This window comes from Vigna radiata, unplaced genomic scaffold (genome assembly GCF_000741045.1).
Source record: "Vigna radiata var. radiata cultivar VC1973A unplaced genomic scaffold, Vradiata_ver6 scaffold_360, whole genome shotgun sequence".
In the NCBI taxonomy this organism is placed as follows: Eukaryota; Viridiplantae; Streptophyta; class Magnoliopsida; order Fabales; family Fabaceae; genus Vigna; species Vigna radiata.
Genome location: NW_014542355.1, coordinates 177,865 through 249,953, shown reverse-complemented (window position 1 = coordinate 249,953; position 72,089 = coordinate 177,865). Strand labels below are relative to the sequence as shown.

The 72,089-nt window shown below is 31.8% G+C and overlaps 4 protein-coding genes and 2 long non-coding RNA genes across 8 annotated transcripts; 3 read left to right on the top strand and 3 right to left on the bottom strand.

Moving 5' to 3' along the window:
• Window positions 1-17,139: 17,139 nt before the first annotated feature.
• LOC106779590 (cysteine-rich receptor-like protein kinase 10) lies at window positions 17,140-21,275 on the bottom strand. Its single transcript, XM_022776636.1, has 6 exons — window positions 19,759-21,275; window positions 18,399-18,530; window positions 18,198-18,319; window positions 17,912-18,122; window positions 17,529-17,766; window positions 17,140-17,441 (listed from the first exon to the last, which is right to left on the bottom strand). The coding sequence occupies exons 1-6, from the start codon at window positions 21,242-21,244 to the stop codon at window positions 17,213-17,215; spliced, it is 2,418 nt and encodes an 805-aa protein (XP_022632357.1). The 5' UTR covers window positions 21,245-21,275; the 3' UTR covers window positions 17,140-17,212.
• A 3,780-nt stretch (window positions 21,276-25,055) lies between these two features.
• Window positions 25,056-25,522, top strand: LOC111240827. Its single transcript, XR_002666413.1, has 3 exons — window positions 25,056-25,146; window positions 25,295-25,371; window positions 25,482-25,522. It is a non-coding gene; the product is annotated as an uncharacterized LOC111240827 (long non-coding RNA).
• Window positions 25,523-25,811: 289 nt separating this feature from the next.
• On the top strand, window positions 25,812-26,996 carry LOC111240826. Its single transcript, XR_002666412.1, has 3 exons — window positions 25,812-25,866; window positions 25,975-26,031; window positions 26,147-26,996. It is a non-coding gene; the product is annotated as an uncharacterized LOC111240826 (long non-coding RNA).
• Window positions 26,997-28,094: 1,098 nt separating this feature from the next.
• Window positions 28,095-29,658, bottom strand: LOC106779604. 2 transcript variants are annotated; one of them, XM_014667745.2, is made up of 2 exons: window positions 29,293-29,658; window positions 28,095-28,865 (listed from the first exon to the last, which is right to left on the bottom strand). In XM_014667745.2, exon 2 carries the CDS (start codon window positions 28,851-28,853, stop codon window positions 28,275-28,277), a length of 579 nt encoding a protein of 192 aa, XP_014523231.1. In that variant the 5' UTR covers window positions 28,854-28,865; window positions 29,293-29,658; the 3' UTR covers window positions 28,095-28,274. The 2 variants fall into 2 exon arrangements, with proteins under 2 accessions (XP_014523231.1, XP_014523232.1); XM_014667746.2 differs by having other exon boundaries at window positions 28,095-28,862.
• Window positions 29,659-35,462: 5,804 nt separating this feature from the next.
• LOC106779602 (probable serine/threonine-protein kinase PBL8) lies at window positions 35,463-39,114 on the top strand. The gene is made up of 6 exons (XM_014667744.2): window positions 35,463-35,760; window positions 35,904-36,271; window positions 36,357-36,492; window positions 37,422-37,558; window positions 37,668-37,791; window positions 38,165-39,114. The coding sequence occupies exons 1-6, from the start codon at window positions 35,709-35,711 to the stop codon at window positions 38,656-38,658; spliced, it is 1,311 nt and encodes a 436-aa protein (XP_014523230.1). The 5' UTR covers window positions 35,463-35,708; the 3' UTR covers window positions 38,659-39,114.
• A 1,445-nt stretch (window positions 39,115-40,559) lies between these two features.
• LOC106779607 (ethanolamine-phosphate cytidylyltransferase) lies at window positions 40,560-51,308 on the bottom strand. Of its 2 annotated transcripts, none has more exons than XM_014667755.2 (9): window positions 50,784-51,308; window positions 49,982-50,217; window positions 48,071-48,261; window positions 45,769-45,840; window positions 45,271-45,338; window positions 43,674-43,794; window positions 42,884-42,949; window positions 42,657-42,779; window positions 40,560-41,169 (listed from the first exon to the last, which is right to left on the bottom strand). In XM_014667755.2, the coding sequence occupies exons 1-9, from the start codon at window positions 51,101-51,103 to the stop codon at window positions 41,098-41,100; spliced, it is 1,269 nt and encodes a 422-aa protein (XP_014523241.1). In that variant the 5' UTR covers window positions 51,104-51,308; the 3' UTR covers window positions 40,560-41,097. The 2 variants fall into 2 exon arrangements, with proteins under 2 accessions (XP_014523241.1, XP_022632356.1); XM_022776635.1 differs by having other exon boundaries at window positions 49,982-50,236; window positions 50,784-50,919.
• Window positions 51,309-72,089: the final 20,781 nt, after the last annotated feature.

Sequence of the window (72,089 nt, the reverse complement as noted above, 5' to 3'; positions counted from 1 at the left end):
CGCGAGTTAAAATTTTTTTTACTAGTATATCCTAATAATTAAGCTTATTGTAAACAAAGAAGTACATAATGGATTTTGTAGCTTGTAGATTAAATAAGACTTTATATTGGAATTTGAAGTACATGAAAGCATAGAGTTAACATATAAATTTAATTTGTCACATCGAGTTATCATCTTCCTTTTAAATATATTTTATTTTTCCTATGCTTATAAAACTCACATTCATATTTTGATGGAGAATGATTTAAAGAAGCTTCTTCAATATACAATGATTTATGTGATGAGCTAATGAAGTTGTTTTAAAGAGATAAACTCTATAAAATTAATGATAGTAACGGAAGCAAATGAAAATTAAGAGATAAAAAATTGGTATTAAGTAGACTTAATAGATGACCTTTTAGAAAGTGAGGTCAACCATGGATAATGCAATTAAATTCTTCAAACCATGTGCAAGGACCGAGTAGGATTAGAGATTCATGGGAGCTTCTTCGTGCACCCCCATAATTTTTATCTTGCACCCTAAAACTTTCCTATATTCCTAAAATAACCCCTATTAGCTTTTAGGCTTGGACTTTGACTAGGGTTTAAAACTCTATTTAAGACCCTTCGACGTACACCTCATTTTTTTCCTCATTCTTCTGCACCTCATTCCTACCATTTGTGCTAATCCTTGCATTTCCTTCGTTCCTCTTCTCATTTTTCTTCATCCAATATCAGCAAGAAAATCTAAAACTAAATTTCAAAATTTGAAAAAATTTAAAAGTTGATTTCAAAAATTTTGAACCAGATTTCAAAATCTGAAAAAATCTAGAATTGAATTTTGAAATTAAGAAAATTCTGAAACCAAATTTCAAAATTTGAAAAAATTTAGAAGTTGATTTCAAAAATTTGAACCAGATTTCAAAATCTGGAAAATATAGAATTGAATTTTGAAATTAAGAAAATTCTGAAACCAAATTTCATTTCAAAATTTGAAAAAATTTAGAATTTGATTTAAAAAATTTTGAACCAGTTTTCAAAATCTGGAAAAATCTAGAATTGAATTTTGAAATTAAGAAAATTCTGAAACCAAATTTCAAAATTTAGAAAATTCAAAAATTGCATTTCAAAATATGAGAAAACCAAAAACTAGATTTTAAAATCCAAATTTAAAATTCCAAGTGTAAAAATAGAACTTGCGAATATACTCAAGTGTTACATCATTACTTTGATGCAAGAGTACAATCCATTGAGTGTAGCTGACTCAAACAAACTGAAACAAACTTTCATTATTGTTGCTTGATAAATTAGATGTTGATGTTGATTTGGTTGAAACTTTGTCATTCTCAAATGAGGAATTAGGTTTACGTCTTTCTAGAAAACGCTCTCTAAGTGAGGTTTGTTTTTCTAAACTATGCTTGTTGTTTAACTCAGCCTTAATTTTCTCTTGACAACCGGCGATCCTTTTTGTTTCCTCTACTTGTTTCTTTTTTGTTGTTGCTTATTGATAGTACATTTTTCATCATTTGTTTTGGAGGCAGTGGAGTTTATTTGCGAAAGGACATTGTGTAGTTCTGAGTCCGTCTGAGCGCCGTCGAGGCCAGCAACGGAGGATGAGGGAGCTGGGTGGGGTTGAGGTTCGATTAGGGATTGTGCTTGACCTAGCGTGTGTTCGCCATAAGTGTGAGGTTGATTCGGAGATTGAGGAAAGTGAAGAGTTTGAAGTTAAATGAATGTAATGTAATGATGTTGATGATTACAATGGTTGACACTCTCTAGGTTATTTTATTGAAGGAAAGGTTGAGAGAGTGAAACAGAAGAATATAAAATTACTTATTTTTTTTTATTGAGGAGTGTTATTGCTTTTATAAAGGAAATAACGGTAAATGTACTAAAATGTTGGCATTTATAACCACTAACAAATTAGTGTTCTTAGTGCCTAGAAAATAGCAAATAAATCCTACTAGTCAACATGATTTTTATTTTCCTAAAAAATAGCATAACATATTTTAACTTGTTAATTTCTAATAGTCATCAATCAACACTCCTCCTTGATTTTGGAACTGCAAACTCTAAGCTTTTGTCTCGAGAACTCAAATCTAGATTTTGGAAGTGCCTTGGTTAGGATATCAGCCACTTGATCTTCTGATTTGCAGTAAATTAGTTTCACTTGTCATTCTCTTTGAAATTCTCTTAAAAAGAAAAGTTTTATCTTAAAATGGTTACTTTTGCCATGAAAAACTGGATTATTGGCAATTGAAATAGCAGTTTGATTATCCACAAAAATCTTTGTGTTATCTTCTTGTTCTATGTGTAAATCAACCATGATCTTCCTTATCCAAACAGTTTGATTTACAGCAACAACAACATACTCTGCTTCTGTTGTTGATTGGGCTATAATTTCTTGCTTTTTGGAACACCATGAAAAAACTCCAGAACCAAGAGAAAAACAGTAACCAGAAGTGCTTCTCATATCATCAACACATCCTGCCCAATCATTATCTGAATATCCATGAAAACTTAAATTTTCAATTTTGTTGAACCATATACCATAATCAATTGTGCCTTTAACATATCTAAGAATTCTTTTTGCTGCTTGAAAACGAATTTCACTAGCACAAGGCATGTACTTTGATAACAAACTCACTGAATGCATGATATCTGGTCTGGTGGCAGTTAAATACATTAAGCATCCTATTAAGGATCTAAACAACTTTTCATCAACCTTTTCAGCACCATTTTCTCTACAAAACTTTTCTTTTTGGTTCATTGGAGTTGCAGCTGACTTACACTCTTCCATGTTGAACTTCATAAGTACTTCCTTTGCATACTTTTCTTGGCACACAAATATTTCATTTTTCTTTTGCTGCACTTGCATACCAAGAAAAATGTCATCTTTTCAAGGTCTGTCATTTCAAAGACATTTTCCATTTCTGCTTTAAACCTGTCAATCATCTCCTTACAATTTCCTGTAACAGATAAGTCATCAACATACAAAGATATCATAAGTATATCTTCATTCACCTTTTTAATATATTAGGTGTACTCACTTAGACTTTTCACAAAGCCTAAGCTCATTAAATGTGCATTAATTCTACTATACCAAGACCTTGGTGCTTGTTTCAATATAATGCCTTTTTCAGTAGATAAACCTTGTCTTCTTGTCCTTGAAGAGCAAAACCTTATGGCTGTTCCACAAAAATTTCTTCCTCCAAATATCCATTCAAAAAAATGTTGATTTTACATCCAATTGATGTATAAGCCAGCCTTTTTGTGTAGCTAGTGCTAGCAGCAACCTTATTATGTCTATCCTGGAAATTAGGGCAAATCTTTCAAAGAAATCCACCCCAAACATCTGAGCATATCCCTTGACAACAAGTCTTGCCTTGTACTTGTTCACAGAACCATCAGGATTGAAGTTGGTTCTATAAACCCACTTTACTCCAATGGCCTTTTTATGACCAGGCCTATCCACCAACTCCCACGTATGATTTTTTTTCAATCATTTTGAGCTCCTCTTTCATAGCATTTATCCACTTTTTGTCAGTTGCAGCTTCTTCATATCCCCTAGGTTCCATGACTGCAACATTACACCTTTGATAGATGTCAGAAAGCAATCTTGTTCCTCTCACAGGTTCATCATCCACATCTTCATTCTCCTCCTGTAATCCAAGTTCATTGTTGCCTTTCCAATTCAAACAATCAAATTGTTCAAGGAATTTGTTGTCTTTCCAGCTCCAACAATCAAACTCCAAGAATTTCACATCCCTGCTAACAATGACTTTGTTTTTTTATGGAAGATAGATCCTATAGGCCTTTGAAATCAAGCTATAGCCTACAAAAATTTCAGGTTCTGCTTTCTTGTCCAATTTGTCTCTCTTAATATGAGGAATATAAGAGAAAAACAAACAACCAAATATCTTTAAATTAAACAGCTCAAGTTTGTAACCGTACCATGCTTCAAAAGGCGTTCTCGGTTGTAGAGCTTTTGTTGGCAGTCTATTGAGTAAAAATACTATTGTATTTACGGCCTCTCCCCAGAATTTTTTAGGCAACTCTTTGTCATGAAGTAAGCACCTAGCCATCTCCATAATCGTCCGATTTTTCCTTTCTGTAGTGCCATTTTGCTGAGGTGAATAAGGGGCTGTAAGTTGATGTTCTACACCTATATCTTCACAAAACTTGTTAAATTTTTTGGAAGTATATTCAGTTCCATTGTCGGATCCGATCATCTGCATTGTGCACTTGCTTTGATTTTCCACCAAAGTTTTAAACTTCCAAAAAATGTCAGCAACTTCATATTTAAACTTCATAAAATATATCCAATACATTCTTGTCATGTCATCAATGAAAATAATATAATACCTACTACCATTCAATGACGGTGTGCTCATAGGACCTCCAACATCTGTATGTATCAATTGTAGATTTTGTATAGCCCTCCAGAGGACTGTATCGGACTGCTGTTGCTGATATTCAGATTCCCAAATTTCGGACTTGTTTCCACGGCCGAGAAGAAATTTCTGTCGGAATAGGATGACTCATTAACTACTGATGAATAAAATAATCTTTATGACTCACACGGGTTTGGACCTCTCACTACTAATAGTATTGCTTGGATGGGTTACTACAACAATATCCTACCCATGAGATTCAATCTTGTCCTCAAGGTTGTACAAGGATTTCAGCTCATCCCAAATTTCCCAAGAGGTGTCATCAATGTACTAACCCAGCCACTCAACCAAAGCAAGGTGGTTGGCGTGTTATTCATGTCCCCAGTTTGAAAGTCGAGAATAGCTAGTGGATTGATGAGGGGGTGACTACCAATGAAATTAAGTGGAAGGTGATCAACCGTAGTTGGGGGGACTGATATGTGGCTTCAAACGGGAGCCCAAATTCCTGACAAGGCATTCAAACGAAGCTGGGTTGGATTCAGGTCATCAGTGGTAATGGGTATTGCAAGAGCTGCGTTTAGGTTCCATCATTGAAGCATGCAAAGAAGAATCGCATAAGTCATCATCCTCTTTAGCAACCAACAACTTGTAACATGCTAGGCAACGATGGTTACTTGAGAATTTTTTGTTGCAATTGAAACACAAGTCATGCTCACATCGATCAACCATTTTTGTCTCGGTTAATTATTTAAAGTGTGTGTGCAGAGGAGGAGCAGGTAGAAGAGGCAACAACTATTGTGGAAGAACTAAAGGAACCAAGGTGGAGGGAACGGACGGGTCACCGACGACAATTGTTCTGGAAGATCACTACATGGTTGAACTAAACGAGCCAGATAGAACTTTTCCTCATGAAGACGAGCTAACTCAGGAGCTTGAGAGAGCGTTTGTAACGGTTAAGAAAGCACCTCACGACAAATTTTCGTTTTTTAGCCCATAAATGAAGCAACTCAAAATAAATTAGGGGTTGCAAGTCAACAATTCGGTTAGCAAGAGCCTCAAACTCACTTAGATAAATAGCAACAGAGGAAGTTTGAGTTAGCTTGAAAAGCTTACCCCGAGGATAATCGAAGGCAGTGGGCGTGAAACGGGTCTCTAAAGCTTGTAGTAATTCAGGCCATTAGTGAATCTGTCTATTGCGGTACATCCACTGAAACCACACAAGAACATGTGATAATCAAAGAAATGAGAGATCTTAAAGATCCACCCATGGGGGTTAGAACCATCAAAGCTGGGAATATCTAGCTTGAGAAAATGGCGATGAGAGGAATGATTATTAGCTGAGGAAAATGGGGAAGGAGAAGGGGGCAGTTTTCAAGGGCTGAGAGGCAGAAATTCATGTCACCCATTTTGGAAATGGCAAGGGACATGTGATGGAGCATCTCATCCATTTTTTTCGGCTGAGTCTTGCAAACAAATTCTGTCGTGTTGGAAATCAACGAAAACACCAAAATATTGGAGTCTACGGGTAGTCTCTATATTCAAGGACAAAGAAACCTCCTAAAGAGAGAAAGAGAAAGAGAAAATACTTTTTTTTACCTTGATTACCATTATGACAAATTTTTGTTGTTTTCAACGAAATTTATTCCATCATAGTCAAGGAGGTTACATCACTCTTGTGTGAGTCTGAGCTTGTTTCACTTGTTCGAGAAGTTGGAGGACTTTATGCGATTCTATGTTTCTCCCACCGTAGTTGAGGAGAGTACTCAAAAAAGCATTTTATTCCACCATAGAAAGGGAGGTTGTTCAAAAGAGTGATTTGTTTTATTAGTTGGGGAAACTGCTTGAAAGAGCTATATTTGTCCTATTTAGCCAGCGAGGGTGCTCAAAAGAGCGATAATTGTGTGCATTATTTGGTTTTTTTACTTGTTTTACTTTTAACAAATGAAAGGATTTTGTTTTTTTGAAATATTTATGATTTTTCAAACGTTTTTGTATTTTAAATACTATGACTTTATTTTCAAAATTGAGGTTTTTAATTTGTTATGTTAATTTACCATTTTATTCTATGGTTGTGGTTGTCACCTATGATGATAATAATTTATCAAAGGAGCAGATAATTGTACAAGTGTCGAGAAAGATGTATAACACTAGAGATAATGTTAATATTGAAAGACATTTAGGATAGTCTTTGTCTTATATTTTTCTTTTTAATAAAGTTTATGGTTCTAAAACTATGGTTTCGATTAAGATTCTGATAAAAATAATAATTTATTTTATTTTATTCATTTAATTCAGGTTAGATATATATATCTTACGAAAGCAAAATAAAGAAATTAGGATCACTAGTGCAAAGAAGGGTTTTAGCACTAGCTTTTTGGCCAGTGTGAAGTAAAAAAGAAAAAAAAAAGATTTAGGCTTCGCTTATACTTCAGAAATAAGCTTTGGTTGGTAAGACAACCAAAGCATATAATGATTAAAAGAAACAGGCTTTAGTCAGATGCAAGCGAGAATGAGAGCGACAATAAGAGCGAAAGCGATAGTGAGAATGAGAGCGACCAAGACTAACCGCTCAAATGCAGACTAATAACCAAGACAACAACAACGTTGTGACAGCCCAAATGCAATAGACCGAGACCAACATGAACTTGGAATGTTGCAAAGCCCCAACATGACAAGATGATATAATGGCCACTAAAATGCAGTGGCAACACTAAAACAAGAAGAAAAAGAATGTTATGGGAAGAGAAAAACAAGAACGAAAGGAAGAGATAAACGAGAAACGATAATGAAGAAAAAATGAATCTTAATGAAAGCTATAATGAAGGAAAATGCAAAACTGCAATGATGGAGGGGAAGAATGCAACGCGCTATGCAACAAGACATTTCACGGGTTGTAAAAATTCACAAATTCATCTTGTGCAGATGGGTATAGAATTTTGTTCTTAGTTTAAACCAAAGCCTATACTTGGCTATATGAGTATAAGCTTTGTTTCTTTCAAAGAACTGAAGCCTATAATGATGAGATTATGGTATAACTTTAATTTAACCTAGAATCGAAGAATTGAAGCCTGTACTCATGGAATTATGGTATAGGCTTCAATTTAACCTTGAACCAAAGCCTACACTTTTATATCTAGGTAAAACCTTTTAAAATTATGGTGAAATTTTTTAAAATATTTGCACAATTATAGACTTTTGTTAAGAACTGAAACCTACAATTGAGCAAATATTTTCAAAAATGTCATTGCGACATTATAGGTTTCATTTAGTCAAGATATATGCCTTGGTTATCCTTGAACCATTACCTATAGTTATACAAATATTTTTAAAAATTTCACCACATCATGATAAGCTTCATTTTTATTAAAAGCGTAGCATATTAGTCGATACCAAATCCTACTTTTGCACTAGTAGATTACATATCCATATCACAAAATTATTTGGTTGTAATTACTTTATGTTATAGTTCTCATTTACTTAAAGGTCGTACTATATCTTGTCTATGGTAATAAGATAGGAAACACATTCACGTAATGAAATTTTGAAATATGGTAAGTTTGATTCTTTCTTAATCTCTTTGATTTTCATATTCTTCCTTAGTTGTGTAGTTAAAAACTTTGACTCTTCTAAACTAACTTTTATAAACTTTGTAATTGGTGTTTTATTTGTTTTGGAGTAGGTCCTTAATATTTTGGAGAACTACTTATTGATTATTTTATAATTTCAAGTCAATTTCATGTAAGTAAAGTTAATTTACTTAGTTTTATTTTAGTTGAATTTGGAGCGTTGTTGTAAGTTGAGATTAGTTGACAATAATAGTTGGTTAGGAAGTGATTTGTATATAATTTGAATTGTTAGTTAGTAAACTGAAAATGAATTATTTGGTTAACTGAAACTTAGAAATTTAGATGTTGGATGAGAATGTTAGTAGTAAAATCTTTTGGTTTTAATCTCAAGCTAGTAGCACTAGTGCAACAAAAGCTTTCTATGCCACTTGAAAGAGATTTCTTATGTCGGTTATGGAATCAACATAGATACAACCAACAGAGAAAATTTTCACTTTTTATGTCAATTTTGGAACAACGCACATAAAAAATTTCTACCAAATTCTCCATGAAAACCTAATTCCACCATGTTTGTGACATTCAAACCCTTAACAATTGTGCAAGATCTCAAACCTTTCATCAACTCCTTCTCGCTCCTTAACTTCTTCTTTGTTCAAACCTGTTGAACTTTAATTAATAGTTAAATATAGAAAAAAGGGAAACTAAATTAAGTAAGCAAAAATATTCACTACGGTGAGGAGAGCATCAATACTACCATGAGTAACGAATGCAATAGTGTATCAAGGAGAGACTTCAACAATGCAATGAGGAAAGTAGAAAAGGGAAAAACGGTGAGAGCAAGAACGATGAGAGCGAGAATAACGCAAACGAATGTGACAACAAGAGTGAAGAGTGATGACAAGTGAGGACCACGAGAGAGAGGAGCGAATGCGAATGCAAGGATAAGACTTTAACTTGAGTGAGACAAGCAATAATGTAGCAAGAAAGGGAGAAGAAGTGCAAAGAAGGAGCACATGAAGGAAAGTGAAGTGATGAGAACAAAGGGAAAAATGAAGATTTAAGATATTAGTTGTGCTGATTATAGTGACCAACTCACATAAAAAGCTTTCTACGTTGTTACAAAGTTATTACCATATCATTTTCTGTCATTTTATATCTAACTAGTATATAAAGTTTTCTACTTTATTAAAAAAATTATCATCACACAAACTTTTTAGGTATAATAGAAAGTCGTCATAAAAATATTTTTGCATTAGTTCAATAGTACATAGAGTTAGAAATGTTATGATTTAAAAATAAGTAACTTTGTGTTGTTTTTTTTTTCACTTAAGTTTAAGTTGTTATATACGGTCAATTGGAATAATAATATTTTATACCGGGACATTGTGTATTAAATGGTGATTTTTAAATTTGACCAAACTTTTGTAATTTGTTTGGATTTGGAATATTCTTGACACGGTTAAGCTAAGTTTCATATTTACATAGTTTTCTTAAGTGATATAATTCCAACAGGGATGAGATTCATTTTCGAACAAAAAATTGTTCAACAAATGGAAAAATTTGCTTAAAGAATTCTATTCCTAGAGAATACATTACTCTTGCAACACATATCGTAATTTGTTTATCGTAATGTATAAATTAGCTTTGTAGATAAAAAATTTGCTCTAACAAATTTAAAATTGAGAGCAAATGGAGAAAAAAAATTGTTAAATTCCCTTAACATAGCGTTGAACAATTAAAACTTTTTCAGGGTTAGACTTTGTAGTGTTAATTAAAGTTGTATTCTTGGGTGTTAGATTTACAACAACTTTGTATTCATTTAAAAAGAAGTTTAAAACTCTACTTATGACTAAAGAAAACGTCAAAAATCAATTTTAGTCAAAATTGTTGCAATTTTTTAACTTTTAAACTAAGTAAAAGTTTTTTTTTTCTTTCATTGAAGTTTCCTTAATGTTGTGTTCACTTGAGCGGAATACATTGTAGAAGAGAAATTGCAAGTGACGATTTGCGAGATTTTTTTATTCATTTGTGTGGATTTGCAAAGATGGAAATGGAGTGATTTGCGAGATAAGTTCAATTTAAGCATCTCGTTATGTTGCGAAGATTTGCAGGGATTTATATGCAAATCTCATGTCTGCCCTCGTTTATTTGTAAAATATCATGAGAATATTAACACTTTTTATTCAATCCCAAATTTCATAATCGAATCGAAGAAGCATGCATGACTACATTGTGTTGAAGAGGATGAAGAAGAGTTGCTGAAATGAAATATTTTGGAGGTGTATTCGGTTCCCTTGCATCCATATTCGGTTCTAGGGGTGGGAAGAATTTACATGTAACCTGTACTCGATTCTAGCCTGATAGTATGTGGTTCCCTTGGAGCATTTCGTTCCAAGCTTTGTGATGGAGGTGCAGGCACGATGTTCGACCAAGCTAGAAGTTGCTTTAGTGGTGGACGCTGGATTATATGCGACGAAGGTCGAAGACATCACCAGAGTGTTCCTAAAAAATATTCACACGTATTTTAAAATCAGCGAATAGTCATAAATGTTTAAAAAATATATTTTATAAGTTTTTAAAATAAAATGAAATATATATATATATATATAATACAAATTAAAATTTAATTAAAATTTAATTTTAATTAAATTTAAATTAATAAAATATAAATTAAATTTTTATTTTTATTTTTTATGAATAACGGATATCCACATGTATAAATAATATAATACATGCATTCAACCAGCTTATAAGCAGATATTAAAAAATAGATATGAATATCTTTAGGTACCAATTATTTCCTCCAAATTTTATTTGTAGATATTGCACATAAGGATGTTTTTGTCATCCTTAATTATATCGCTGATCTCTTGAACTTTACACAAAAATATAATTTTATATTCTTATATTTATAATTTTTATTGTCTTTCGGTGAAATGTTTACAAAGTCATCGCATACTTAAATTGGTTAAGATACATGTAATATAATATGATTAATAAATTTTATACATTTTCCAATTTTTATCTACTTATAATATTATTATAAACTTTTATTGTGAGTTTGTTTTTATACATAACAAAATGAAAATATTAAAAAGTGAAAAAATTAAAAAAATAAAGATAAAAAATATTATAAACACCAAAAATAGAAACATTACAACGCTGAAGACATTCTTTATTATGTAAAGGAAATTAATATACAAATCACAATAAGAATTGATTATGCATAAAAAATATAATTGATTACGTAATTTTGTGTATATAATTAATTATATTTTTTTATGTATTTGAATAGTGTTTAAAATGATTAATTATATTATTAGAGACATTTTATTAATCTTATATATTATATTTGTTTTAAAAGAATATCATATTTTTTATTTATTGTGTTGATTTTTTGTCATTAAAAAAAATATTTGTGTTGTTTTAAAAGCATATAATTTTAGTTTATCACTTTTATGAAATTTATTTAGAGTAGAAAGTGCGTTGTTTCAATAAATTTATTGTTTTTGAGGATTTTTCTTCGAACATTTCTTCTAGATTTATTTTCGGGTACAATGTAATCTTTAGTGATTTTTCTAATAAAAAATTGATAACTATCATCTTCTGGAACTAATACAGGTTTGGAATAATATCACATTAATTTAGTCAAAATCATTGTGTTGTGAGTACTCATCCACATATTCCACTTACAATTTTTCTTTCACGAGAATTTCAACTCTAATCAATGTGTGAAGCGACACATGACAACCAAATCCTAGCCCTAGTTGCCTCCTCCATTCATTCATACACTTGTGGTGGCGATTCTATCAGAGTTCCTTTGGTGACTATTTATTTTTCCATCACCTTATATTTTTCTTTTATTATTTATTTCCTCCAAGTTTTTGAATGAATAAATATCAACCCACAAAATAGATTCGTCTTTCTTTTCTAGCCATAATATTAGTATTGAGAAAATGAACAAGTTTGACTATTATAAATAGACTTCTAAAACTAAGTTGTGGTTGAATAGATTGGGTAACAAATTCATTATTCACATTTTACTCAAACCAATATTTCGTTCCTATAAGACATGTGCATCAATTTGAAGTGAGGATGGTGTCCTCTATACCAATTAGACATTATGTGTGTCTAGTGTTGGATAAACTTAAATTTTAGAGATTTATTATTTTATTAGTTTTGGGTTTAGTAATATTTAGTTTGATTTGATAGAAATAAAATAAGAATGGGTAGTTATGATTTTCTGTTTATCTAGGTAGAATATTATTTTATGATAGGTTAAGGAGATTTTATTTTTAAGTCAGTTGATATTTTATTTTCAGATTTTATTTGTATTTCCATAATATTGTAAGTATCATGGCTATTTAAAGTCCTTCAATTATCAATGAATAACAAGATTCAATTTTAGAAAAATATATGAGTATGTATCGTGAGATTTTCCCAACAATGGTATCAGATCTTTATGCTCTGAGTACAGAGAAGAAAGAGAGAAGAGAGTCAAACACCGTGAGAGAAAAAGTGAGTGCTTGATTTTTTTGTGAGAGAGATGACAAAGGTAGTCAATGGGATGAGTGTGCCACACTTGTCGGAAAATATCAATTATGACAATTGGTCTTTGCAAATGAAGGTTCTTCTTGGATCCCAAGACGTATGGGACATAGTGGAAGACGGATACAATGAACCCACAGATGATGAGCATAACCAGGTTGCTGCATTGAAAAAGACACGAGTGAAAGACAGATCGACTTTGTACTTTCTGTATAATGCAGTAGATGAATCTGGATTTGAGAAAATAGCTAATGCAAAGTCATGAGAAATTTTGAAGGTGGCATACAAAGGAGATACCCGCATGAAGCAAGCCTGAGTACAAGCTCTCAGAAGAGAGTTTGAACATATGGAGATGGATGAAAATGAGGGAGTTGCCAAGTTTATAACTTGAGTATAGAAGATGGCCAACCAACTCGGAATGAACAGAGAAGAGGTTCTTCCTAACCAAGTTGCAGAAAAGATCTTGAGAAATCTGACAGGACGATTTTGAAAGTATCGTGGTCACTATTGAAGAGACAAAGGATTTGTCAACTCTCACTGTGGAGGAGTTAGCTGGGTCATTAAAAGCCCATGAATTGAGGAAGAAAAAGAAAAAGAGGGAACCCGACGATCAAGCACTACAGGTACGGTTTAACTGGAATAAATCTCGGATTACTTAGAGCCGAGGTCCTAGTGGAAGAGGGCGAGGAGGCCAAGGACAAAGTGGACGTGGCCGAGGTAATGATAATGAAGATCAAACCAGTCAGCAGAATTGGCATGACCGAGGACAAGGAAAAGGGCGAGGAGATCATTCAAGAGTGGAGTGTTTTAAGTGTGACAGGTACTGCCACTATGCAAACGAGTGTAGATCATCAACATAGTGCTACAACTGTGGCAAGTTTGGTCATATTGCAAAGTATTGCAAGACCGAGACAAAGGGGAGACAAATCTCGTTACTAAAGATGTAGAAGAATTGTTGTTGGTAAAGAGCTTGGATGCAGTGGACATGGAAAGTTCGGTCTCAATAATGGATGAAGTGATCCCGCTAAAAGGTGCGACAAACATGGAAAAAGAACTCAAACAAAAAGATGAAGAGATTCAACAGATAGGGAGGCTTCTGGATGAAGCTAATGAGATCATGAATAAACAGAGGGTTGAGCTTGTGGAGCTGAAGAAGGCAGATGTTGGACCATGTTTGAAATCAAAGACTGATGAGTTTTCTACCAACTCGATATGGTATCTAGATACTGGAGCAAGCAATCATATGTGTGGGAATGAGGATTTTTTTTTATGAACTCACCAAGATGGAGGCCAAATTTGTGTCTTTCGAAGATGACTCCAAGGTGGCCGTGAAAGGGCGTGGAACAATTCGACAAATTCAGAATAATGGACAAGTTGAAGATATTAAGGATATTTATTATGTTCTGGGGTTGAAGAGCAATATTTTAAGCATGGGTCAGATAATTGAAAAAGGTAATTCAATTTTTATGAAAAATCAGGTATTGTGTTTAAAGGATAAGCATGGTCGTCTAACAACCCAGGTAAAAGCAAAGAAGAACCGGTTATATGAACTGGAGCTAAAAATCTTGGAGAGAATAAGAAAACCCGGTGTGGGATGATGCTAATGGAAAGCAAGGAAGGAAGAATTTAAGTTTATGGGGGAGTTTGTTGGGATAAACTTAAATTTTAGAGATTTATTATTTTATTAGTTTTGGGTCTAGTAATATTTGACTTGACTTGATAGAGATAAAATAGGAATGGGTAGTTATGATTTTCTGTTTATCTAGGTATAATATTATTTTATGATAGGTTAAGGAGATTTTATTTTTAAGNTTGATAGAGATAAAATAGGAATGGGTAGTTATGATTTTCTGTTTATCTAGGTATAATATTATTTTATGATAGGTTAAGGAGATTTTATTTTTAAGAGATGTGTACAAACAACATGTAGGAGTGTGTATCGTGAGATTTTCTCAACAGGTATGTTGGGTACAAACAAAGTCCCACATTAGAAAAAATAAGAGATGGACATGGGTTTATATACACATAAGATACCTCCATTGATAAGAGGCCTTTTGGAGTGGTACCAAAAGCAAATTTGTGAGGGTTTGGCTCAAAGCGGACAATATCTTATCAGTGTAGAGACTTATGTGTATGTGTGAGTGTTGAACCCCTCCCTACAAGTGGTATTAGAGCCCATGGTTCAGGTCTGGTGACCGGGCTTAGACGAGTACGTCCCTCCATGATCGGGTGAATCCCTGGAAGGTGGGCCAGTGGCCGATAGCCTGGAAGTGAATCATGAGAGGTGGAGAGAAATGCTCAGTGGTTGACCATGGATAGTGAGAGAGAAGTGTTGACCATGGTGTAATCGAGGATAAGAAAGAAGACTTTCGTTGTAGGGGAGGTGGTCCTTTGTTTGAGGGGAGGATGTTGGGTACAAACAAAGTTCCACATCAGAAAAAATAAGAGATGGACATTGATTTATATACACATAAGATACCTCCATTGATAAGAGGTCTTTTGGAATGGTACCAAAAGCAAATCCGTGAGGGCTTGGCCCAAAGCGGACGATATCTTATGAGTGTGGAGACTTATGTGTATGTGTGAGTGTTGAACCCCTCCCTACATTTAGATCTCTTAAGATTTTTGTTTCACGACATTTTAGGAGTCGTATGGACGCATATCTTATAGAGCTTCATGCTGCCTCATATGATTTTAAACCAGCTTTTTCTACTATCTACATATGTGAAGAAGGAACTTAAGAACAACAATATGTTCTTTACGACCAACCACTTCCATCATTGTCACAGATGGATTCATATATCCTAGGTTTTACACAATTTGCATCATTATTTGATGGAATGTCTTTATTGTGTTGTTCAAAAAGAAAAGCTTTGATGGTTGATGTCATGGATATTAGACAAGCTTACAGCTAAGTTAGACATATTTGCGGATGCAATTGGGAATGAAAATGCCTTAATAGAAAATTTGTCTTCCTTTGTTGAACAATAGGGGATGACATTTGTGTTGGAAGTCCCACATCGACTAGAGATAAGGCCAATTTATAATATATAAGTGGGGTGCAGACCTCACCTTACAAGCCGATTTTGTGGGGTTGAGTTAGGCCTAAAACTCACTTCTAACATGGTATCAAAGCTATGGTTAGAGCCTATCCTAGCGATATTTGTTGGGCAGATTGTTCCACCCGCTATTGAGCCGTTATCGGACCACCCATTAATATCTAGTCTCACGCTCGATATGAATATACATCGGTGTGAGGGGTGTGTGTTGGAAGTCCCACATCGACTAGAGATAAGGCTAATTTATAATATATAATGGGGTGCAGACCTCACCTTACAAGCCGGTTTTGTGGGGTTGAGTTAGGCCTAGAACCCACTTCTAACATGGTATCAGAGCTATGATTAGAGCCTATCCTGGCGATATTTGTTGGGCATATTGTTCCACCCGCTATTGGGCGATTATCGGACCACCCATTAATATCTAGTCTCACGCTCGAGATGTATATATCTCGACGTGAGGGGGGTGTGTTGGAAGTCCCACATCGACTAGAGATAAGGCCAATCGAGATGTATATATCTCGACGTGAGGGGGGTGTGTTGGAAGTCCCACATCGACTAGAGATAAGGCCAATTTATAAGGGGGTGTGTTGGAAGTCCCACATCGACTAGAGATAAGGCCAATTTATAATATATAAGTGGGGTGTAGACCTCACCTTACAAACTGGATTTGTGGGGTTGAGTTAGGCCTAAAACCCACTTCTAACAATTTGATTAATAGATGTTAACAATTGAAAGAAAAAATAAAATTTTTATTTCGTAGGTCATGCTTCAATCATCATTGTATTTTGGTTCAAATTTGTTAAGATGACACTCTATTGCACAGTTACATTATTATTACCTTCTTTTAAAAAAAAATATAGTATATCAAAAGTATAATTAGGCTTTTATTGTATCCATTACTTCATAAATTATAATTTTGTTTTTGTTTTCCAGTCTATATTCAATTTATTTTTTGTCAAATTACTTACCAATTTTTAGTTTAATATCTTAAAATTTGAAATAAAAATACATTATTTGTTATAGGTTTTCTACATTTGTACTCTTTTTAAACACAAATTTTATCACTTAAACAATAAAATCTAAAACATTTCATATGTCAACGTAAAGCAAACTATAATAAAGAAAGTTACAATCATTAAAGGCATAAAGTTATAGTATTATAAATTAAGTGAAAATGTCTTACACTTTCTGAGAAAACATACATCACAAAACAAACTTCATAGTTTGAATTATTTCGCATATATTAAAATATATTAAAACATAAATAAATGGTATACCAAAAAAAATAACTATCGAGGATAAAATTCACTTATGGATATGGCATTGGTAGAAGATGGTATGGAACTGCTGCCATCTTGGCTTGAACTCAATTCAAGTGCTATAATTGGATTTATTCTATGGTTTAAGAAAAATGTTGGTTCTTGTGGAGATGGCAGCTCAATTGTATGACTACTAAGATATGAAACAATCGTTACCATTGTAGGTCTCACATCTGGATTTTCTTGAACACATAATAAACCAATTTGAATACATCTCGTGACTTCAACATTAGAATAATTTTCTTCTAATTTTGGATCCAATGTGTTCAATGTTGTTCCATCCCTCCAATGTCTCCAAACCTATAACAAATTTTTAAACTTGCATGTGTCATTATACTTTTGTATTTCTAATAATTGTTTTCTTTATACATTACCCATGAATAATGATCAAGTAAGATAACTTGCAAAATTTTGATACTCACAAAATTTAGAAGACCATCAGCAACACGATGTGATTCATTTGAACTTATATTCTTTTTTCCACTTATAATCTCAAGAACCATAACACCAAAACTGTAAACATCAGATTTTTCAGAGAACTGTCCAAACATAGCATACTCTGGAGACATATAGCCACTGCACAATCAACGAAAAGTTAAAAAAATAATCTTAAAAATATTATGAAAAGCATGAGAAGTGTAGGAAAGGGTATTAAAAACTTACTATGTTCCAATAATTCTATTTGTAATTTCCTCTTCTTGATCTATTTCAACAATTCTGGCAAGTCCAAAATCTGAAATTTTNGGATTCATATTTTCATCTAGTAGTACATTACTAGGTTTAAGGTCACGATGTATAACTTTAAGTCGAGAATGTTCATGTAAATATACAATTCCTCGAGCAATGCCACCTATGATTCTGTGACGCTCACTCCAACTTAAAATTTTTTCTTGTTTAGTATCTACAAAAAATAATCATTATATACGTAAGTCATACATGTTTTTGATAAAGTTCTTGAATTGGTTTAAGGTACAATACATTAAACATCATAAGTACATAATTAACAAATGCCAAATTAAGAAAAATAAAATATGTATAAAGCATACCAAATAAGAAGTAGTCTAGACTCTTGTTTGGCACATATTCATATATAAGTATTTTTTCTTGTTCATCAAGACAAAATCCTATGAAAGCCACCAAATTTCTGTGTTGAAGTTTGGCTATTAATAGAACCTCGTTTTTAAACTCTTGTATGCCTTGTCTAGAATTTGTTGAAAGTCTCTTTACAGCAATGGATCGTCCATCATAAAGAATGCCCTAAAAATATAAATAAGTAATATTATTAAAAAGGTAGAAACATATGAGAAATAAAATTTAACATGCCTTTTCTACCTTGTAAACTTCTCCAAATCCACCTTTTCCAATTTTGTTGTCATGTGAGAAGTTACTTGTTGCTGCTTCAATTATTGGTAGATTGAATTGCAAAGATTCTATAGTTGAACTTTCTTGTCCAACTAAATAAAAATATATCAATTTTTAAACTGTTTCAAAATTATTTTATTGAAAAGATACTAAAAAACATTTCATACTCACAATTTTCTTGAAGAATAGTTCTAGTGTTTTTTCTGTTCTTTCTTCGTATCAAATAATAACAAAAGATGAAAAGTATTCCTGATGCAACTATGCTAGAAGTAATGATCAAGATAATTGTTCTTGAGTGACCACCTACATTATAGAAACACATGTCAATAAGTCTAGTAAATTGATAAAAAAAAAAAAAAAAAAAAAGACTACTTCTGTGTAAACTAAAAAAAAAATATTGGTGAAGAAAACCAACCTTGATTCGAACCACACTATATGCTAAAATCATAGATAATTTGATGCAAGATTTATAATATTGTAAAACAAAAGCTACAGACCTCATATTCCAAAGTGCGAAGATCACAAATAAAAATGTTATCAGAGATTAGAAAATTAAGTATTGAAGAAAATATGTTAATGTTAATAACAGTAAATTTTCATAAGGTCTTATCCTTATGTCTTTCTAGAATGTTCCGCACATTATAAACTTATACAAATGTATAGTGATTGATTTAATTTACTTAATTATTTTGAAATTCTTTAACATAAACCTGACAATGGAAATAGGTGTAGATTAGACAGGTACTACATATTGACCTAGACAAGCAACTAGTGGAGATATATTTAGAAGTATTATACATAGGTGGATTCTTAGCTCATTTGTTGAAATCTTTCAGACAATTGGAATGTTTGTAAAGCATTCTTCAATTTTCAAATGCCTCAAGTTGTGGTGGGCTTTTTTTGTTAAGGTAGTTTTGTGTTGATTGTTTGATCAACATTAAGAATATATAATGAGTAGGATTTTTATTTTTTTTAATTTGATATATATTTCACCTACTTGTTTGTGTTCTGAATTTTTTTTGTAATACATACAACATCCCTCACTTCAAACTTTGTTAGTTTCTTGTGGCGAGTTTCTTAGATTGAATTCATTGACACGAATCTAGTTTGATCTCATGTTTTTTATTTTTTACTTACATATAATTTTCATAAAGTGAATCTATCTCCAATTAATCCAAATTTTCATAAAGACATTTAAAACATGTGTTTGCATAAAAACACACCATTCGTGATTTAGTATTTTCTGCTATATTATTTACTCTTAGCATAAGAAGATTTTATTTTAGGAAGGAAAATGACGATTTGATAATCATTTAAGTACTTAATATGGTTTTAAGAATAATTAGTTCATTAGAAAAACTTTAATCATTATTACGAAGGAAAAAAATAGTAAAATAAGGGTGTTAAGTGAGGATATAAATCTGTTGGATTATGGATATATATATATATATATATATATATATATATATATATATATCGTTGTCCTTCCTTTTATTAGCATGGGAATCATGGTGAATAGAAACAGAAAAACCTGGTGGGGGAGGCGTGAGATTGTAAAACTGGAACAATTCAAAGCGAAGAATACAGCTCGGATACAGAACTCGTCCACCCACGCTTCCCAAACTGCTCCATTGAATTGCCGTTCCAATCATATCACTGAGGCACCCACTGCAATCAAGGCTTGATAGATCCAATGAGCATTGACCAAGAATAAACACTCTTTGCTCATCATTCAATTTCAGAGAGTCATCTGTCAGGAATTTGTTTTCAGTGTTCCCTGTCATGTTGGCCACCTTAGCTAACTGGTTCGATAATTCAGAAGCTACAGAGGACTGTATCGGACTGCTGTTGCTGATATTCAGATTCCCAAATCTCGGACTTGTTTCCACGGTGGAGAAGAAATTTCTGTCGGAATAGCGAAGCCAACAGTGATTGTACCATATTACAGCCTCCGCATAAGCCAAACCACAGTCGGAGGTTATTCTGTCCGTTGCGTTTTTTATGCATTGTTCACAGAGGCGAGCAGGAATGTCGATACGGCACCTGAAGAGGCCGTACGCCGTTCCCTCTTGCGTCTGAAATCCATATCTAGAGGTGGCGTTGGAAGACAAGTCAAAGAGGAGGGTTTGGAGGTTTGATTGGAAATCAGCGTCAATTTTGTTGTTTGAGCAGTTGTGAGAAATATAGCCAGGATCTTCCGAATATTCAGAATCTGTGTGTTCATATTTTGTCTCTGGGACGAGTCCTTTGGGTGCCTCATCGTTGACGCGGTGGAAAGGGTACAATTCATACCTGATGTTACAACTGGGATACAGAACTCTTCCTCCTTGCTTTCCGTTACAGCATGTTGGAATATTTGATATTGCTATATCAAGGCAGTCTGAGCATTGTTGGAGTGAAAGGTCTTGTGTGCACTGAGTTAGACAGTAAAGAGTCTGAGATTCCGTTAAGTTTTCTTGCTTTGTTGAATACCTGTTGGTAGAATTGGCTGCTTCGCGTGCAGTTTCTTGGATGGTGTTGGCCANCAAATTCATGAAGCTTGATGAGTTAGAGGAGATATTGGCCGCGTTCCACATCCAATATCCAGGAGTGGTGTTCATAGTGGAGAAGAAAAAGCGATCGGAATACCGAACCATGCATTCTTCGTACCAAATCACACTCGATTTGGACAGGGAACAGTCTGAAGACAGAGTCTGGGTTGCGTTCGCAACGCAATCTTTGCAGGCGTGAGAGAGAACATCACCCCTGCACATGAAAAGGCCATAGACCGTCTCAGAGGAGTTTGTGCCAAGGATTGTGCTGTTGTAGAATCCGTGGGCGTTGGCTGCAGCGTTGGAAGATAAGGAAGAGAGGAGGATCCTTAAATTGGTCTGATAGGGGCTGTTGTCACTGCTTTTTTCTTGACTGCAAACTTTATTATAAGCGTCGGCGCCCTTTGCTTTACCAATTGCGAGATGCAAAAGGATAATACAAAGGAAGAAGAACTTCCAGGGATTCCAGGTCATGCTTCTGTTCATCTTCCACAACACTCTCGTATGGATTTTTTTTTTGTTGTTCATAGATAATGGAAAATAAGATACAACTTTAATATTTATTAGACACTTTATTTTTCAAAGAAAAATGTTTGAACAGTAAGGGAAAACTTCTTTTAACAATATTTTTTTAACAATTTTTTGATAACGTGATAGTTTGTGATTGGTTCGTTTTAAATATTTTTTAAACATAAATTCAAATAGACCAATAAAATGATAATATGTGTCTTATTGTCAAAAAAATTGTCAAAAAAGTGTTGTAAAAATATCATTGTCCGTTAATTAAACCATTGTATATTAAGAGACATGCCAGTGAAGAAAGTAAAAAGTTGGAGGAAATTAAATATTTTTTTCTGACAAGTAGTGTACCAAGGACTACCGACAAGTCTTCCCTTCCCACATGACAAAAGATATACATGAATAGCTTTTCTCGGTGGGTCAGGCTGACCTTCACAATGGAGGTAAGTGTTCATATGATTCCAATATACTTTCTTGAATTGATTACAAGAAAGAAAAGAATAAAAAGAAATTAGAAGCGAGATTGTTTAAATTTAAGGAAAATGAGTGAAAAATTTATAGTTAACTTATTTTATGTAATAAAATAAATTTACCTATAAATTAATATATTTTAAAAACTATTTATTAAATATTTTTTAAATTATTAGTATAAAAAATAAAGTTTGGAAATTAAATGTAAATTAAATATTTTATACTAATTTTTTATATTAGTTTTCTAATCGTTTTAAACTATTTTACCTTTAAAATTATTTAAATATTTATAAATAATAACTATTAAATACAATGTCAGCATTCCTTGTTTTTGTTTGACAATAAATCCACATTCAATGAATGTCTTTGTTGAACACGTGGAAATGAGGTCCTAGCTATCAAAGTCTTGGAGGAAGCAGCTAATGAAATAGACTAAGGTTTGCCTTTGCTTTTCCACAAAGAAAAGTATTTCACTAACTATTTCTCCGATCTAGAGGTTGCAAAATTAATGGTGAACCTACTTTTGTTTTTGTAATTTGGATGGAAAGATAAGTAATATTTTGATTTCCATAAATCTCTTCTCAATTGAATCCTATACGAAGATTTATGACCTTTTGTTTTACTAGATTTATAGTAGGCCTTATCTTTTAAGTCGAATTATGGAAAGAAACACTATATAACAAAATCTTTCTATCATATGTTTTGTTGTACTATTATCAAGCTTTTTGAGTTATACGAGTTTATGAGAACCAAAAGATACTTAAAGTCAAGAAACTTGGCATCAATATTTATATTTTCATGTTCTTACTAATTTAGTCTTGGAAAACCTTATCCATCCACTTTTGACATAATGCACCACGTTATCAATGTTAAAAAGAACTTCATAATAATAGTTAATTGGTTATGTGAGAAATGCAGTTTTCTATATACCTCTTTTATGTGCATAAAAAAAATTACATTTGAAATATGTATATAAGAAGTTTAACACTTTAATTTACATTTTATAATTATGAAATATAGTTTGATTGTATTAAGATTTATTACTAAAAAAAGTGGAATTAATGACGATTTATTATTACATGTATATATAATCCATTTGTCATAATAAGTTTAAATAAGTTTATCAGTGACATTTTCATATAAAGTAACAGTTATTATGATTAGTAAAAAGGGACCTGTCATTATAAGTGTGAAAAATTTAAAATGATAGATATAGTGTCATAATAAGTGGGACACTTTGGCAAACTTAAAATTATGTTTAAAACTTACTATGACAGGTTTATGAAGACCTATCATAGTAAGACTTTACCATGATATGAGTTTAACAATTTCATAGTATGTCTAAATCCCTAGATTTTGTCTTGTTTCAAAAGCATTCCATTCTTGTTTCTTGTTTTCCATTTCTCACGCATAGTTCCTCATTTCTCTTTCTCCTCTTCCACACGTCATCGATGCAAGACATCGTTGTCTTCCACACGTCATTGATGCAAGACATCGTCGTCTCCCATATGTACTTATCAGACAGCATTTGAATAAAATTCCAATTTTGATGAATAAAATTTAAAATTTGATTTACTTTGCTTGTGTTTTTGGGTTACTTTTGATAAAATAGAAGTATAAAAATTGACCTAAACATGTTATACTAACATCACAGTAACATATTCAGATCAAAAACAACAGAAGCAAAATAAAAGAACAATGAGAAACCTCCTGCCATTGCAACTTTTGTAATCCAAACACAGACAACTTTGTTTTCTAAACCTTAACTCCCTTAAACTCGATGGTGTGTTTTTCTGAATAAAGGAGTAGGCTTAATGATCAAAACTGAGAGTAACATATTCTCTTATATAAAGTTTGGTCATCACAGCGTTCAAAATGGGCTTTACGTGGAAACAAAATTAGTACCTGCTCCATAACCTCTATGCAATTAAAAGATAAAAAATAACAGCTTAATGGACCACTTTATGTTCCTTAAAAATAGGAAATAAAAATGCTATAATATTTATTTTATATTTAAAATAATGTTAACAACTTTTGCACTTTTTGTGATGGATGATTGAGTTTATAAGTCATGCTTGGTGTTTACTTCATCAATGAACATGTTTGGGCCTTAAATTATTGAGTAAAATGACCATTTATGTGCAAGATAGGTGAAGTTCAAAAACTGAAAAAATGGAAAAATGGGTAATAGGACCATAATTACACTTAAACACCACTCATTTACATAGAACTCACTCACTCATCTCAAAAAATGGAAAAATTGACCCAAAGCAGGCCAAAAACCATCATGGAGAATGTTTTTATTCTGGTTAGGGAGTCACATTGAACTTTTTGTACAAATGGTCCTCAGGCTCCTGGTAATCGATTACGAGGGACCTGAGGGTCATTTGTACAAAAAGTGAACATGACTCCCCAAGTGGAACAACACTTCCCATGATGGTTTTTTGTTTATTTTGGGTCAACTTTTCCATTTTTTGAGATAGGTGAGTGAGTTCAATGTTATTGGATGTGTTCCCTACACGATGATGATGTTACACCATTGATTTCTTAAAAAAAATGTTTATTTAGGTGGTTTGCTCCAACTAAGGTGAGGTGCATGACCATTATTCCCTTTTTAAAAGCATGATAATCAATTATAGGGGTCAATTTAGGTCTGTTTTGGATCAATTTGTCGTTCTCTTTCCCGCCATTTGCACCGTCTGTCAACCTCGCCGTAGCTCTTGCCATCAACCTCGTTGTATCGTCTTCGAACACTGTAAACCCTCTACAGTGTTAACTTGGTTTTACGATTTAAGAGCAAGTAGTTTAATGACTAGACTTTACTGCAGACAACATATATTTTAATAATTTTGTTTTACAGTAGCATATATTTGAACTTTTGGCAACCTTGATTGCGCTTCTCTTTCCTATGTTTAACTTTTGGCCCGTTTAACAACTTATTTTTTTACGTGAACCGTAAACTATATTCAATTAAAATTATGATAACATAATAATATTAAAGAAAAGTATTTAAATATATAATATGATAAACTAATAATTATAATAATATTATAAAGATAAAAACATTATTTATAATATTGTAAATATTAAATTTATTATATTATTTATAAATATTTTAAAATATTTTTATATAAAATAAACTCTTATCACTTTACTATTGAAGTTCACTGTTCGAATTTACGAAGCTATTACGAATTTACGTAAACTTTTGAGCTGGACAACCTTCCTTATATTACGTTCTTTCGGGTATATCACACTAGAAAGGCACATGGCATCCCAGAATATGCTGTATATTTGTATGAATTGATAGAAAATTGCGGACACTGCCTGCTCTGCCATAGTTTGATATGCAATTTTCTTTCCCTGTTGCATCCAGCAAATGCCTTTCCCGTGTCATTGTAAGAATTTGTAGGTTAAATTTGATAGAAAATTTCATGGATTACTTTTGCTTGGGTATGCTTTATTAGGATTTGTGTGAAAGAAGACTAGAAGTTAAGTCAGAAAAATATGATGATTAGTTTCTGATTCTGTTTACTTGAGTTTTAGTAACACGTGGTTCTAAGAGAAAGCCCCAAAGTTTCAAGGATGAAGATCACTATATAAGTTCAATACCAAAAAATCAAGTAAGTTTATATCCGAATTACACACTTCATCATACAGATATACACTATATTCATGGTGGTTATGGTTCTGAAACAAAAAAGTTTGCTACTAATCTTGCTACGATTTTCAGCATATGGAGGCTGGCCTTTCAGTAAAAGCCAATGAAGGCTTTGCTTGAAATAGGTAGCAGTCCTCTTTATTATGTTATTGGGGGGAATTTTATTGTCAATCATTTCTAAATCATTAGTTCAGAAGACAAACGATAAAACTTTTGGTTGGTTATGTCTGTGGTTTGGTGTTTAATTTTTTGCTTGTATATTGTGTTGTGACTTTCAACATGTATGATTCAGTTTATTGATACAATCCCATTCTTTCTAATGTTTTTAATTTTTGCTTGTTTGGTTTTGGTTCTAATGATACTCAATATTTTTAGATTGGACTCGGCTGTCCTTGATCTAGTCGCAGATGATGCTTCTGGCATTCAGAAACAAAGATCTATGTATCACTGGGATAAGGTAATACTGAAGTTGTGATTGATTTATAAAGAAGACAGTTATTTTTTAAATTTTGTTTATGGTTTTTGAAAAACGTGTCATACATCTCATGTAAACCTTTTGTGCCAGAGGAGTAAAAAGTACATCAAGTTAAACAATGGTGACCGAGTTGCTGCAAACGGAAAGGTACAATATTTATAACCCCATAGTTTATGTTGATACTTACTATGCAATATGAGGTTCTTCTATTCACTACCTTGAAGAATAAGAGCATAAATATAAAATTTCCGTTGGAGTGTAGATAAAGACAGAGAGTGGTGCAAAAACGAAGGCCACCAAGACTGGTTTGTATAAGAAGTGGAAAGAACGCTCGCATCACTGAAATTTGCGACGCTTGTCATGGTGCACCTAAGAAGCCAGCGGCTCCACCTAGGAACATTGATCCGAGTTAGTGCAAGAAGCTTGAATTCTGACTCAGACTCTATCCACCCTGCTTCATCTAGATGTAAACTTAGACCAGTTACATACCACAATTCTTTCGCAACTGCATTTTGTGCTCATAATTTGGCGATGTATAGGAAAACGTATTTTACAGAACACTTTTGAATCTGACCAAGATGTTACATCTAGCAACCACGTTGTATAGCAAACTGTTGACGTTAGTTTATTTTACAATGAATTATTCTGTAGTTTTAATTTCTTTGTCAAGTTGGTTGATTCAATTTCACCGCAATTAAGTTTTGTAAATGATGGTCCAAGCTTGAATGATACTTTCCCTCCGAAATCGTTACGTTCTTCCCATTTCATATATTCTATTCTTATATGGTTTGTGTGATTATTGATATCAAACTGATATGCTTAATAGCGTCATCAACCAATAAAACTTTAGCGAAACCTGGATTGATGCTTGGCCAGAAATTTAGTACTAGTTGATTGAAAAAACTGGTGGAGGAAATCTATTCTTTTCCTGCATAACTGTTTTTCTTTTCACTTTAGCATTGCATGATCGATGGGGTGTTGTTGAGGTGGCCGTCACATATTGTTTGGATTTTTTTTTTCAAATATGGGGAAAATTATTAATCAAGATGAACAAAATCAAAGCAGAATATGGACAATTACGACCTAAATACTGAGAGAGCTATATTGCATCAAGCCTTAATATACGATAGACTTTAAAGGAAAACGCAAGTCTATAGCTACTAGCAAAAGATATTAAATAATGATAATCAACCATATATAAAGTAAAACAGCTAAACATTTTATTGCTTTGGAAGGGACCTATTGAATAAATATTGAAAAAACATCAGAACATAGGACACAAATGTAAAATTACGTGCGCAGTGGTCTAGTTGAAATTTTAGCACTACTAAGTCCACGGCAGGAGAACTCCTACAAGTTAAAGACAACTCACCTACCACAGTTTTCCCCCACAGGTCCAACATCTACTACACCGGTCATCACACATACTACACTTACACTAACCATCAACACAGTTCCTTCCACCAATCCAGTCCACAACATCCCCCACCAAACCAGCTGCAAAACCTATGAGAGACTCTATCTCCTCCAAACACATGCTGAAACCAATTCACCACCACAAGAACTGCTTCCAAATTGAATTAAAATAAACGAAGGACAACAACAAACATGCCAAAACCTTTTAAATTTATGAAGGTATAAAGGACTCATTATTGATTCTAACTTGAGCAAATATATATTAGCAGCAAAAGTTAGTCCACATCTACACAATAAGGAAAGCCAATATCTTGAAGTGTGATTCTCCCTCTTACAAATCATTTACATGATCAGTACAGAGAGGGAGACGCTTACAGTTTAGGCTTTCATGAATTACACCCATCCCTTGCAACCATTTTCTTTCTCTGATGAGTTCACATTCAATTTGTTGTACAGCCAATGGACCCAATATAAGATTGTGGTTGTTTTGTCACAGAAATGGGCAATGCATTGTGATGGAGGTTCACTGGATGTCAACCTTACTACAGCCAAAGATAAAGCCCCATCTACTGGTTTGGGAACAGAAATATTTCTATCTCCCATCATCTTAACCTCTCTTTCAGTTGGAAAATGCATTTCATGATTTCCATTCATATCATTGAGCTTCAAATCTATTAGGGTATTGCCAACACCTTAACAAGATTAAAGATGGAAGGAAAGAAATTGTAATTACCTAATGATTAAAACTACAGATAGTATAAATATGGAGGTTAACTTGAAAGTAAGCATTATAATGAAGTAACCAAAATAGGAAAATTAATACCAAATAAATTCCCGGAAGTAGCTTGAGCGGGAAAGGGGCGAGTAGAAACAACCACAATTACGAATAAAACAAAGTGAAATATGAACATTAAGCAATAAACATGGTCTACTTATCTAGAATATAGTTTCACTCCAAAATTAAAAACTGTTAATCAAAGTTTTGTTCTGTATTGGCACTCTTGGTTCCCAACTGTTCTATTAGAAATATTAATTGCAACATCACAAGACGTGGAGGAAACAACATGGACTTTGATAAACCCTAAGATGTTGACTTTGCCGGAAATCCTCACAAAAGTATTTAGGGGCAATGTACCAGATGTGACATCAGAGAAAAGTTGGGAATTGGAGAGCAAACGGTCGGCCATAATGGTGAGGGTGAGGTTGAATCCTTTGGTCTCACCAGACGAAATCTCTCCAGCAGGGATAGGGACTTCACCTATCAGCTGTCCTCTGTAATTGAGGTGAGCGGTGCTATCTGAGTACTTGAATCCAACCTTGTTTGGGTTCTTCACCGAGACATCCGTCCTCAGAGTCACATTCAAATCTACCCTTAGCCTTGCTATATCCAAACTCATGTGAAAATCCTCTAGCTTCGTTGAGTCCACAACGGTAGTAGGATGCTTGGCTTTGAAAACAGTCAAAGCTAGTATCACAATTACCAGTACAAGTGCAATAACAACACCTGTCACTATCAGGCACACTTTTCTCCCTTTACCAGATCCTGCCTTCATTCTGTTTTCCTTCTTACAGTCAAGCAAATGTGTAGTTTTAGTTAAAAATATAAACAATGACTCATGACACATTTATCATTGATAACATACCAACTAAAAGTATCTTTGGGGCATCAACTTTTTATTTTTTTCTTCTTGTGAGTGAGTAGTAGGTTTTTTTAGGGTAAATATATCATAACTTGCAGGGTTGCCCTTCCCATTGACATGCTCAAGTATTATTAAGAAAAAAAGAGCCACAGTTTAATTTCTTGGTTTTTCAATTTTCATTTCTTTGACATAGATGTTTTCTAACAAATGCAAAAAAGGTCATAACTTTCCTATAATCAGTTTCTTGGTCAGATCATTCAATATTAATTTAGAACTTTAAAAAAAAAAAAAACATTTAAAACACCCAGGGATATTGTGACTCAAGATACAAGTAAGACGAAAAGTGAAATACCTTGGAATTGAGGTTATCTGTGTAAACTGAATCTGCTCCTGGAAGATGAAATCCCTCAAAATGCAATCCTAATTCAAGTCAAGATCAAGACCTAATTCAAGTCAAGATCAAGACCGTATCAAAGCATTCAAATTTATAATCGGGACAAGATAAACTCAAAACCCTAATGACGAGAATGCCTGTGGCCAATCACGAAAATGATAAGAAAAAGCAAAAAAAAACATATTATAGATGTGAAAGTTGAAGGGGAACGCGTAGATTTAAACTTCACAAGTTTTTCAACGGAGACGCCATTAAAAGGCACGTTACAGTGTTTATTGGGCTGAGTTGTGACAGAATAACTAACTGCACACTTTCAGTCTAATACACTTCATCTCATACATAGTATTCAGTATTCTTTTTAATGCTTTAACAGTTGTCATGATAAAAAGCATTAAAAAAGTGTTTAAAAGTATACTAATATTTCTCTTTGAATTAATTGCGTCATAAAAAAATATTAAGAATTTATTTTTTAATGTTTTTCTATACATGCGAATTTAGCAACTTTTTGTTTAACCTTTTTGTATTAAAGTTTTTTATTTGAATTTTCGTGTTACTTATTATACTTGATTTTCTATTTTTTAATATTTTCCATTATGGAACAGCGCACTCTGTTGAGTTATCTACCTAAGTTATGAGTTAATACGATGTCCATGAATTTAATTTATGTGAAATTTAACTAATAATTAAATTCTTATTCTTTTGCACAACAATATTGTTTTTTAGTTATTATTGGGGCTTTGTTTTTCAAATAAAACAGAATGTTCATTTTCAATAAGATTCATGTATTGAAAGGTAAAGTAAAAGTACAATGTATTTTTTTTTATTTCTAGAACAAAGTGTATTTATAAGAGATGATAATTTTTCACAAATGAGACAAGATACACGGTCAACTTTCTTATTTTAAGCATTTAACATAACTTCAAAATCATTTGTTTCAATTTCAATTTCAGGTGCATTATGTTTGTTTGGATTTAAAGACGAATACGGGTGAATTTGAGAAGAAAAAGAGTTGAATGTGAAATTGTTTAGATTAAGAAAAGATAAGATAAAAAGTGAAGGAATTTGAGTGAGTAATGTGATAGGTTTAATAAATTAAAAAAAAATGTTTTAATTTGCAAAAATAAAAGATTATTATTTCGTCTTTAGTCATAAAAATAATTAAAAAGAATATATATTATTATTATTTTAAGTTTTTTTTTCATTTGGAGGGACTTAATCTTTTTCATCCATCTAAACTTCTTCTTTCTCCGGTTAAAAGTCTAAAAGTCAACTACTATAGTTTTACAGCTCCGTATCAAAGTTAGGGTTGGACAAAAATAACTAAACTACACTGTATTTTATTATACTAAAAAAAACTAATCCATTTTTACTATAACTTAAATATATTATTTTATGGTTCAGTTTTTAAATACTGAACTTAAGAAATTTTTGGTTAACTATAGGTAATTGTACTGTATTTTAAACCCCTTCTTCTCATGCATCATTCCCTCTCATCTTCCTTCCACATTTCAAGAAAAACACTTGTATATACCATTAAATCTCAATATAACATTCATTAAAACATATTAATAATATATATTTAAAATTTGAAATGCTCATGTATTAAATTAAATGTGTGTAAAGTCTTATCATATATTATAATTAATAACTCATGTATTAAATTGAATGCATGTAAAGTCTTATCATATATTATAATTAATAACGAGTGATATAATTTCAAATGACATGATTAATTATTACTATTCTTTAATTATTTTTCTATCTATTTCTCCACACATTAAATTTTTAAAGTCATTATTTCAAAATTATTTATTTTTAAAAGTTTTATAATTTTTACGTTAACGTTCATACACAATTTTATTATTTCAACGTTATCTTTCATATACATGCAAAATATTTGTTTATATTATTTATAATAACAAAAAAGTTAACATCGGGAATAAATAAGAATAATATTAATTATTATATTAATAATAAAGTTATTAAATCAAAATTTTAATTTTAATTAAATTAAATATTACTAGGTGTTAATATTTATTTTACATTTATAATAAAATTCTCATGCAATCTCCTAAAGATTAATGAAAAAGAAGAAAACAAAATAATCTAATAAGCAAAAAAATTATATGGCTTAAGTGACTTTTTAAGTTTTTCAGAAAACAATTTTGAAAAAACGTCATTTGTTTGAACGAAAATAAAATTAAAAAAACATAGTTTTGATATTTATTCATGAGTGGAAATCTTAAGCTTAAGTTAAAATATAAAAAATTAGTTTATAAAATTAGTGCAGTTTACAATTCAGTTAGTATAGTTTAGTTCAGTTTATATTGTAGTTTAGTACAATTTAGTATAGTTCAGTTCAATTAGTAGTTCAGTTTATATTGTAGTTTAGTACAATTTAGTACAATATAGTTCAATTCATTTTGATAAAACAAAAAATAATTCAGTTCAGTTTCTAACTGAACTATTTTACAGTTCAGTACAGTTTTTAGTAGTTCAGTGCAGTTCCATTTGCTCACCCCTAATCAGAACAATTGCCTTAAGCATAATTGACACCGCATCCCCGTGTTATTTCCTTCTTCTTTTTTTCAAATTACGTAAATCATCCACATTCTTCCTAAAAAAGGATAGAATCGATTCTTCCCAAATAAGAGAAAGGATAATCGATTCTCCTTCATTCAAAATTTTCATAATAATACCCTTCTTCTTCCTATATATCAAAGCTTCTTTCCATCCATTCATTTATCCATTCAACTGCTCACATCCATACTTGCTCTCCTCTTGTCAATGCAACTGTAGAAACATTATTGACACCCATTCAGAAAGATATAATGAGTTTTTTACATTCAAATTGTTTAAGAAAAATACGCATGGACATTATTCAAGGGTAGTTTAGCATATTCACATTTGATGAGTTGGTTTTCTCAAGTTATCTTTGCATTTGAGCGAATATCATATTTCAGCCTTTCTTGCAATTCTTTGCTCCTAAATCTCATCAAATCAACAAAAGTAAGCATACACTTTTTATGTTCTTCATTCATTAATAAATTCACAAAACTAAACATAAGTGGAATTATTATATAAATGTCTCACACATAACATAGTCCTTTAAAAAACACATTAGGAGGAATTCGATTGCATATGTTTGTTCTTAAGTACATTGTCTATAATAGTGAAATTCACTTAACCTAAATATAGATATAAGTTAAGGACCAAAATTTAATCTCATCAACAATCAATTATACTTTAGGATGTTTTTTCATTTGTAAATTGTTATAATTGATGATTATATTTTATATCTCATTTAGAATATTTAATCTAAACATTTTAAAGAATAATTAGGTTTAAATCTAATGTTTTAATTCATACCTATCCAAATGGAATTAATTGAGCTATGAATAAAATCATTCATTTCTTAATGCTCAACGATATATGTTTTAGGTTAAAAAAAACTTGTATTAGACACTTTAGCTAAATGAATCTAATTAAGTAATATAGTTTGTTGAATTTCACTAGACAACTTGATGAATTATCCATAGGTTGAGTTTTGACGATATGATAATCTCCTATATGTTTCATGAATGTTATAACATTTGCCTTATATAGTTGAAGTGAAAACAAACTCATAAGTTGTTTATAAGTGATGGAAGACCATCTAATGAACCTACAAATAATGCTAGCTAGATGAATTAGAGATTTTCTAGTGACTTAAAGAAGCTTAACGAAGAAGTAAAATATTCTTAACGATTCAAAAGAGAAGAAGATACATGACAAGTCCTCTAATTAATTATCATGTTAAGTCGTTTAATCAGAGTATCACTAGAATCATTTGTATTGCTAGACTCATGTACTCTGAAGACATTAGACTGTCTTCTTTATGGATCACTAGACTCTTTTACTTTTTGAAAATATTAGACTCGTTTAATAAATGTATTGATTAGAATCATCTAACGTTCTAAAGAACCATTGTAATGTCTACTGCTTTGAACCTTATGCAAACAAAATCTATTACTTGAAAAAAAAATTGTTTAATTTTATGAACCACAATCTATTCGTTTGAATCATATAAAACACTTAATCTCTTGTAATACAATATCTTTGCATTTTTCTTTCAAGTTGAATATTTATAAAATAATATATCAATAAAGATTGATACTAAAATATTTACAACCGAATATTAATTAATTTGGATCGATTAAATCAAAGTACAAACTTTATATCTAAGAAACAAATTTGATCACCAAAAAGTATTAAAGATAGATGTGGAGCACAACTTTATTCATTATCCATGATTTATCACCTATTATACTACATCAAATCTTATTTTCATATTTATAATGTCTTTCATTATCTTCCACATCAAATTCTAAATTTATTCGATTGATTCTTTTGTAATTTCATAATTAATTATGAGATTTTGTACAATTAAAGTATTGTTTTTCAGTTTGTATAAAACAAAGTCTTATTTAATTATTATTTTTGAAAATTGATTTTCACTCTTATTATTGATTATGGTTTTAAAATGCTTGATGATAATTCAACTTTATTCTTTCATTAAAATTCTTGACAGTTTACATAAATAAAAACATAAGTTATCAATCATTTATAATTTCAACTCGTCAAAAAAATCATTATAACATGAACAAAAGACATACATATGACATTTTCTTCTTTAAAACAACCAAAAAAAACATTTCATTATCCTCTATAATCATTTACTAAAATTACACAAATAATCGTGATACAAATTAATTATAATTATATCCTCATATTCCTCCTCTTTTACATTATTACCAAGTAACTAAGGTTTAATGAATTTCATAAAACAATAGCATCCATTTAATGTTTCCTTTTTTTTAAGTTGTCAAACAATTTATCTACACCTATTTTATCATGATGTATTTACAAAGTATTAAGATGAATAAAAATATATGAAAATCGTTTACAAACTCACATGTACTTTTGTTTATAATTTTTATCATCAAATTATTTAGCATTTTTTTTATATATATAAAGAAAACAATAACACTTTAACATAGTTATACTAAGTTTTAAAGAAATCTAATTAAGTATAAGGAACACTTCATTCACATAAGGTTTCACCAACACCCTTTTTTTGTCACCTACCAATTAACGTGCTGATAAGTGTTCTTGTAATTGCGAGAAGAAATAATTCATAAAAAAAGAAAAAGGTTATATGCAATGAGTACACAATAATGACGTTTTGATAGGTCAATGGAATCGAGAAAAGTTTAATTATGTAGGTATTGCATATAATGATTTAAACCTGAGAAAAATAATCCTAAAAAATAGGATAAGTTTTTTAAGTATAAAATGAATTAATCAAAATATTGGTACCCACCTAACTCGTGATTCATGAATACCAAGGTTAATATAATCTAAATGTGAGTTTAGACACATTAACCAAATTTCCAAGACTTTAGTACTAAAAATGGTTAACTTGAAAGCAATGCAATACCCACTATTAATAATACTTAGTTAACACTAATACACCGCATTTATTCTATTAACACTTTAGTTTCGTGTTGTTAATTCATATACTTTTTTTTTATTGTTTAAATTTCGAGTAATTATTAATACGAGATTCTCTAGTTTATTAAATAAGCCATTCATTATTAATTATTAATGTAGACACTGATATGTAGGAAGGGAAATTAATATATTTTATTAGGATAATATATTGTATTAAATATGCTTTCTCCGCAAAAAATTATAATCATTACGAAATATAAAGTTATCATTCGAAAAAAAAATCTTAAAATCTAGAATTTAAACACGAAATCATAAACTAGCTGATTAACTCGCATAATCTGCAGAAATAATGTAAAACATTCAGACATTTTAAAAGAAATAAAAACTATATAGTAACGTTATTTTGGAATTTCCAACTATACTATGATGAGAAATATTTTAGAATGTAAAATAATTAAATAGAAATGAAAGCATGAATTAATAATAACAGAGAAAAGAAAAGAAATGTTGCACAGAAGAGGAGCGTGAAAATTAATTGTATATTTAAAACGCAATAATAATAATTATAAAGAAGCAAATGAAAAAGTATATTAGAATTAAAGAAAGAAAAAAAAGGAAGGAAAGCGATAAAGAAATAAATAGTGGAGTACGATGAAAAGCAAAATCAGAAAAAGCGATTAAATATGGCATTAAGGAGGGAGCGAGTGAGCTGAAAAGAATTACGGAAGAAACAGAACGGGGGGAGAAGGCGAAGCATGAAAAACTGGTCCTGCCGGACACCACCACCACCACCACCGTCAGCACCGTCGTCTACTACTCCGCAACCACCACCGCAACAATTGCTCCAACGACGTCGTTTTCCCGCTCCACCACTTGAATGAATGGGAAACTGCGGAACCAGAGAGGAATCTGCCGTAGTTTCCAACGCGCAAGGTTCCAGATCTAGGGCTCGCAATTTTCGTATTAATTAGTTGCATCGTTTACTAATCGGCATTCTCTTCAATTCAATTTCACCGTGTTAACTCAGAAACTCGCTCGCTCACTCACACACATTGTTTGTATTTTGGTTGCTTCAGTTCAGCAGCTTCACCATGCGGCGTCCTTGGGCGCCAGTGCGAGGAGTCAGAATGCCGGTAGCGAGAAGAAGCATGGTCACGGTCACGGTCACAGACACAATCTGAGTGAGTGCGCTTCGGATCTGAGCGAAGCTTGTTCGACACCGCGAGGTAACAGTAGCAACAACACGCACGTGATATCGTTCACGCTCTACGAGTTGGAGACCATAACGAAGAGCTTCCGCGGAGACTACATCCTCGGCGAGGGAGGGTTCGGCACCGTTTACAAAGGCTACATTGATGAGAACGTCAGAGTGGGACTCAAATCGCTTCCTGTAGCGGTTAAGGTTCTGAACAAGGAAGGATTACAAGGACATCGAGAGTGGCTTGTGCGTTTTGCTTTTGCATCTTCTTTTTTACTTAATTAATTTGTTTATTTAATTTTGTGATTTGTGTTTGTGTGTGTGTGTGCAGACGGAGGTGAATTTTCTAGGGCAGCTAAGGCATCCTAATCTGGTGAAGTTGATTGGGTACTGCTGTGAAGATGATCATAGGCTGCTTGTGTATGAGTTCATGTTCCGAGGGAGTTTGGAAAATCACTTATTCCGAAGTACGGCCGGTTTTACGCTTTTGAAATGAAAATTTTCTTTTCGTTCTTGCTAGTTTAGGAAGGGAATGGGTTTGGATCTACGCGGAGAGAGATTTCTAGTATTTTTGTCAAAGAGTAAAACAGTTATGGTAAGTATATACGAACACACCGCGAATGGGTAATTTAATTAGGTTATGTTTGGATTGATTTCTTAACTAGTATTTCAAAAGAAATAAAATAGAAAGTAAAATGAATCAAACTTGGCTTTTGGAGAAGTTAGACAGATTTTAACTCATGGTAGGGGTTTGATTTTGTTTTATCTGCTTTTTTCTTTTCCTTGTAAGTGATTACTTAGAAGTTTATTCGAACCGGGTCTTAAAGTGTAACATGCATTATTGGGATTGGATTTGGCTTTGCTGATGCGAGGAAGTTATGGGTGTTGATTGGAAAATCAATGAAGTATTTGAAAGGAACTGTGCTGTTACACAAGTGTTATAGTACTTCGTAATAGAATCTAGGCTACCGAGTGCAGTACACTTATAATGCACTAGAATTTCTACGGAGAAAGTGGATCTGTGTGGGAATGTGCTTTGAATTGATAAAACGATATTGTTTCTAGAGTTTCAATTTAAGCTCTCAAAGATTCCCTGCTTTATTTTAATTCTGGATATATTGTCAGTGTTGTTTCCTCAGTTCAAGATATCACAGCTTTACAGTTTACAACTAATGATGCACGCATGCACTTTTGTATACGGTTAATTTAGAATCTGGAAACGTTGTTACTGATATGCTTCATTATATTTCATTCACTGTGTGACTAGATAAATCATCATGAACAATAACTTGTTCTGATTTTTTGTTCATTATCAGTTGTAATACTAAGTTAAGCTCAGACTTTTGTCTTCGGGTGGTTTTCAACTTGTGGACATGACCTTTCTTGATTCTTCCAGAGGCAACTGTCCCCTTATCATGGGCTACAAGAATGATGATTGCTTTTGGAGCTGCAAAAGGACTTGCATTTCTCCACAATGCTGAAAGGCCGGTTATCTACCGTGACTTCAAAACGTCTAATATATTGTTGGACTCGGTAAGTTTCTGGTATTTTAAGGTTAATTTATCCTCTCTCTCCGTTGCATTTTATGGCTGTTATAAAGGAATTACTATTTTTTTCACTGTGATACCAAATGACTCCATAGGATTATACAGCAAAGCTTTCTGATTTTGGACTAGCTAAAGCAGGACCACAAGGTGACGAAACCCATGTATCCACTCGAGTCATGGGTACATATGGTTATGCTGCCCCTGAATATGTAATGACTGGTATGACCTTTGTTTTTCAAATATGTTCAATTTGTAAAATGAAAGGAAACTACAAATTGCTTTAAAACTTGAACTCGAATAAAAGAATTTTGTACTCACATATTTTGTGACGTGAATTAGCCAGGTGAAAATTGTTGAATGGACCAAGAAAGACAGTTTATGAAATAGCTATTTTGGAATCAAGCTATTGTTATCACATTAGGGATCAATCTCCTTCAAAACGATCTAAACATTCCTTTAAATATAATATGAAGACCATTTTCTCATTATGTGTCCTGATGTTTTCGAAATAAACAAGCATTTTTACATTATATTGTTGCATATTTAAGCGTGCATTGACGCATCTAAATTTTGCATTTGTGAAAATGGTCAGGCCACCTGACGGCTAGGAGTGATGTCTATAGTTTTGGTGTTGTTCTTTTGGAGCTCTTAACGGGGAGGAAATCAGTTGACAAGACCAGACCTGGCAAGGAACAGAGCTTGGTAGATTGGGCAAGGCCAAAGCTAAATGACAAGAGAAAGCTGCTACAGATAATTGATCCTAGATTGGAGAATCAATACTCAGTGAGGGCTGCACAAAAAGCGTGTAGCTTGGCTTATTACTGTTTAAGTCAAAATCCCAAAGCGAGGCCCCTAATGAGCGATGTAGTAGAGACATTAGAACCCTTACAAAGTTCCAGTGTTGGTGCAGGTGAAGTCTCATTATCAGGATCAAATAGTGTGACTGCTGGGCCTTTTGCCATGAACAAAATATCTGACTACCGTATGCGTCAAAGGTTCTCAAACAACGTTGGTCCCGGTTCTGCGTGTCGATCTCCAAACCCAAATTGTTCACCAGGTGCCCCAGCAGCACTACGGGTGAGATGAGAATCTCATGCCGCATTAAAACCCTGTCTTCTTGGTGTGCTTCTCGAACCTTCACTTATCTCAAGAAATAGTAGTTGTTAAAATGTTGGTGCATCCTTGTTTTTGTTGCTTTGTACATGATAATGTGACAAGAACTTAGCCCGGTGCATAATTTTTGTATGGTTGTTTGGGCTTTGTGTTAATCTGGGTGGGAATTATTGTGTGGAAATCTGTGTAGTTGTAATGATGGTGGCATCAGAACTAATTTAACTGGCTCCTCCTCACATCATCAGCAGTGGAAGGGAAAGACGACCCAAACACGTAAGTACCTAATGATGTATTTTATTGAAGATTATTAGGGAAACTGAGGGTAAGAAGAGACAATCATAGTTAACATTTCTATATCATTCTGTCTCTTGAAGTGACTAATTCGTATTTTAAAAAATAAAGATGGAGGGTCATTTTCAACCTTTTTAAGGTTTTTCTAACCTTTCTACTTTCAACTCTTGCAACTTGCTCCACCTTTTGTAGTTCATACCATCTTGGCTATAATATAATAATCAGTTTGTTCAACAACCCCAGCTTGAAATGAATCAATCTAGTTACTTTTCTTTTGGAAGAAAAACAATTCAATTTTTTAACTCTTAATATAACAAACTGCTTCTTTAAGAATTAAAGCGTCACTTTGTAAACTAATCCACCATTCGAGAAAGACTTTTCACTTGTAGTTGTCATGTATCGATTTCTTTTCCATATTTATCTAAATCTATCATATTAAATATATTTAAACATAAATCTAATGAATATGAAAAAAAAAATTGTCAAATTATGGAATTAACACTCTCAGAAGTAGAGGTAACATTTCTTACATGAAATTGCTGGTAAATTTCAACAATTAAGTGAATTTATTATAGGTTCAACATAATTAGCCTCAAGGATTTAATGAAGAGGGAGTGGAAAGAAAAAAAGAAGAGAAATTAATGAAAGAAAGTATAAATAATGGTTGCTTAACTGGAAAGAAATAAAATATAAACAGAAAGTATTTTATTAAAGAGAAGTAAAACATAAATACTCTAAAACTTACCTATTTATTTAATAGAAATTATTGTGTTTTCATATTAATTTAATATTTCTCTTATTAATACTATTTTATTATTATTATTATTATTATTATTATTAGGTTTGAATATATTTTTGCAAATTTTAAATTCTTGCAAAAATATTTGTAAGTTTCAAATTCCTGAAATTTTCTTATTATTTTTCAGTTCTTATCCTTAAATGTAATTAATTTAACACTAAAATGGAGAATATTAATTATCTAGTTAGTACCAACATTTACAATTAAAATAGTTAACTTTTTTACGCTCGCATATATAAATCCAATAATTTAAACTTAAAAGTCGTGCTTCATTAAAACACATTTAAATTATTAGTTTTTAAATATTCTTATGATATTATAATTTTCAATGATTGTAAAATTATTTATTTATTAAAAAAAACTCGAAAGGTCAATAATACATAATATTTGCTGGGATTTAAATTATATTTAAGCCAAATATTTCATTAATTTTAAATTGTGTAAGGATAGAAAAAGAAAAAAAAAATAAAGAATGATTAATTTCAATATTAGATATAATCTTAATGTTATAACAACTAATTTTAAAATAATCAAACATATTGTATTATATTTTATTTTTATAGAAAAAGCCCTGCCATAGTACAAGAAAACTGTATATGCAAATTCGTGTCTTGAGCCCACCTGGAAGGCTAATTGTTTGAGTGATTAGTTCACCTGAATAAATCTTAATTTTCATTCAGTAATTTATGAATAAACTATAAATATATTACTTAATTAACATATACACCTAAAAATATAATTATCTTAACTTAAAATATTCTTTATTGTTTTGAATATACACTAATTTACATTTCTCACATTTAGATCACATCATCTTTATAATCTTTTACACAAATGCTATCAACATGTCCATAAAATACATTGCTAATCATACACACCACAACTTAGTTCCTATAACAAACAGAAATTCAAATCTAAAACTATTCAACTGTTATTTTTACCCAATACAATTTCTCTAAATGATCAAACCAAAAAATAATACTTAATCAGACAACAGAACTCTCCATCAAATTCTCACACACAAATAATACAATATAGGTTATTACAAAGATAAAACAAAATGAAGAAAAATAAGTTGCGTTGGGATGGTAGCATAGTTGAACATTTGGGTTGAAGAGTCCATTCAAGTAGAACTTCAAAACTTCAACTGCATAATTTAGTTGATCACCTAGTTATTTGGAAAGAACTTGTTTCATACTTGTGTCAACTGTGTTGGTTAACTTGTAGAGATGCAGAACACGATGTCCAACATAGTTTTCCAAGTCGAACAAAAACCTATTTTTCGATAAGACTGTGTTTGTGTGTGTTTCAAACGAGACACATTAGTCTCCAGACACATGACCCTTGCCCTCATAGTATCTTTTCTCACTCTCCCCTTTCTTCTCATTTCGTTTCTGCATGCCAAAGAAAACCAATAACCAGTGATGAGAACAAAAACAAACTAAAACACCATATGTTGGATGAAAACCAGACATTCTCTCTATACATGTATGTCAGATGTTCATGCACACTAGCGCTGAGGTACAACCATAACATTTTTGTCACTCCATTCATCAACGTTGAATTGTTCATCTCTTTTCCCCTCATCATTATTCACTAACATACAAATTCACACAACCTATCTGGGAATTTTCAATTTTGATGGGACATTCTAGCCATCAAAAGTTTCTGCCATTCATTCGTATAACTTAGAATCCTATGTATGACATCACTACCAATTCCCATATCATTCTCTTAAAATGGACTCAAGATACTTCGTACCAAAAAAAACCAAAATGGGATAAAAGATCGCTTTCTCAAACCAAACCAGACAAGTCATAATTTGCGGTAGTGTTTACCATTTTCATTTTATACTTTTAAACAATTTGAAATATTCTGCTTCTTTGAAATCAGAAAACAACGTAATATTCCTGTCATTTATTGTAGAAGATAAAAAACATTTCCACGAACAAACCCACCATTAGGCTCAGTGGATGGAGGTATACCTCTCTCCCTTCTAAACATTAAACGTCTGCCTGTATTACTTGCTCCAACTACTTTATATAGTAGTGTCAAGTTACCCTCAAAATTCTTGAAATCAAAGCTCATTCCAATAGGAGTGAGAAAATCAGTTCACTCCTAAGCTACCAAAAAGAATTGAATAACAGGTGTATCAAATACAAATCAACCCCATCAAACCCCTTCAAAAAAATACTTTTACTTCTGCTTTAAGGGAGTAGTTCACCCACCTTTGCCACTATATTTATAACATATGAATTTCCTCCGGACGATCAATGCCAAAGTTATTTATTTGCCAAGGAAGGCCTTAAAAAATAAAAGTTTCTAAATTACTAAACCAAGTTACCAAACAAGCCTTAAAAGTTAAAATGAGCAAACTATCATTTATATTTGTGAACAACTGCTATATATATATATATATATATATAAAGGATTAACAGAAAAAAGAAATGAGCTCCATGAAAAGACACCAGTAAGTGTATGTCTGATTTTGTTTTGAAGTGGTTAGCTAACAAGAATAACTAGGATAGAGATTGCTTTTAGAATGTTACTATATTTTTTTTTTATATTTTCCCTATGCAAATTATAATTGAGGCATTTCTTCAAATGTAGAATTCTGACATATTTTGACAAGAAATCTCATACTGCACACTAATCTCAAACTAACAATCCAAAAGAGAAGTTAACCCAACTACGAGTATATATGCATGCTCATTATACACTATACGTACCAATTTGTAACTAGAGTGTAAATGCTAAAGACCATCATAATAAGCATACTAGATATGCTAGCATTGTAATAGTAACAAGTATTACAAAATTGAAAAATAATAAGCCAAATAAGTAATCAATTGCTTCTAACCAAACAAAGGTCTGAAAGTACCTGGTATGCCTCGTGATTTGAGACAATTCTTTTAATTATTGTAGTAGTTGTTATACCTAAAGGGCTTTCCAAAACTTTGAAGATGCCCATGCTAATAGGAACAGCATATGGGTTGCATTGTTCCTATATGGAAACCAATGTCAATAACTGATAAAAGGAGGGATAGTTGGAGATGCAGAAGCAACATATATATAAAAACAAAAAGTAATAATAGTAGCACAATGTACCTTCTCAAAATCATTATTTTCTGCAACGGTTCCATGAACAACTAATGAAATGTTAAACGTAGTGATCTGCAATCAAATGAATTTAAACCAAGTGATTACTTAATTAATAGCAAAACATGTAAAATGGAACATGTTCCAACTGAACCAACCAACCAAGAAATAGTCAATAAAAAAAACTTATCTCAATAAGTAGGCTGGCTATGTTGCCGTACTTATAACTAAATTAACAATTAGACAGATGCACAGAAAACAAAATTGGGAGAGAAACAAGAGATATTGAATGCCATGAACTCAACCAACTTATGCAGTGTAATATAAAAGGGTTACACAGATAATATTATTTAGAATGATCAAAACTAACATCAAGCCAATGCAAAAAGGTAAACAAAAGAAATTTATTAGTAAACCAACACTGCCAGATCTGTATGTATTAACGAAATAAAAATCCTGATAGAAGATATAAGTAAAGTCTTGTCCTATAAACAATTTAAGGGCAACAAGGAACCATTTATCTAAAAGGATAAACAGTGAAGGTTCAGGGAATGCTCAAGTTTCCTCCTTTTATCGAATAGTGAACATCACCTAAAAGAAGACCAATTCAAAGGAGAGACATAATGCGTAATGACCATTTACTTACTTCAGAATTTCAAAATAAATAAGGGTGAATAGCACTGGCATTTCAACATATATTAATAAACCTAGTGGCTCAAGAATGTTTACAGCCATAGAAAAGAAAGAATCACCATGCAAAAAATTAATGAAAAATTAAATAAGCTAAAATGAGACTAACCATATCTTTGGACACCTCCCATGGTGCACCAATTATGACCTCATCCACATAGCGACATGCTAAAACACTCAGACTTCTTTCATGAAGATTCATGATAGGACGATGTGATCCTCTAGTTGCACTACAAAGAAAGAAATTACAATATAAAATTCCCAAACATTACCACCCTGTATGAAATATAAACAACCAAAATTAGATGCTGAAATTTTACTAATTCAAATGTAAAACTTACAATTGAACGCAAAAGAGTTTCTATTACTGTAAAACAGTTTTTGGCAATGATGCAAGCCCAATAACTATGGAGCCTCACTCAAACACCAAACAATGCAACAAATAAATAGAAAGGATAGATTAATCTTTAATACAAAGTTAGACAGAAGAACAAACAAATATTTCAAATAAAAAAAAACGATCATAATCCTACGGCATTTCAGAGAAAAGATAACCACTTGAGAAAATGTTAGCCCAAATGATCAAATAGAAGCCAACAACATACATAAAACCTTGAATTTAGAATTTTATATCACCCTATAATTCTGAACAGGCTTGAAATTAAGCAATTACCTGCATCATATCCACACACAAGATGACAAAAGTACCATTAACTTTTTTTCTACTTGGACTTCCTTCGTAGTACAATAGATGCATTTAAAGTTGCAACATAAAATGGTGCAAACAACTCCAAAGAACAGGCCCAAAAATAACTGCATCACCCCTTATAATTTTAAAATGGCAGAAAATGACTTGGCAGATTTTACATAAACCATTGTGGCAATGCAACCTCACAAGAGTGGCAGATTTTACACTAGCACTGAGGCAATGCAAACTCACAAGGGTGGCACCATGCCAACCACCTCAGACACTAGATCAGAAACTAGAATGGAATGAAAATTTATTAATCAAATCCCTAATTTCCAACAAGTACCAGTACGATAGTAGAACGGACAAGGGGAAAATGTACAATTACTGAAAAAACACATAGGACTTCAAAGCCCAGTCTCTTGCATAGTCCCATCCCACCCAATATTAATTTTCATCAGCTGACTTCCCAAATCATCTCTTGCCTGCTATATAGCAGGCTAACTAATTATAAGCCTCCTCTCAATTGACAAGGTCTAAGTAGCAAGGCCAATCTTAACACCTCCACATCAACACGATCATAGTGTGATAGCAACCCAATGACTAAAATTCAACCTGCCCGCTCACCCCCAGTCATCTAATATGTCAGGCCCCATGAAATGCTACTTTGTACAAAATTTTCCAGCCTGCTCACATCATTTAGGTGACACTTCATGATCACACAATCATCATATAGTAATTTTTTCTAGTAATGATCTTTCTGTTTTTACCTTTCTTTAAAATTTAAAAATGGTATACTTTTGATGAGTTTGATATATCAAAAAATAGTTTAATTGCTTCACTTCAGAAATTTATTATGGCCAAATGCATCTGACATTCACCAATTATCCATTCAGATAACTTCCATAGTGAATTTTCTCGTTGCCACTATGCACCATTAATAACACCGATAGTAGGTATAAAATAAAATTTCAAAAAATAAATAAAGGTGGAAAAAGGAGATATATAGGTTAACAACCTGACTGTCTGATCGGTGTGTATTCCAACAAGAAGAAAATCTCCAAGATCCCTAGCAAGCCTCAAGATCTATATAAAATAAAAGTCAGTCAAATATCCAGTCAGATCTATATAACATTAAAACAATCCAAATGGAAGTAGTAGCATATAAGCAAAAAGTATTGAAATATCCCAGTATATAATTTACCACATTACACCCTTCCAAAATAACCTCCATCTAATACACAGGCATTTATTTTGCCAGACATAACAGTTAGGCAAATGACAATATATTATTCAATAAGACCAACACCACAAAACAGGATATTAGTTATCTTATGTTTCTTTCTCACTACCCACCACACAATGTTGTGAGACAGAGACATTCGATTTGACACAGGTTCTTGTTTGGATTACTTAGCAATAAAACAGCTTACAATCAATATATTACTAAGCTGAGAGAGAGATTTTGAATAAAAGGCTGCTTTTAGGTATATGTAACAGAGTTTCTAAATTATACCTCCACATGTCCAGCGTGAAAGAGATCAAAAGCACCATCAATATATACAATGCGAGAATGAGGTCCTCGACCCTACAACAGAGTGAAAAAATTATCAAGTGACATGAAGAAATTACTGTATATAGGTACAACCAACAGAAACCATGAATCTACTTAAAATTATTTGGAGAAAAATGTTACACTATCTCAAAGTAACACAAAATAACATATATTTCTATAAGCAATGGGGAGAAATAAACCAACCATAATGATTCAATCGCAATCATAATACTAATCAGAAGACCAAATCAGCAACTTGTACAAAGAGATATGCCATAGTTACTGCCATAACTCTCAGAAAATGGAAGGAATTTGAGCTCAAAAGAGCTAACCCTGTCTGCTTGATATAGTCTCTTGGTCTCTTCACATAATCACACTCCAAAAAGAAATTAGAAAACACAGTCTTGAAATTTAAACAGAATTACTCTCCAAAACCCTTGGGTCCATTGCTAGTCAGTGAATTACTGAACCAGTTCACATCAATAGCAAAAGTTATCCAAAGAAGGTCAAGCAAGATAAGTTTCTCATGTCTCCCACAGCCAGAAAGCCTTGTTTGTAGTGACTTGTGTAGATCATTCAAAATTCAATCTACTTTTCTTCTTTTTTTCAGTTTTTCAGGAAGGTTCCTGTTTTAACAACTTCTAAGGGTAATTATGGGTTCCATTCGACCCATGAACCTGAAAAAACAGACAGGACCTAACAAATAGGTAGTCTGGGTTAATCAGGTAATCAGGGTTCGTTTTAGGTAGAAGAATGAACCTGAACAATCAGACAGGACCTAACAAAAAGGTAGTCTGGGATAATTCAGGTAATTAGGGTTCGTCTTAGGTAGAAGAATGAACCTGAACAATCANACAGGACCTAACAAAAAGGTAGTCTGGGATAATTCAGGTAATTAGGGTTCGTCTTAGGTAGAAGAATGGTAGTGATTGATTTGCGTTGTTATTCATGTAATTAAGCCAGTGAACTCAAGCTGGGTTTGTTAAGTAAAACAAAAACTCAACCTGTGCCTCACTCAAGGATCAATTATCTGATTTGCTAAATCATTTGCCTACGCCTGCTCATGGTACCATACCTACTTAAGGCTGCATTTAGATACCTTATGGAGAGTGGAATGGTATGAAATGCAAGAGAATGAATGTAATGAAATAGAATTAAGTTACCTCTTCTTTGTGTAGACATTTTTATCATGGAATGAAAAAGAAAAGGGCCAGTTTCGTCTAATAATCGCCACCCCTCCCCCCAAATTGAAAGGGGAAGAAAAAGGGTATTCGATGGAATGCATTCCATCTTCTTAAACAATAGAACTTATTATCATTCCATCCATTCAGGAACCATTACTTATATCAATAAAAGTCAGCAGTGTAAACCGAGACATTTATTTTAAACATAAAAGTCTGGAAGCCTGGGTATGTTGTATTGTCACTAGATTTGTAATTGTATGCCACCTATTCTGCTGTTTACTTATTTTTCATACACGATGGCATGAAGTACATAACTAAAGGAAAATACCTGACCTTTCTATGTCATCTTATAAAAACAAACTGTACTAACCATTAACAGTAAGCAATTAACACCTATTATCATTAGCTACAAACTCAAGTCCCAATTACCAGCTTACCTACATGGAATTTATTGATATATATAACTATAAGAGGATAAGAAATCCTCAAAATATAAACAAAGTACAAAATCTGGAAAAATAATTACTAAGAACATGTACATTTGACATAATGTCAATATCTTGTAAATCTTCCAATAACAGCCCCCCTTCCTCAACGCACACACTAAAAACTTGGCAGAACACTACAAAGAAGCCAAGTGATCGACTTGATCTCAAATTAAATGGAAACACCCATTTAAATTCTAGCATTTTTCTCAAACCATTTACACCAAAAATTGAGTAGTGAACAACGCCAAATCCATTTAGCAACAAGGTTTAATTTTGTACAATTCTCAGGCACAAGGTTTTCCTGTCATTTGATTCTCAAGTAAAAAAAAAATACTGCTAGCTCTTCCAAGCCACAAGTTTCTATAAACAACCAGAAGCCAAATTAAATTCTTAAAAGTAATGTGCATGAGAAGGAAATAAGAAAAAAAATGCATTTGTCATGATCAAAGGCTCGTCTTATAGACCAAAATCATGGTGTGAAGTAAAATACATGATTCAAGCATAGCAAATACTTTAGAAATAATGTAGAGGACTAAGGAAGTTGATAGCAAGGCAGTAAGAAATCAGAATGAAGATTTTACATGAACATACCCTCCCATTTGAGAACTGAACAATTCTACGAGATGTTGGCAGAAAATGAGATATACGAGTTCCACTTGCAGTTGCTGCAGGTGAACCAGGTTCAAACTTTGGACTGTGGCCGTTGCTGAACTGTCTTTGTAAAGAAGAATGACTGTGACTATCACTTATAGACCTTTCTCTTACACAGAGAAGCATGCGACCTGGGTAAGAAATTATATACTTCAATTCTTTATATATGCGAAGACTATAAGCGAAACCCTACCAGAAAGAAGTATAACCTTACAAGGAAAAACATCAACACCAGCTAAAGTGCAAATGTATGCTTGCATAAAGTAATCATAAACAAAAAATCATTCAGAATGGAACAATCAGTAACAACCGTTGCTAGTACCGTAATAATGGCCTAGAGGTTTCATCACATTAGGTGGACATAACCATAATCCATGGAACAATGCGGAGTAAGGAAAGCAGTCTAAAGAAAGGGTGAGGTCTGAAAAGTCTACTAAAAATTTTAGTCAATTTGTCAGAAGGGAATGTGTTGCATAATTAGAAAATTTGAGAACAAAGATAAAGATATGCACCAAAATTTCCAAATTAAGCTTCACGGCAAAACAAAGCCAGATGGGATGAACATATGTTAAATTCAAGGTCCATTTAACATTTTGCTTATATACCATGAAAAAAATATATTCGAGAGAAGAAAAGGAACATAAAGTTTAAGGAGTGATGATAAGTTATTGTCCATCAAACCAGGAAAAAAAAGATAAGGCATGAAACATAATATATATATATATAGGGAGAGAGAGATATATATATAGGGAGAGAGAGATGGAAGGATGGATGGACGGATATATATGGAATAGGATCTCTTGGTATAAGATTAAAGACTTACACCAAACATTAGTCGTCAATATCAAAAGATGTAATGGCCCAAAAATACTTGAACTAAAAAAAATTAGAAGAAAAAATAGCATGTGACTTGTTTTAAAGCATATCTTTGTCCGTTCTTTTTGCTTCCATTGTCCCCTATGCTACCACCGAAAATACTATTACCCGGGAAGCAATAATAAACCCCCAATTGTAATGAAATCTTCACAATAAATTAAATAATTACATTCATTTGAAAACAGTTCACAAAAAATGAAAGTGTTTTCCAAACATTGAATTTTTTTTAGTAATGGCTAACCCGCCAGAGCACAGCAAATACAGCAGTTTTATTTTCAGATAAAAGATTTCAAGCATTGAGAATGATTTGCAGTATTAGCATAAACAGAACTAGAAGAGATGAAATTGAGATGGATTGATTTGTACTAAAAATAAATTGTTAACTGTAATTTATGAAAAGAACAGCTTTTGCCAATTATGAATTCCTGCAAAATAAAAATTTGGTTTTAAACAAAGAGAGACCGAACTGACAAGGAGTGGGATAAAAATGATGGACAATCCAACGGCTAGTTGATGGTTGCAGCATCCTGTGGCAAATCCACACTTTCAGATTAGAAGAAGCACTGCAGCAGCTTCAGACGGAGGGGCAGCAGTATGTACCTTTCTTCAACTAAGCAACTCCTCAAATTCATCCTTTACATGAGATTGCTAGTAATTTTTAGTTTTGCCCGAGTTCATGCAGAAGAGAAAGGCCGCAGCCTAACGTGAATTTTCTTAACTATTTTTATTTTTTGGTCAAAGTAATATAAACTGTAAGATTTAGTTACATCATCAACAGTTTATATTTATACACATTAGTACTGTCAATACTCGATGCAGACATCTAAAAGTCACAATCTCTTTAACACAAACGACAAAAAGCATATTAGAAAGTATTTGTATCCAATTATTTTATGGAAACTCTACGGTAGAGACAATTGGCATGTGCAGTAGCATGATAAACAAAGAAAAAATGCAAAGCAGTAGATGTCTAACCAACAATATCAGTGCTTGAAACGCCTTCAGTGCGCTTTATCTGCTTATACCGACCAGCCTTCTTAGCATGAGCATAAGCATCGGTTCCATCCGGAAGAACGCAAGGATCGTCCCCATGAATAATGAAATCTATCTTGTACTCATCAAAAAGCTTCTTCATGAACTCCTCAGTTATCGCATAGGGAGCTTCAGGAATAACCTCATCCACCCACTTCACCGCATTCACCATCATCAACCTAACACAACAAAAACACACTAAACGCCACATCAAGATTAAAACAAACAAACAACCAAGTTTCAATAAAAAGCTAAGAATCCGGCTCCTCTAAGGTAGCAAGATTACCGTGAGTAATATGAGGCATCAATAAGACAATCAACTGTGAATACTTTAACCAAGGTTTTAAAAAAGGGTCCACGAACATTACGCTCAACGTCAAGGGCTTTCGGCAAAGGTCCACCTAGAAGATTACTACACAAATTCAAACAGCAAGCAATTCCACCTCGTTGTAGATACTTAACACCACGCAGAAGGTGAAAATCCGCGACCACAGTGTAAAACTTTGATTTTAACACATGTATGATTCGTTATACTCATGCTTATGACATAGACCGTTTCATCAACCACTGAGATCACTCATTTTATTACCCTCTAAGGCAAATTTCAGAAATTTGAGGAACCGGATCCCAAAAATAAACAAACAAATAAATGGCATTCAACACAATGCCAAAATCGCTACCTACAAGATCACCACCCCAAAAGAAACAGTAAATTAAATTACAAAAGGGATCACAAAGATGAAACCTTTCGTGAAGAGGGGTAACGGGAGGACCCTTGTTGGCAATGATCTCGGCGTCACTAACAACTCCAACAATCAATTGGTCACCCAGTGCACGAGCTTGGCGAAGGGCATTGCAGTGGCCATAATGCATCATGTCAAAGCAACCATCCATGTAGACACGAACGGGTTTCTTGTTGCGTCTTCGGCTCTTCCAGAACATTCCAAGCTGGCTAGAGTATGCACCCAACAGTGACACCCCCACGATCACCCCTCCCACCACGCACGTCACCACCCATTTCGTCGCCGTCGCCGGCTTCTCCGTCACCGCCTCGTAACTACTCATTTTCCCTCTCTCTCTCTCTTTCTCTCTCTCCCTCTCTCGATGTCGATGTCTGTGTATCACCGCTTCTTCTCCTTCCTCATTCGTAGCACCACACACAAATGGAATGGAAAGGAATGAAAAGCGTAGCGAATTGGAATTGCGAAAGCAAAATATTCGGCCTTGGTACGACAATTCTAATTCTAAGATTCCGTAAAACTGGGCCAACTGTCGGGTTTGGATATTTGTTCAAACCGAACCGACAATGTTCCAGACACAGCCCATGGTTTGTCTTTTTTTATTTAAATATTATCACTTTTCTGTTGATTTTACTTTCTGCACCCCCACAATTTCTTATTACATATTTTGGTAACTTTTAAAAAATATTTTTAGAAATTTTTGAAACAATATTTTCAGAATATAGTTTTTAAAACAAAAAAAAAAAGGATTTTAGAACAAAATTTCTCAAATACAAAAAATACATTCCGAAAATGGAATTTTCTTCGAAAAATATCTATTTTTCAAAACAAGTCCTTCCAGCTTAAATATGTTTTAAAAATACATGAAATATGTTCCGAACAAAAAACTTTCTTTATTTTCTTTTTTCTTTTTCTTTCCTTCTTTATTTGCAATAGCGGTGATGATGAAAAATATAATAAAGGTATATAGTTTAGATAATGGGTAAGATCAAGCGTCTATCCATTACCCTATCCACAATAAGAAAGATATACTTGTTATACGCCGTCTTACTAATTAGATAACCGTTTAAATATATCTATAAATATTTTAGAATTTACAAATATATAAATTAGAACTTAATTTTTAATTAAATTGAATTTAATAAAATATAAATTAATTCAAATTTTCATTAAATTAATTCTAATAATATATAAATTAAATTTTAATTTTATTTTTTTATGAATAATAAATACTTAGAAATAAATGTAGTATAAAATATTTGCAGTAAAGTTCGTTTATAAATAAAGATTAAAATATCTATTACTTGTAATATTATTTATTATTTGCTAATAATAAATACTCATATTATTTGTGTTGAAGTACGAGTATTTTTTCTGTGCTGTTAACAGTTGTCGGGTGCAGGAAATAAAAGTCTTTTTTGCTCCGGGTACAAATATAGGCCCAATTATAGCCCATGGGCTTTTCTGCATCGCTCTTAAGAAGCCTTAACGATTGCACTCCTCTTTTTCAAGCAGGAAAAATTGTTGTATTACATTTCATTTTATAAAATGACGACATAACATTCTATAGATATAAATTAGGGTTTTTTTTTTTTTTACTTTTCGATTTTTTTTATGCTGATTTATACCCTTATTCAGTAATAGAGACTTTGACTGATCAGTGTCTTAAAACTTTTCATTTGTATTTTGAATTATGTAAATAAATGGTCATATGTGTAATAAAAATTATTGATTAAATTTTAAATTTTGAATGTAAAAGTATGTCTTAATTAAAACTTTAATTATTTAAAATAAGTTAACATTTTTCTTTAAGTTGTTCGACAAAGTTTAAATTATTTGGATAAATATATAATATACATATATATGTAACGTTTGGACATCTATGAATGTTTTAATTAACTTAATTATTTTAATATACTTTAAAAAAAAATTAAACCATTTGAATTAAAAAAAAAAAGCAAAGAATAATAAATATCACTATTTTATTTTATAGCTTTTTTAAGCATACTTTAGTCTATAAATTCTACAAATTGAGGTAACACAAATAGCAATTACTAATTTTTAAGAATAAAACAAAAACAATAAAGAAAAGCTTTGTAAGCTAAATCTGGAAAATTCCATCAAGAAAGTTGTACCAATTTAGGAGACAAGAGGCATCTCTACTGTGCACCACGTGACCCTTTCAAAGAAATTTCTAAATTCCAAAACCACATATTTTAAAATTATAAGTGTGATTACAATTTTGATATTTGATTATTTTAATAATAAAAATTTAAAACATAAATATAATTTAGTTACATTATTTTAAAAGCATATCATCTTTTTAATTTCTTTTTAAAGGTTTTCTTTTTGGACTTGTTCCATTATGTATCAGTATAATAATACATTAAATATTAGATATATTAAATTAATTTTATTTAATTTAAATTCAAAATTATTAGAAAAGAAGATTTTAAGAAAAAAAATCATTGGAAACAAAAACAGTTCTTAATTTTAATTCTTTGAAACCGAAATGTTGATTATATCATTAAATGTATTTTAATGTATTTTATGTAATATAATTTTAAATTTTAATATAACATAGTATGATAGTTTAATTTTGTCATTGAAATTTGTTTTATATTATTGTATGTCACCCATCTTAACATTCTCTTTTGATGGAAACCTCTTGCAACTCTTTATTTTCTTTCTCTCATCTTTTTCGATGGACGTAATGTCCCGAATTTTTTATTTTTTTTTTATGTCACGGCATATTTTTTTTTCTTTTAAAAATATTCATATATATATATATATATATATATATCGTTTGAAAAGTTCTGAATTTCACTTTTACATTTAAAAAAAAAAACTCTTTAAGTAATAAACAATTAACCCCGAAATCAAAGATCTCAACTCTTGTCAGCTACTTCAATTCGATCTTATCTGCAATGCCAACTACTCTCGTACAAGTACGATCATTGTAGGTGGAAACCACAATCATAAACATGCAAGGGTGAGCTAACAGAATTAAGTCGTCAAAACAATTTATTAGCAACTACACTATCAGAAATCAAAGTCACCCGCATATAATCAAACAATTATTTATTATAGTAACCAAATCACACCCAGACTCACTCAATCACTCATCAACTCATACTTAATTTGTTGAAACCATTCACCACATATTTTGATTCACTACCAGTTACCTACATACAACTTTAATGTTAAGTGTCAACCCCCACCACTCTCTTAAAGAGCTTTACCAGGCCAGTACACTTTACCATATCCTTACACAATGACATCTCCCACCACTCTCTGGAAGGCTTCACCGGCATGTACACCACTTCCCACCACTCTCTTAGAGCTTCCCCGGGCAAGTATACGCTTTCCACCACCCTCTTGGACTTCACCGGACAAGTATACACCCCCACCACTCTATTCTCAAAGAGCTTTACCGGACAAGTACCAGTGCTACTTCCACCACACTTCCAGGAGCTTCACCGGGCACATCACAACATAAAATACAATTCTCATTACACTTTTATATATATATATGCGACCCTCTCTGCATGCAGAATTCATCATTCCCTTCTTTATAAAAACAAAATCGAGAAGCATATAATCATGTGCATACACATATTACCCATTTATATATATTTTTCTTTCGTAAAATAAACACATATATACACTCCCATTCTCCCTTCTTTAACATGTAAAAAGAAACTTGTATCCCTCCATCTTCACATCCATATTATTCTCGATTTCTATTTTTCTCCAAGACTACACAACAATTTCCATTTTCTACCCTTCCAGTTGCATTTTACTTCCAAGCTTTCCCCACCTTTTACCCTTATTTTCATCTTCGTGCTCACACACCATACAATACTACAATTACTAAAACAACAAGCAAAGCATCATGCTTTAGATACAAAACATAAACGAATCACGTAAAAGAAGATTCACCCATCAACCCGAAATAGTTGCCCCAATGCAGAAGGTTTGGTTTAAAAATACGATACCCACACTGGTTGCTCCCCTTACACTTATACTCATTACCATAGTTTACAGAATCATAACCAAATACAATAACAAAGCAATTGTCAGCTCCCCTTACTTCCTACTTTCAAAATAAACTCTTCCTCTCTTGTTTTCTCCTGGTGTAGCAATCAAGAATTCTCATGGTTTCTCTCTTCGAAACCCTACGTAGCTCATTCAAATAAAACATAAAGAACATACATGCGTAACCAACCCATACAACTATGCCTAACCCTCCAAACAACCATACAAAGTTTCGGGTTAGTCCCCTTACCTGGTTTTCCAGAGAGTTGCTAATGGTCCTTTGGTTCCTAGCAAGGCCTGAAGGTGTTCTTTCTCCAGTGACAGCAACCACGATCTCCCCCTTCTCTTCTCTTCCCACAATCTTTAGTCTCCCTCGTATTTAACCTAAAAGAATACAGAAAATCTCCACTCACCACATTCAAAACTGGCCCCGAAAGAGACTCCCCAATACTCGAGATATATTTGATCTATTAACATACCAAAATTTCCTTTCCTAACCTTCTTTCCCTTCCTAAAATAACCCTACTATTTAAAGGTGAAAAACTCAACATTAAAGGATACTAAAGATATCCATTTAGTCCCCTTTATTTTTTGAACTAAAGAATGAAGGAAAAAAATATATCTCTCTGGAAGTATAAAAGAATCTACGGTCCCTGCAACGAACTAACTGTGGCCTCCCCCCACTTCTCCCAATCCTATCCTATGAAGAAAGACCAAAAATCTCATTTTTCTTCCCTGTAAAAACGTACAAGCGAAAAAGTAAAGGAAAAAGTCTCTTTAACAACTCTATTTTGATAACTTTTTAATAACGCATACATAGCACTCTATGATTGATCCATTTCAAATATTTTTTTTAAACATAAATTCAAACAGACCAATAAAATAATAACATATGTACTATTGTCAAAAAGTTGTTAAAAAAGAGTTGTCGTTGTCCAAAAATAAAACCATGCAACCAATCATATTACTTTCTGCCACCAACTAAAATTAAATACCCATTAATTCTCTCTCCTCTTAAAACCATCCCACTAATTCTCTCTCTTCTCTCACGTCAGAAAAATAAAATGAAGCTAAGGAAATTATCTTTGCAACCTTGCACCATTTCCTTTTCGCTGAAATAACACTGCAAGCATGAATATTTAACTACAACTTTAAGAATTTTCGAAATTTTAAAATAAACAACAATATTAGTAAAATATATATATATAAAATAAAATAAAAGATACTTTTATTTTATATATGGGTCTTACAATGGAGGTAACCTCAAACGTATGTGCAAGACCTAAAACCTAAAAGGGGAGAGTTTTGCACAATCCATTTAGAAAACAAGGTATTATTTCCTTTTTTTTTTAATGAAATTGTGTTATATTTCCTTTTTCAAAACACAATATTTCTCATTCTTTATTTTTCACTACCATTTACAATGAAAATTTTCTATAAATGTAGTTTCATTTCTCATTTTTTTACTCTACAAAAATACGTGTTGTTGAAGAAATAAAGAGATGTTGTAACAATAGATATTTATTACCATGTGAGATTGTTTGTTGAATATTGTATATTGATATACATTAGATGTGGTCAAATATTCAAAGATTAATGTTTCATTTTCCACAAGAGGAATCGATTATGTTTAAAGATGATGACATTGATGTAATTCTCAACAAGAGGTTTGAAGCTAATAAGATTTATGACAACACTTAAACTATGTTGAATATCCCACACAAAAAAATGTTTCGATGACTAAAAAAAGAGAATGCAAATCAAGGAAGCAAGATTCTAGTAATTAAAAGATTGGCATATGTTGATTTGAGGTAAGGTGAATTGTACTATTTGAGGATATTGTTAACAAAGTTGTCTTGATCATCATGATAGCATAAAGACAGTTAGGGAACAAACTTATCAAACTTTTCAAGATGCGTGCTATGATTTAGGATCATTGGCAGATGAGAAAGAATTCATTGATGTTATCAAAGAGGCTAGTAAAGTTGCTTATGGAGAACAACTTAAAAGATTATATGTTACTTCATTGTTGATGAAGTGTTTAGGCTTGATATTGTTTATAATAGTACATGAAAATTGTTCACAAATCGAATTTTATATCAAAATATAAAGGAGTTCAATCTACCATTGATGCACCTTTTTAGTAATGTGTATCACTTTCATTAATTTGTATGAAATGTGTTTTATTTTTTTAATGTTTAGTGAGGAAATTTTGTTATATATGTAGGTCTTTATATTGGAGAATTACCATTACAAGAAATGCTTTAATTTGAAGGATTATTATCGAAGGCCTATAGATCCTCGGTAATGAGAATGTTAATTATCGAAGGACTATGTTCGGAGATGGCAAAAAAATTTACAGACATGGATATCCGCGAATAAAATTCACAACGGATAGTTACTTAGATATTTACTACCAGTGGATAACGGGTAGCGGGTATTTTAATATCCACTTTTAAACGGGTCGGGTACAGGTAGTATACTACCCGACCCGCGGGTACTCGTTACCTGCAAGAATTAATAAAAAAATAATAATTTATATATATTTTAATTAAATTTAATTAAAAATAAAATAAAATTATATTTTATTAGGTTAAATTTAATTGAAATTAAATTTTAATTTATATTTAATTTAATTTATATTATTTTTTCTTGTAATTTTATTTTAAAAATGTATAAAATATTTTTTTCGAGTATCCACGGATTTTAAAATATCAACGGGTATTTTCTAAACGGGTACCTGTGCGGATAATGTAAAATCCGAAGAAAAATAGTGGAAGTTGATAAAATAAAATAAATTAGTCTTTTTTTTTAAGTTGATTGGATATTAGATTGTTGGTTACTAAATACCTTCATTTATATTTTTATTTATTTATTATTTTATTTTATCTTATTTTAATTTTATGGGTATATTGTTTGTTGTGGGTTTGAGTTATATATGCTTTTTGTGCATTACTTTATAATAAAAGCTTGTGGCATGGGTGTTGTGAATGTTGAGACAACAAAGGTTCAAATTTTAAGTACTTTAGAAAATAAAACTATATATCCCGTGTGGCACATGAGAGAGTTTAAAAAGGGTAATTTTTGATGCAATTTTTTTAGGTTTGGGGCACACGTATTTTAGGTAAAGAACAACCCAGCCCATCAAAATAAAATATAATATTAGGGTTTCAGAATGAATAAAAAAAGGGAGTGAGGACCGAAAAGGAGGGGACAGTTATTTTGGAGTTCAAATAATTTAGGATTTTGGGACAGAGAAGGAGGGGAGATATACGGAGATAACAGGAAGGGAACGACAGAAAAGACAGAACGATGAGAAAGTTGTGTGTGCATCACGGGAAGCCATTAGAGAGGAAGGGAAAGCTTGAAGAGGGAGACTTTTGCACTGTAACGTGAGAAGAAAAAAGTAAAGCTTGTAACTTTTGAGGTAGGAGGAGTTAGCTTGAGTTTCCTATAGTATGGGTTGTTATTTATGAGTTTGTATATCATTTGTTTGTTGCTTGAGACGTTGGTGATAATGAAAACACTGTATATATGCTACTCTGTGTTTTGTTTGGATTTTGTTTTCTATATGAGTGTAGTCTTAGTGCAATTCCATTGGTTGTTTTAGTTTTTATGAGCAAATATATATGCGTATATATATATATATATATATATATATATATATATATATATCATGCAACCATTAAATGTTTATGTATCTATGAAAAAGAAAGGGTAGCTATAGGATCTAAAGACCTTGTAGGGTCACTGGAAAATATGAGAAGTTGTCTTATTCATATTGTAGTTGGGCAAATGGTGAAATTGAGTGCAGGAGAGATACGTAACTTAAAAATAAATAAAGTTAAGAGTAGTTTTTTTGAAAATTGTAATGCAGGTGGTATTAAAGGTAATATATTTGTCCTCTGCAATCTTATATTGGTGAAAGAATGAATGCATAAATGATTTTATTATATTAGAATAATAAGGAATTTCAAGCAACAAGATTATAGTCTACGTGAAAGTGGGATTGATGCAATTTGATAGTACATTGGTAGGGCCACTTAGGATAAAAGAAGATGGAATAATATTAAATTAAAGAACTATTACAGGAAGAGAGATTAATTAGTTACGTTAAAAAGAAATATACAATAAAAATAAAAATAAAAATAAATAAACGAATAAAATGTGAAGAAACTTTTGGAAATAGTGTGGGATCCATTGTGTTGTTAACTAAGAATAAGATTAATTAAATAAGGAGTCTATGTGTTTAATAATGATTTTATTAAGTGTTTCTGTTAATTTAATCTTGATACTTGTATTTAGCAAATATATGTTTGACTATTTTATATTTTTGGTTGATTTGAAATGGTTAGAATAATTGTTTGATTATTGGCTTGTGATTATCAGTATGTGATGGATAATTTTAGGAGGGGTTGTGAGACAACATAGTTTTAGGTATGAAGTTAAGTACGGAAGACTGGTTGTGTGGTGTATGGGTGAAAATAAGACAGGATGTTGTGGGGTTGTCGCACCGTATCCAGTAAATCCAGGATAACTCTTTCGGTCGTGGATGCGGGAAAGAGATTCTCTTCGGCCGTGGATGCGGGAAGAGAATGAGTTCGAATTGATGATTTTCTTCGGCCGTGGATGCGGGAAGAAGACGAGTTCGAGTTGATGACTCTTTCGGTCGTGGATGCAGGAAAGAGATTCTCTTTGGCCGTGGATGCGGGAAGAGAACGGGTCCGACGAAGAATGGGAGGATGAATCGAAATGGTTGGTTTTGATGAATGGGAAGTATGGTAGGGTACAGGGGGATAAACTACTTATTGGTGATGATGACGGGTAACCATGTTGAAATTATAAGCGTGTTGTTGTTGTTTTATATTTGTTATGAATATCTAGTGTGTGTGTGTGTGTGTTATGTTATTCTTTTATGATTGATTCTCAGTTAGCTCACTCCTATGTTTGTGGTTGTGGTTTCTACCTGCGATGACCGTTTATTACGGGAGCAGGTGATTGTGCAGATAATTCAGTTACGTTACAACACGACAAGCAAATTGAGAAAGAGTTGGGAAATTATGGGTTACTTTAAATAAATTATTTTACTGGAAATTCTATTTTGTGATTAATTGGAATAATAGTTTATTTCTTTATTAATTGTGGAAAATTTATTTAATATGGATTTTTTTTTTTTGCAATGATATTACGATTAATTTTATTTTAAAAATTTTACTTGTAACCGTGACATCCGTTAGAAATTGGGGTGTTACAGATAGCAGGTGGGTAGTGGGTACAGTTTTATCCGATGGGTCGGGTTCCGGGTAGGCACTGTCCGTACCCGACCCGATTCATTCTCATCCTAACTATGCCGATCTGGGTTGGGGGAATGAGTTTAGAAAAATTTTAACTTGCTCTTATTGTTGTTTTCAGACAGGTTAACAAAATAAAGGTAGAATTAAACACAATAGTGTGTTAGGCGTTTTGATCCCCGTCTAATGTGGATCTTTAATGATACCATGATAGTTTTGCTTAAAAAAATAATGAGTAGCAGTTTTTCTTCTCTTATTAATGTTTTCTAGGTTTGACTAAGAAGGATGTAATTTATTTCAAATAATTTTTTGTGATTTTGTCCTCTGAATAAAGTTGTCATTGAATAATCTTCTCGGGAAAGTGACTCTTGGCCAAATATAAATTGAACAAGTTCTGGATGGATGAGAAATATTATGTGGTTATTACCAGCTTATGGCCATTCTTCCAACGTTAAAATAATTACTTTGAAGATAAGCTGAAATTGATGTCTCGATTCCTTGCTCTTGCATGAAGTAATTGTCTGTACAACTATTGGTTGTTATATTATTTTTTTTTTTATAATGGATGATGGATGGATATAATGATGGTATTGTAAAGTGTAATATTGATGCTACATAATTGACTGCAGTTGCCAATAATGAACTTTTGAATGATACATTAATTTATTGCAGTTAATTATAGTGATTTGTTTCTGGTTTTGCCTATATGGTGATTTGTTTCTGGTTTTGAATGTTTTTTGTTTTGTATGATATTTCTAAATGTTGATGCAGTGCTCAATTGGTGAAGGCTTTGGGTATTGGTTTCACTCAATTTGCGGAACCTATATTTAGGAGGTGCATAAATATAATCCACACCTGACAATTTGCTAATCTAGTTAATTTTGCTTAAAGATCTTTTAACATGTAGTGTGCACTATATCTGTTTAAAAACTAAAGTTTTGGTTGTTTCCTATGTGTTGGCTGACATTTCATTTGTGATGTTGTGGTACAAGTTTTTTTCTTCTTAATCTCATATTCAAATGATATCTAGTATTTGTTTTCTCATTAGTATTGGTACACATACATATATTACATTTTAAGATCATATTATATATAATTAATATTGAGTTGTTTTTGAATATGATATTTTGATATTATATGATATTGTAGTGGTGTGAACTAATCAAATTGCAACACTACTTAAAGGTTTTTGTTATCTATTTTGTATATTTTTCTTTTATTGAGAACTTAAGTGTTACTACTATAACTAGGTTAAGTATGATAAGGAGTTCATTGTATGCACTCTTGATTTGCTTCGTGGACTAGCATAGGGTCTTGGCAGTGGAATAAAAAGTTTGGTAGTCATCTAAAACTTGTATTTTATAGATATAAATGATACTTATATGTTAGCTAATTATTTTCTACAAGACTTTCACAGGTTAGATTCGAACATGGATTAACTCCTACACTGGATGATATGAGAAATGAGGACGACAACATTCGTAGGACACAGTGTTTGGTCGATGTCTTTGGTGGGAAGAAAAAGGGACGAGTGTACGATGAAGAACAACTTACTGCAAACTATACAACATCAAGAAGAGGTATTCTAAAGCACCAACCTTCTTCTTCCACCACTACTGCTGACGAGGCCATCAAGTGTTTGACACAGCTACTACAACAACGTGACCAGGAAAATCGTGATTTGAAAGAAGAATACAGTGACTTGAGAAACGAGTTTACAAACTTCAAGTCCCTGGTCATGAGAGCGCTGCCTCAAGCTTTAGACATTCATTACACCATCCCTCTGACCCAACCACGACCCTCCCCGTCACCCGTTGTCCCTCAGCAGCCCACGTCAGTCCAGCCCACATCAGTCCAGCCTACATCAGTCCAGCCCACACCAGTCCAACCATCTACAAAGCAGCATGATGATGAAAATCATTCTAATGATGTCTATGTAGATTATTAGTTTTCTTTTTTTATTGAACATAGTTGTTAGAACATTTGGATGTAAGAACATTATGATTTTGCAACATTATATTTGCTCATGTCTAGATGATATTGTTTTATGTTTCATGTTTCATTTATAAATACAAGTTCTTAAATTTTTCAATACAAATGATGTTATATTGTTGTCTTTGTCATCAATGATTCGATGATTTTGGAATGCATATTATGGAGGTCTATTTGTGGTTTAAAAATGTTATGCAGGTTTGTCTGTGTTGTGAACATTTTATACAAGATTGTTTGGTTGGATAAGATATACAAATATGACTTACTTTTGCCTGGATCTTACCGAAAGATTTACCGTAGGCTTTTGCCCTTCAGTAATTACCGACATTTTAGCCCTTCGGTAATTACCGAAGGCCTCTACCCTTTGGTAATTACTGACGGCTTTAGGCCTTCGATAATTACCGAAGAGCAAAAGTTGTCGGTAATTTTTAGCAACAAAGGATTTACCGACGGTATTCCGATCGTCGCTAAGTCATCGGTAATAGGTCATTACCGACAAATTTAGTCCTTCAATAATTACCAAAGGCCTCTACCCTTTGGTAATTACCGACGACTTTAGGCCTTCGATAATTACTGAAGGGCAAAAGTCGTCGGTAATTGTTAGCGATAAAGGATTTACCGATGGTATTTTGGCCGTCACTAAGTCGTTGGTAATAGATCATTACCGACGACTTCTAGCTATTTCCGAGGGATTAAAGTAGAAGATCTCTTAATTTCAAATGAAAGGTACGTAATTCAAAGATTATAATTTTCTATCAATACATAATTTTTCATATTCATTCATATTTCAAAATAGATTTATCATCGATGAATTGAACTATGAGATAAAGAAGAAATGGCTAAATACATCAATTACCGTTATAGTCACTTACTAATGAACAATTACATGTGTATGAAGAAATCATGATTGCATGCTTTTAAATGTTGAATTCTTTTTCTTATATGGATAAGGTGGTACAAGAAAGACATTTCTTTGGAGAATTTTGTTTGTTGCTATTAGATCTAAAGACATGTAACTTCAAGTGGAATTCCTTCACTGTTGCTTCTAAAGGAATGAAATATTTTACCTTTTTCATATAGTTGACAATAAATGACGAATCTACATGCAACATAAGTAAAGGAAGTCTTTGTATTAAGCTTTTAATGAAACAAAATTAACTATATGGACATTTATGTTTTGAAGCTTTTGACAAAACTTAGAGAAATCTCATGAGAAATAAAAATCAAGATAATTATGGTAAAATATTTGATGGGAAAGTTGTAGCTTTGGGAAGTGATATTAGGCATCAATAAACTTCTCTAAATTATGGAAACATTGCAAAGTTTTTACACTTTTGCAAAACATGAGATTGTACAGTACAACATCAACTAATAGTAAAAGACTCTACTAAGTAGACTCTAAAGATAGGAGATGCATAAATGGATTTAAATGAAAATGGTGAAGAGATTATTAAAATATTAGAATATTTGTTGATTCAAAACAATGATACACCTTTACTATATTTGTTTGACTTTATGTATCTTGGCCTTCTTGAAAATATGATAAGTCTTAAGATTTTTTAGGACGATGCAATACTTTGTCCTACAATTGAGTCAATTGAGAAAATGAATAAGTTCATTTTATGTATATATTTGGTTAAGAAGAAACTTGTTTAACCTCATACACACATTGTCAATATGATGATTTATATTAGTTTTTTAATGATATTAAATGTTCAACGATTCTCTGTCATAATCTTAAATTGAAAGTTTAGTGTACTTGTCATGTTTTTAAGAAACATTAATCAAGCAAATGGGTTTTTAATAATACAATGTTGTAAGTGAACAATTTGGAGAAAAAATTGTATATTTGCTATAGCAATTACTAAGAGAAAAAACATTGGTGAAGAAAATATGTAATTGATAGATGGACTTAATACCTTTTAATTCTAGATAGCATTTCACATTTCAAAAAAGACCATTTTCAATATGTCTCTTGTAACACTTATTTTTATCACTCATTTTTAATTATTTACTATTCTATTTATTTAATAAGGTGTTCATAATCTCATTTATTTTATATATATTATTTTATTTATTTAATTTATTTATTGAAGTGTTTATAATTATAACATCTCATAATAAGTTATGTATGTCATTTTGTAATAAAAAAAATTATTATTATTTTATTAATTTTACTAATTCCACTCCTATTGTTACTATTTTTAAACCTCACCCACCAATTTTTTCACTTCTATCCTTTCTTCTAATGGGCCCAGTAACCCAATACGTTTTTATGGTCTTCATAATTAAGATTTTTAAAAATACTTACTTATATATTTAAATATGATAAAAAATAGGAAGAGTTACATTTTTTTTGCAATGACAATAAACAAAAATCAAAATCAACGTTTTTTAAAAGTTGGACTTTATCTCCCACAATTAATATTTACATAATGTCAATTAGATGTGACTATTTATGGAATCAAATAAAAAAATGATTCAAAATATTTATTTTGGATGAAGACGAAAATATATCAATTACAACTACAGATGATTTTACAGATAAATATTTAGAAATTTATAAAGTAAACCACATCTCACACATTGGACAACGACATATACAACTTATTATCATATTACTTTCTCAAATTATTAATTTGTTATGGCATAATTCTAAACATAAATATTGATTCCTATAAATTATTTATGCAGGTTTGGATTTGTTTATCTAAGATACTCATTATTGTCATCCGGATTTGTTTATGTAATGTACTGATATTGACTTTGCCATTTGAATTTTATATTATGTTAAAATTGTTAAAATTATGTTATGATTATTGTTATATACTTACTAACACTGTTTATACTAATTATTAATATTATTATCTCTATCTTAATGATACAAAATCATGTTTCCTTTTTCACCGTAATATAAATTTTGACAACCGTTCAAATTTATATAAATTTTTCTTTTCTTTATTTAATTTAATGAATTATTAATATAAAATTCATTTTTCAGATTCTTTCTTTTTAATTTAATTAAATTCAAATGAAATTAAAACGATCAATATCATGTAACAATAAATTTAGAAATTAAGTTATTAACAATTTTATATATTTTTATTTAACATATCCAATAAAAAATATTTAAAAAAAACTTGAAATAAGTTAATTACAAATTTATTAAAAGAACCTGTTGGACAGGTACATGCAATAGCACATAATGTCCTTTGTTATAGTAATTTTTAGAGCTGTCAAAATGGGTAACCCGACTCGACTCAGTCTGGTCCACTACGAATTGATCACTTAGTGAGCTAACGCAACTCGGCTAATTTATTAGCAAGCCAGAAAAATCTGAACCCGGCTCGACCTACCACGGGTTGGTAGGTAAACGAATTAGCTCACTAGTCCATTTAATTACAATTTTTTTTAAATAAAAAAATTGCAAACTTTCTATATTCAAATTTAAACAAATTTCACTTTCAAAAAATGATATTAAACTGAAAACAATTCAAAATAATAATAAAAAGTATAATATAATCCAAATGTCATCCAAAATCAAACACAAAAAACCTGCTCCATGAAGAATTTCAGTGAAGTGAGATGGACAACACCGTAAATAAGAGCAAGTTCCGTGAGAGTGGTTTGTGAGAGCAAAGATTACTTTTTTTGTATACACAGTGAGTGAAGAGAGTATTTTATTTTTTAGAGTTTCATAAATAAAATAATAAATTAAAAAAATAAAATTAGGTAGGTGGATTGGCAGGCCAACCCGGCTCACCACGGGTTCAACCCGCATGAACCGGGTTGAAATCTGACCCGCATAAAAAAAAAATCAATTTTTCAAACCCAACCCAGTCCGAACCCGTGGTGAGCCGGGTTGGCTCACGGGTTGTGACCCATTTTGATGGCTCTAGTAATTTTAAAGAAAAATGTTTTTTTGAGCTGTCAAAATGGATCACAACCCGCAGACCAACCTGGCCCACCACGGGTTCGGGTCAGGTTGAGTTTGAAAAAATGGTATTTTTTTATGCGGCTCAGGTTTCAACTGACTCATTTAAACACGGTTCATGCGGGTTGAACCCATGGTGAGCCGGGTTGGCCCACTGGCCCACCTACCTAATTTTATTTTATTAAAATTTAATTTTAATTTTATAAAAAAATACTTATTGTTTTTTTGCTTGAAAAAATTATTTAAGTTCCCTGTTTTCAAAATTAATTAAACATGGAAGTGAAATTTGGGAGTGAAATTTGTTTAGATTTGAATTATAAAAAATTTATAATTTCTTTTATTTAAAAAAATGTAATTAAGTAGGCAGTGAGTCAACTCATTTACCTACTAACCCGTGGTGGGTTGGGTTGGGTTCGAATTTTTTTGACTAGCTAATAATGAGTCGGATTGGGTTAACTCACTATGTGATCAACCCGTGGTGGATAGAACCGGGTCGGGTCAGGTTGTCCGTTTTGACAGCTCTAATTTTTTTTAACACTTTTTCTAACAACTCTTTTATAACAGTCTATGTAGGTAATTTGTTATTAGTCCATTTTAAACCTACGGATCAATAAAATAATGACATGTAATTTATTGTCAAAAAAATTATTAAAAAAATATTAACATATTATAATCCAATTTAAAAACAAAAGATTTCTTTTTGAGTGGTTTTTTTTTTTTTTTGTCACGTGTTGTGCATTGTTTGTGCAAGATAGAATTTTCTTTTAATAGTTTTTTAATATAAGAAGCTTTTTAATAGTTTAATGAGAGTAATATGCCATGATAAATTTGAAAAGAATCAAAAGTTTTCTTTTTCTTTTTTAAATAATTTTTTCAAATAGGAATAATGGGAATTTAAACTTTTAACACTTAAGCATAATGAGTCATCTATAATAAAATAAGACAATGATAATAATGTCACACGTAAACTAACTTAGAAAACCTTAAAAATATGCGCATACATTCTAAGTCACTCATAATGTCACACGTAAATTTTGTATGCTCATATTCACACTTGAAATAATATTTTTAATTTAGATAAGCTTATCTTACCTTTCTGAAAAATATACTCTAATATTTCTAAAAACTAAAATTTATGCTTTATAAGTTCTGGAAAAAAGAAGAGTAACTATTAAACTTAAAAACTTCGTAAGTACCAATTTGTCATTTTGTCAATAGTTATTTAAAACCGTGAAGATCATTTACCTTGTCATAAATCAACTTCCATAATCAAAATTTAAAACAAATGTTGAATAATTTATAAAAAATTACAATGGTAGTATTAAGATTTCTCATCACACAAATTTTCTAAACTTTCCGATGCTAAAACTATTTGTTTTTAATTTTGGAGTTCTCAAATCACATTCACTATATTCAAATTACATACATATGGAAATGTATAGTTGGAGTACAAAATTGAGGGAAAATTCATAGAAATTGCATATGAATAACATAACATTATTATTCTAGGTTTCCAAAAAAAAAAAAAAAAAGCTTCTTAAACATTTTAATTGAACAAAAACAGTTAAGGTCACTATTTAAAAAGGGTAAACAACTTGTTTAAACTACAAAAACTTACAAAACCACCATTAACTATAAAAAAGGTTTTTTCTTCCGGCACCTAACAATTTCTTTGTGTACCCTCTCAAATTTTCAAAATGACTATTTTACCTTCCGTAAAACTAACTAATTTTCGAAATATATATTTTGGAAACTTTTCAGAATTTTTGGAACAAGATATTCAGAACGAGATTTTCAAAATAAAAATTCTAAAATAATTTTCAGAACCCATGAAATATATTTCACAATTAGTTTTCTATAATTAAATTATTGAAACAAGCTTTTCGAAACTTATATAATGCCTTCCAAAATAAATTTTACGGTACAACCCAACATGATGTATTTTGCAATGAACTTTCCTAGATATATGAAATATTATAAAATAATGATAAAATCACAAACAAATTTTTTTTTAAGATATGTAAATCCATTATCTTTAAAGATTTATCTATGATGTGCTACCAAGTCTTCTAAGATACAACAAATTTTTTTTTTTTAAATTTTAAAGATATCAAAACTAGTAAATAATCTCTTTGAAGAATAAATAAAACACAGGATAATATAAGAATAAGAAAAAAATTAAATGAAGCAAAGAAATAAGAGAGGGAGAGCTCACGAAGTATTTATGTGAGAAGGAGAGCTCGTGAAAGTGTTTCGTGCCTTTTGAATGAAAACTTGTTGGATAGACTTTTCTTTCACATTTTTGTCTCTTTTTTATCACAATTCCCCTTTCTTTTTTTTTTATTATTCTATAATAATATTAACGATAAAAACAACAACATCAAATAATAATAGTAAAAGATATTTAAGTCTTTTTCTCTTCTCTTATAGTGAGATTGCATATAATAATTATGGAAGAATAGGAGTAAGAAACCATAAAAGCAATCTCAAATTACAATAACATGAAAAAATATCTCAACCATAACAAATTATAAAAGGCATGGAATCATTATTCTATTTACCTTAGAGTGTTTCAATCTTAATCTTTACTTGTTGAGCAATAAACGGAACTTGAGAAAATACTTAGATCCTTAAATATAAGGTGAAAATAGCACTTGGTTCACGATAGAAAATACATATACTTCAATTTTTTTTCCTTAAACACGATTATATAGAAGGAGGGAAAAGTACAAGAACTAAAAGATATTTGGACATGATTAATCAATAGACAATTTTATCTAAAAGCACAATTATTTGTTGGGCAGTGTCATTCATGCATCTTCTACTTTCTTATTCCATCTTTTGACAAAGTTGACTTCTAAATTCTTTATATCTTAAGGACTAAAGTAGATTGATTACACAACAAAAAAATGACAAGGTAAAATTACACAAAGTGATAAATTTCCTTTGAATAAAGTTTTAATTACTATAATTAGTTTTTTTTTTTTTTTGTAATTATTAACATCCATTCCTTACATCAAAGAAGCAAACCGTAACATCATATTTAATTAATTTATGAATCAATTATCTAAAGCAGAAAAACTATTAAAAACTTAAACATATGCATATAATCCACTATTACCTAAAAATAACTATATTCGTGATAAAACCCATGTTAACATTGATCGAATTGATTAATTTATATCTTTAATTGAACAAGTTAGAATTTCATCAATTAGTAGCTTATAATCAATAGACGTTAAAAAATTTCACAAGTTAAAAACAAACAAAGTAATTCATCTTCATAATTTAAAACACACATAAGAAACATATTCGTCGATATAATTAACACAGATATTCATTTAACTATTGAGTTATAAAAAAATAAAGATTAATGAAGGTTCCCATTTTTGTTTCAATATGTGAAAAATAGTGAATTTTTTTATATAATTGAATATATTGACATGTGACATGATGAAGATGATTCCATTGGTAGAACACATTGTTTGAACATGGGTTGTGGAGGATATGAAGAAGGTGTTATTTTATTATTTGTTTATTTAAAGGTGGTAGAAGAAGAAGAAGAAATGAGATGAAGAGGAAGAAGAAGAGAGAGAATTATTTGCAGTTGATAGGAAAAGGACGAAGGAGTAAGTAGAAAAGTGAAAATGGTGTAAGCTAAGTCCAAAAACATGGTGCAAGCAAGTTAGCTTTAAAAGCAAAGACAAAACATGTATCTCATCAATCTATCTCTCACTTTGTTGTACTACTATAACATGCTATATTACAACACCCACGCCACCAGGCTCCACCACTTCAACAAGATAACCGGCGAGGACCAAGGAGAAACCACTGTCCCCTTCCTTCTTCAACCCCAACACAACATTTTCCAATTTCAATTTCAACCATTTTATCTCAATCATCTAATCTTTGGACTTTTCTCATTGTCATCATTCAACAAAAGTTTTTCGTTTAGTGTGTTAAATAATGGGTTTAATTGCACTTTCATATTTACTACATCATAACTTTGAATCTTTTAGAATTTCAATAATTTGCTGAAAATATTTGTTACTAATGAATATGTTGGTAAATCCGTTGGTAAAATAGAATTTGTATTATCAATAGATATTGATAATGTATCCATCTATAAATTTTATTGGTAAATTTACCAGTAATTTATAATTTTTATTACCAATAACTTTTTTTCAATAAATCCATTAGTAAAATAGGTGACAAATTTTTATTAATCCCAGTAAAATTTTTGTATAAGTTAAGTGGAGATGGATGAGAAGATGAAAAAAAAATGAAGAGAGAAATAGGAGAAGTCAGAGTCGATGATGGTGCAAGAACGAGGCAATGGTAGAGGCCACAGTAATGGTGGGTTGAAGTTAGAGGAGTTCTAAGATGAAGAAGGGGAAAAGGAATATGAGGAGAGAGCGGAAGAAAAGGAAAAGAAGGAGGAGGGGACAACACAAATACAATGACAACAAAGATAAAAGAGAGGAGATGAGGAAGAAGAAAAAAGAAAAACTTAATCACAATATTTATTAATAGATTTTAGGTTTAAACCCTCGGTTGGTCTCACTTTTGTATGGTAATCTCAGTTGAGTTCTCATATTTGCAACTGTCTCAATTGGGTCATATTTTTTGTAAAATTGAATCAATTTGACCATATCCATTAAATTGTCCCAGACGGCGTTAAGTTGAGCTGACATGTTGCATAAATAATGTGTTGATGTGTATTATTTGATTACGTGGACTTTGTTATTTAAATAAATAGTGTTTGGCATGGCACAAATCTAACTATTTACTTTAGGAAATTAGGGATTTCATTTGATCTCTTCGTCTTGTCTAAGAAATCTCTGTTGGTGTAGGGAGAAGCTCTTTCTTTAAAGGCTTTCTTCCAAAACCGAGAAAAAAAATGTTGTCCCATTCTTCTTCCTAGCTAGCCGCAACAAAGGGTTTCTCCTCTTCAAAAAGAAAGGGGTTCTCCTTTTGACTAGTGTTGTCGCGCACCTTCGTGGCAGGCCGAAATCGCTGTTGGCAACGTCGTCCATGCTGGAAGCGTCGTTACCACCCGCAACGTTTCTCCCTTCACGCGCTGCAACTCCTGGAATGTACCCACCTCCACGTGACGGGGTATAGGTCCTTGTCTCTTTTTCATGTGACAATTAGTGTTTAAATTGGGTGATGAAGACATTACAGAGCCCAAATAACATCCTAGAAAAACATATTCGTATACACAATAAGTACATATATTAAAATATTGAGTTGGGGTTGTCCAGAAAACCAAAAGAGATATGGGGAAGAAGATGGGTGCTCGTGCGAAGGAAGAACCTTTCCTAGAGTTGGAGTTGTCCACGAAATCGAAAAAGATATGGGGAAGAAGATAGGTGCTCCCCTAGAAGTCCTCTTACACGAGATCAAAGAGCCCTCAAGCTAAGTTTTATTTTTTGAGAATTGAGAGCAAAAGTCTGAAACTTTGTTCAAAGTTCACAAGATATATTGAGAAAAATCCCCTAACGTATTCAGAAGAGGAAGAGGGACTGCCTAGATTGGGTTTTCAAATTAAAGAGAGGAAAGCATTATTTGGAGTTCAATTTAGGTTTTCTAGTTTCAATTAGGATTAAATTGATTTAATTACATTACCCATTTCTTCAATGGGGGAGGTCTGGTGGCCGGCGATCAACGACGAGGTCCATGGGGGAGTGAGCCTCTATAAGGTTCAATTAGGAAAAAATTTCTTGGTTAGATTAGGAATAAATTTTGCCACGTAAAAAATTCTTAATTTAAAAAAAATTCCACATAATAAAACACTTTTACGTCAGCGTATAACACGTCAGCTCAAGTTAATACCGTTTGGGACAACTTAACCGTTAAGGTAAAATTGTCTCAATTTTACAAAAAAAATATTACTCAATTGAGACAATTGCAAATATAAGAACTCAACTAAGACTACCATACAAAAGTGAGGACCAACCAAAAGTTTAACCTAAATTTTAACAATAGTCAAAATCTATGGATAGTTACCAATAAATGTTTATCAACAAATTTTTTAACTATCAATAATTACTAAC

Bases quoted from the DNA above. Each gene is read 5' to 3' on its own strand.
- LOC106779607 (XM_014667755.2), bottom strand. From the start codon at position 51,103: ATGAGTAGTTACGAGGCGGTGACGGAGAAGCCGGCGACGGCGACGAAA. The intron at 43,795-45,270 runs GTTGTTAACCTA...CTTTCTTTGTAG, and splicing joins CACACCGATCAGACAGTCAG to TGCAACTAGAGGATCACATC. The intron at 42,950-43,673 runs GTTAGTCTCATT...ATTTGATTGCAG, and splicing joins GGGAGGTGTCCAAAGATATG to ATCACTACGTTTAACATTTC.
- LOC106779602 (XM_014667744.2), top strand. From the start codon at position 35,709: ATGGGAAACTGCGGAACCAGAGAGGAATCTGCCGTAGTTTCCAACGCG. The intron at 37,559-37,667 runs GTAAGTTTCTGG...ATGACTCCATAG, and splicing joins CTAATATATTGTTGGACTCG to GATTATACAGCAAAGCTTTC. The intron at 37,792-38,164 runs GTATGACCTTTG...GAAAATGGTCAG, and splicing joins CCCTGAATATGTAATGACTG to GCCACCTGACGGCTAGGAGT.
- LOC106779604 (XM_014667745.2), bottom strand. From the start codon at position 28,853: ATGAAGGCAGGATCTGGTAAAGGGAGAAAAGTGTGCCTGATAGTGACA.